We start from the raw sequence: 72089 nt of genomic DNA, 5'->3' as shown, positions 1-72089 counted from the left end.
CATTTATAACACTTGTAATAATAAAGACAGATGAGTAGATCGCGTAGTTTATAAAATGAGAATGTAGCAATATGTGCTGTTAAAGTATCAGTATTAAGTTACGTCTACTATTAATTACACGGGATTGATAGCGGACATTAAGCCAGATATTAAATAATGTGTTTAGATGATGGCTTAGATATTGTAACAACCCACACAAAAGCGGTAGCCTGGTCAATTTAACTATTAAAATAAATAGACGTGCATAATGTTAATTAGATTAAATTAAGAAAATGTAAGGACGTAATTGACTTATATCTGAGCAAATGTCCTTGCTAATGATATCACAACAAATATGTATACGTGCAACGTAATAGTTTTGTTTTCAAACTATTAGGATTAATCTGACCGATAATATTAAACTTCTTGTTTATTAAAGTGAATATATTTATATATAGATTGGTAATTATTTTGACCAATCCACCTGAGAAGTAATTTAAATAATAAAAGTTTTACGATCATTATTTCAGAATATGTTATATTATGTTAGAGCTACTAAAAACACACTGGATATTGAGTTCTGTATGGATATCGTGTTGAATCAGTTTGTTGGACATGTAACATGGGGCATCGATGATGACTCGCAACACTTTATTCTGGTACCTCTGGAGGATATCTATGTTAGATTTACTAGTAGTACCACACAGTTCAATACCATAGGTCCAGATGGGCCTAAGTATTGACTTATACAGCAAAACCTTGTTATATAATTATAATTGAGATATACGCCCTATCAGCCCATACACTTGGTTTAGTTTAGGCCCAAGCTGTTTGCGTTTTGTCCCTGTTTTTTTCCACGTCGATATACGTCGATCAAAATGCATTCCCAGATATTTAACGTTCTATTATCTGCTTGCGGAAGTTCATAATTATTCAATTTTATTAAGGAAATATCTTCTATAAAGGGTGTGTCATATGGGTAGATTTTGTCTCATTTGCTTTGATATGCTACATTTTCTACAATTCGACTTTGTTAAGATGAACCTGGAGGTTTTTCTGGCTGATATTGGATACATTCTGTTAATTCTTTGAATTTCGGTCTTGTCATTTGATTGTTAATGTTTTTCTTTAATATGGTCTTAATATAAACAAAATATATTAATTTGTCAACATATTATTAACTTACAAGTCATAAAATGTCGACATTTACAAGATTTTTCGCAGAACTAATCCTCACGTCCATCGTTCGACGATAGTTCCTTTTTAAAACGTAGGTGAATGAATCATAAACAATGATATATCTCTTTGTGTCTGAAACTGTAACCAGTCGACGTAAAAGCCTTTACGAGCATATAGCCATAAAAACGCGAAAAAAATAACAATTCCGTATGGATATCTAATTGACACAGTGTCGCATTCCGCTATGTGTAAAGGTTCATGTGGTGAACGAAATGGGATGAAGGAAGAAAAAAACGAGCAGACGACAGTGGAATTTATCGTCAATAAAATAAGTCATATGCGGTCGTTAGTGGTTCCTTTTAAAGATGTTGTTCGAGTTTAGCGAAGTAATTAGTTCTTGATGCCAATTATTGCGTAATTTATTCTAGAAGTCGCTTTGTAGATGGTACACGACTGTATAATAAATTTACTTTTCATTACCATTCAGCGTACTTTTTATGATCCCCACATCGGTTTCGTGTGATCTGTGAGACCGTGTAGTGTGTGTCGATTTTAAAGGCAAAACTTGGGTACTGAAAATCCACTAACGTTATAATTTTCATTTGAAATGTAGAAAAGTTCGAGTACATGAAAAGTGTGAACTAATGATGAAGGGGATTTAATGAGCTGCTATTTATATTCCCTAATACATCCATTACAGCCGACGAACTGTATTAGGTGTTTGCATGTATTTTGTTCAGGGCTATTTATTGGTAAAAATGCGAAAAATCAAGGTAAAGAACTATTAAACAACTTAACCTAGTTATTTAATTTGATTGCTTCATCATGTCTCTATAAAAATAATAGTTTTGGGTGCATTCCAACGAGACTTGTCAAAACATCGCAATGTTGCCGCAGCTACTCTGAGTTTTAGTACATTTAGGCTCTGATAACAAAATTTTAATATACATAAAATAATTAAACAAATATTCTGTTAAATATAATTTTTTTAACATGATCCTACCTCAAATGCATTTATTATCGAAGAACTTAAAACTACTTTCCACACTAGTATCAGTAGGGTTTTTCTATGTAGTGGAATCCCCCGAAGGCCTAATCCACTTAATTAACAACTGTATATCTGAGTATTGTATTTTACTTTCCTTAGAGAGCATATTTATGATTTACGCTTAGTTCTTGTTCCTTTCGATGCAATGTATCCTTGTAAAGTCATTGTGATATTATTATATATTCCTTTAGTTTGTCTTATTACTATCTATATACATTTTTCCTGATAAAACTACATTTAGTCACTGCATTCTCCTTAATGCATTTGCCATATCTGCAAAACAGTTAGTGTTATTTCTCTTCTCATACATGTTAACCAAACGTTCATGTATATTCTGAACAAAAACACACGTGCTCATAAAGCTTTCATACTCTATAAAACAATACCCTACAATTAAAGGATATTAATTATATACTGACCTTTAGCCATATACCAACATTCATAAAGTTTTTTTCAATCCCAGTCACTTTCAGAAATACTAGCCAAGTTAATAACCAAGGTATTTATTTCCAATCTATTAAAAACTTGCCCAAGATTCTACTATTTGTCAATTTCTTATTCAATGTGTCTGATCGAGCTCATACAACCGAAGGTGTTATTTTCGACAATGCCTCTTTCCAAAAATCCAGACAGTTCTGGTTTGAATATCCTCCTCGACCTGAATATCTATTATAATAATTCTTTGCAATACCCCATAACAACTCAATTGGATTAAAAATGCAGTGATAGGGAGGAAGACGTAATATTATGTGGCCATAACATTCAGTATTCTAATCTACTATGTATCTTTTCTCAGGCTTAATTGTAAAAAAGTAAATTACATAAAATGCAATTAAATATTTCATTTATATTTATATTTAACATGATTCCTTCGAAACTTATTTTATGTGCTTTAAGCCATTCCTTAATTGGAATTGTATTCTTTTAAAAGCAATCTCTGAAAGTTCCATCAAACCCCTTCGTGGGTTATGTAGGAACGGATGTTCTACATCTCCCAAATAGCTGTATATTTTTTGGATTTTTGTGGATACTTTCCAGACTAACAATTATCTCTGAAAAGATTATATTAAATTATGTTTCGATTGAAAAAACTACTTACTGTTTTATACATTTCGTATATTTGATCTCCGAAACACCAAGATTCATCTTGATTCGTCACCTCTTTCACATAAACATGGTTTCTTTTTGGCAAATTTAAGGTTATATTATTTTAAGGTTATATAATATTATATATAAGGTAAGGTTATATTGTGTCCGTACTAACATACACTGCAGCTGCAAGGTGCAAATAATATTTTCAATAAAAACAGCAGCTATTTCAAATTCATTAAAACAAAGCGTTAAAAGAAAGTTTGCCGGTTTATAACCCGTAATTATAATATTTTGAAGAATTTTCAGACGTTTGGCAAACGGGCAAATTTTGCAGGCTCATTCCGTTACATGTTCGAACTTCTCTAAGAGCATTCTCAACAACTCATTCCTCAACAAGGATAATATGTCTGACTGTCTGAGTGACTTTATCAGCTGCAATGTATAAATTGTACTATTCGCTCGTAAATGTCAAAAAGTTGTTAAAAAAATGCACAGTATCAATATTTCACTTTTACGTTTTTCTTCAGCCAGAAACACTTATCATGAAAGAATAATCGCTGAATATACCTCGCTCTTGAATACAGATACGGCTTATCTACCTACATAATATATAATAAATATATTTATTTAAAAACAATAATGACTACTAATAATATTTATTAATTCCAAGTATCTGCAGACAGAGATATATTTAGAGATTACCTGGTTATCTTATTTTGCAATTTTATAATTATTACTATTATTACTATTTTACTATAATTATTTTCGAATTTGGCTTCTGTTATTTTAAAGTGATGATTTTGATGTCTATGCTTAATAAAAGGGGACTAAATAAGTTTAAAGGTAATGAATTGCAATACCTATTAGGCGATAACCCAGTTCAGATGCTCAAAGAATTTTCAGATAGCTTTAAAGTTGATAAATTAACTGTATCTAGACGTTAACGTAAGAATTATACAACACATTCAGCTTAATTCAAGAATTTAAAACCATTTTTTGATCTGATATACGTCTTTAAAGATGTTTTTCACTGTACCTTGATGTATCTTAATTAAATAACTCCATTGATATAAAAACACAAAAAAGGTGCAAAAAGCTGCACAGAAAAACTGATAATTCTAAATTCTACATGTATTGTTATTCTTCATTATTTTAGTTTGGCGGATTCCACCATACCAATTTTTTGTCCTGCATTATTAACCTCAACACTATAGTGTGTTCTTCAATTATTCTTCATTGAAAGAGCTGTAAATTTGGTACAAAAAGCAGTTAATAACATTACCGAATGAATTAAGAAATAATGAATAAAATTGAATGCTACACATGTGAATTTCACATACAAAAATTAGACTACCTAACTAGGTACTTGGGCATGATACTGGGAACCAAGCTCAAGAGAAAGCAAAGTTTCATTTTGTATGAGATTCAGAAATACGTAGTAGTCGCTTGGACGACAATTCGAATTAACACTAGCGTAGCGACCTTGAGGCATGTCGAATTTTACATCGTATAATAACGGTCTACAAAATTCCCAGGAATATAAACCCAAATGTAGAACATGGGCTGGGTGCCAGCAGCGCCAACTAGAACCCGATAACGAGTAGCAGGCGGCAACCCCGAGACGTTTATCTGGGATGTTATTGAAGGGCATTTCGATTCATTCAGTGCTCAGCCATCGTTTAGTTTAGACGTGCCACCATCGACTGCCCAAGCCTCGTCTCCAGGTAACACCGCTGCCATCCGTTTTATCTAATTGTATTTTTCACATTTTTTATATAGCCAATAAATAACGGCCACATAATGTAAACACCACAGTTTCATTTCGTTTTACCTCCATTCACGGAGCCACATCATTTACCCTAAAGTATTTTCCTAAAGTAAAGCGTACGAAAGCACTGTGTATTCTGAATACCTTGGAAATTTGGGTAGATAAATTAAAACTCAGAAGATATAAAAGCCAATCTGGCAGTCAAAGGTGTATTAGATATTCACAAATAATAACTGAAAATACTTTGGGGTAAATGATGTGGCTCAGTGGATGGAGGTAAAACGAAATGAAACAGTGGTGTTTACATTATGTGACCGTTATTTATTGGCTATATAAAAAAATGTGAAAAATACCAATAGATAAAACGGATGACAGCAGTGTTACCTGGAGACGAGGCTTGGGCAGTCGATGGTAGCACGTCTAAACATCCAATCTATTTAAAATTCAAACGTCTAATCCATTCAATAACATCCCAGATAAACGTCTCGGGGTTGCCAGCTATTTGTTATCGGGTTCTAGTTGGCGCTGCTGGCACCCCGACCGTGTTCAACATCTGAAATTATATTTCTGGGTATTTTGTAGACCATTATTCCACGATGTAAAATTCGACATGCCTCAAGGTCGCTACAATACTCCCCTGCCAGGATTTTACATATAATTATTTTAAGAAAATAAAAATACAAAAATGTATTTAAAAAATGCAAAACACTGATATGGCACTTGAATGTGGTCCATCGACGACGTTGAGCATAAGCTATTTTTCGGACAGGGCTCCCGTAATCGACGCTGTGGGAGGATCGATTGTTCGACCACATGGTAGCTTATTTTCTTCGACGACGAGACGTTAGCAATTCTGGTATCTCGGCGAAGACATGACGAGTCTACGGTGACTGCAATCGGTACCCAACTTCTGGAGCTGCTCTGTGACTAATCCGTAGTCACTTACGTTACGATAATTCAGAAAAAACAAATAACGACGGTATCCGACCGAAGCTGCCCAAAGCCTTTCAATTCAGAATGTCTGCCATTATGACGGAGACGGCAAGCGAAGGAAGACATTATGTTTCAAACATAGCGCCGAGAGAAATGTTTAGCCGAGACGCTGATGATTAAGCAGTGATGTAAAAATATCTATGAGTTCATACCCTCAATTCACGAGTCCAAACGCAATTTTGTGAAAGATCACGTCGGCGTCACCACTTTAGGGTAAATTTTCTATGGCTCGGTTAATGGAGGTAAAACGAAATGAAACAGTGGTGCATACATTATGTGAAAAAATGATAAAACGGATGGCAGCGGTGTTACCTGGAGACGAGGCTTGGACAGTCGATGGTGGCACATCTAAACCAAACGATGGTTGAGCACTGAATGAACGGAAATAACCTTAAATAACATCCCAGATAAGCGTCTCGGGGTTGCTAGCTATTCGTTATCGGGTTCTAGTGTGAAGGCAAACATGTTAATAATTAACGGTATCGCTAAAATAACAGAGTTTTGAAGAACATTAAAAGTGTACGTTTGAATTTCTACACATTTTACAACTTACATACAAAAGTTTTATTTCAAAAAGCACCACCCTTTAAGATTTGTATCAATTGAACGCTGGCAATTAATTAAATTCGATCGATAACAAGCACTGAACTAGATGTTAATTAATCAGATTAGATCATCGTTGAGATATCGTAACTTCCTACACAAAACCGGTAGGTAGTCTGGACCACTTAACCATTAAATAGATAGCCGGCCGTACACCATGTTAATTAGGTTGTATTGAGAAAATTTAAGATGTCGTTCGTTACGGACGTATACTTCGAAACTGAACTAGCGCCAATTGTAAGTAAACATCGTTAATTCCAAACGTAAAAACGCTCCCTTATTCGGATTGAAATTGTTTTTAATTCCATTCATCATTCGAAAAAAGTATCGATTCCGCTAATGTATGACTTTTTTCGGAGTTTGTTTATCTTCGCGATGGTTTGCCAACTATCGAGCATACAATGAGCGTCATCAGGGTATTTTCAAATGAAATACGGTGATATATAAACATTCCTAATGTGGATTTTTACTTAGTTAAAAGTTAGGTTTTTAAAGTTACTTAGTTAAAAGTTAAAAATTTTAAGTATACAGCAGTGAGTACGTTACAATTTCGTTGTTAAAATATATTTACTTATTGTAATGTATCAATCTATTAAACTGTAATTAACATATACATAGAAGTAGCGGTAATGATTAGGGAAAGAATGAGTAATAGGAGATGGAGGATGGAACTCACCTGAAATAAACATAGGAGTTATAGACTGTCCACTAAAATAGAAAACAACACAACTATAATACAGAGATATATTTTTAAAATTATGCCCAACATTTATTATTGTTAAACACCTGGAAATTTAATCAAATTAATTGCAGAAATTAATATTACAAATTGTAACTAAATCATTCAGAGCGCGAACATCTACTGACACCCAGACCTACTGAATTTTTACCTTTCGAAAGGTATCTGTTCCAGTCAAATACAAATCGAGAGCTTGTGCAAACTATCATCTGATCACACTTCAGTATTGTTAACACTGGAGGCCACAATTCTAAAAAAACAAAGAAACCTACATACAACAAATTTACTAACATTTAGATTTTTAGTGCAAGAAGAAAATCAATTTAAACGTAATACTCAGAAGTATTGATGATCTTGGGCAGCAAACCTGAAATATATTTAAACAAATTCAGGCTCCTGCAAGAGAAGCTACCCTGACATCAAGAGAGAAATTAGAATATGAGATAATTTAGAAAAGCTAGAAAAGTAAGGCACAGAACCAGAAATGCTGTAGACAAAACAATAATTAATATAATTACTAACCAGACAAATCAAGAGATTACAGAATATAAACAGAGTTGCTTCGAAAAATATGTAAGAGAATTAAGCAGCCAAAAATTACTGTCTATGGAACACAAAGCGAAAATAAGTAAAGCTTATTAAAAACGATCAATATGAATGGGTTCGACGCAACGATGAAAAGGTGGATTATTTTCACAACATTTAGCTAACGTATTCGAACGGGATGATATAGAATCCACAATAGTATAAATCCTGTTTATCAGCCCGATGTAGCTGTAAATCTGATTTCTCCAATGGAAGTCGTTACAGAAATTGACGACAACCTTAATCCAAAATTGCTATGGCGGAATTACTGTCGACTACTGAAATCATCTAAAGCAAATTTAGAATCTCGTATGAAATTCTAAACACTTAAGCCTATTTCTTCTGGAGTTTCACAGGATAGTATCCTGGGACCACTCCTGTATCTGTTCTATACAGCTGATACCCCACTAAAGAAACAGTACTTGGAATATTTGCCGACAACACAGTTATCATGGCAAAAAATGTAGCTCTGTCTAATTTTGTGGAAGAGGTACGTGGTGGTCAACAAGACAATGCAAATGGACTGGAGATTGGAAAATGCAGCATTAATAGCTCTAAATTAGTATATGTTAATTTTACGTTTAAAATTTGCAAAATAAGCATTTGACGGATGCCCGATTCCTCAAGCAGAATCAGCTAAATACCTCGGCATACTTCTCGCCGGTCGGTTAAATTGGAAACATCACGTCAGACAAAAAGCAGGGCAGATTAGACTCAGAGTCAAGCAACTGTACTGGTTAGTCGGAAGATAGTCTCAACATGACCTAAAATCAAAGAGATTGGTTGATCGGTCCATCATTTGCACTAAAACATCAAACCAACCAGTAATCCAACGCACTCAAAACAGTGTTCTACAATTAATTAGCAATGCTTATCGCTACATAACCAACGAGGAGTTGCACGATAACCTTGAAATCAAATGTATACACGAAGTGATCCAAGATTTCGCTTTAAAATAAAAAATTAGGTTGTTAAATCGCAATGATGTGGAAGCAATACAGCTACTGGAGCTACAGTAATACTACTACTAGTGGAAAACACGCAGGAAATCAGAAGATCGAAGCGAACTAAACCAAACTAAGTAATGTAAGATGCAAGTAAGGCCAAAAATTTCAATATTAAATGGATAAAAGAAAATTTTAGTACCCAGAGTGTAAATCAAAAATGACATTCGCCCCCTCTATACGATCATCCCCCCAAATACCGAATATATATATGAATGAACGGGTCCCATTTTATATATCTTTATATGGAAATGGCAATTTTATTCTTTCGAAATAAAGCTTTTTATACTTTTTTGCCTTAAATTCTATCCAAACCCGTAAAACAACCTCCATCTGAGTAAGTAAAATATTTATTGCCAGACGCGCGTGCGTTTTTGTGTCTGTGTGTGTGTGCTCGCGCCCTTTATCCTCATCCTAAACTTTAAGAGTCTGCTCTTTTCCTTATCTAATAAAGTCGTTATCTCTCTTTAGGTGTAATCAAACAGACTATATACTCCATTATATTAACATTTTATGTAGGAGAGTGTCGTAAATTGCATTGGTCGACTATAAATTTTAAATTGACTACGAGGTGGTGGGGGTAACGTCAATGAAACGTCATAAAATTTCAAAGGAACACATATACATCATAAATAATACACAGATTTCGGTTTATGGTCCGTCGCGTCCCCGACCGGCTTCCAGACTTGTCGAGGCATTAAATTCCCGATGACTTTTTTATATCGGTATCTGTCGGTGTTGATCTACTGGTCCATTCTTCGTTATCGCGAGATTCATTCTATACTTTTCTTCTGAATTTTGTGACAGGTTTAAATTTATTTCTATAATTCTTGCAAAAGTTTGCATTTTGCATCGGAGCTTTATCTATACCTTAGACAGACACTGGCTTTCATCTATAGCGACCGCTACAATTCTTTAAACCACCAGAAATATGCCCTCACAGAATTCCACGGCAACCCTAGGGGCAGCCCATACGGTCTCAGGGTATAAAAGATCAGCAGTCAATAAAAGCAGTATTCTCGAAACTCACTCTAGATATTCAATCAGCTGCAGACAGAGCTAATAAAACAAGCAGCCCTGAACCTTTCCAATTTAACCTCGCTAGATAAATAAAAGAACAAATCAGGTACAAGAACAGATTAGCCAGAAGAATTCTCAGCACTCTGGATACTGAGGTTAAACGCGTGGCATAGTGGGCTATCAGAGAAGTTAGGGGCAAGGTTAGAGCCTGGAACGAGAAAAAATGGGAATCATTTCTTTTAAATCTATTCAACCCCACTGCCCTGAATGACCTCTGGCGCGCCGCCAAAAGCGTAATGGGGAAAAATTCGAACGCAATCCCACATCTGAAGGATTCCTCTACGGATATCACCTTTGCAAATCTGGAAAAAGCCGAGTTCTCCGCTAATTCATCCGGGAATCAAGTGAAACGCAATCCATCTCTTGGCCCACGTCAACAGACATTATCCATTATAAACGGCACTATCCTAAAATCTACTAAAGTGTCCCCACTATCTAAAGAGGAAAGACTCCCTTTCAGTTCATCTTCTGAAGAGCATAGTCTCTCCCAGAGACCTTTAGCTCTCCATAAAACGCCTATCTTCTAAAAAAACGTCAGGCCCAGATGGTATAACAGCAAAACATCTGAAAATCCTCACTAGCAAGCAATTATCACAACTTGCTAGCATTATTAACTCCATCCTGAGGTAAAAGCATTTCACAAGTAACTGGAAAGATGTGCTTGTTGCTGTCACTCCTACCAAGAATGCTGAATGAAGTCCCATCCATCTGAGTACAGGCCCAGCAGCCTGATTAGTTCACTCTCCAAACTTGCCGAAAAAAGCGATATTACACGCTTTAAACAACTTCACAGACGCATATCACATAATCCCGAACAAACAATTCGGTTTCCGTGCCAAACATTCATGCCTCCATCAAGCTGCCAGCGTCGCAGCAACAATCCACCAGGTATTAATAAAAGGTCGAAAAACTGGACCAGTCTATTTAGATGCGTCCAAAGCTTTCGATCAAGTATGGCATCACGGACTAATATTCAAAGCGAAACAGCTTGGTCTACCGAATACCTAATCTCCCTGATAGATTCGTACCTGGACGGTAGGTCGTTTCAAGTGAGGATCGGTGAAGCAATCTCTTCTCATAAACAGATTTCCGCAGGAATCCCGCAAGGTGCTCCACTAGCTCCAGCCTTATCCAACCTTCATAAGGCTGATTTCTCACTCCACAAACTTTCCTACACAGCATTTTATGCAGATGATACCACTTTTTTCACAACCGGTTATTGGCCCGACGCTATTCGTAACAGATTCCAAGTCCGGCTGATGCAAGCGATTACATGGTACAAATTATGGGGGCTACAGGTAAACCCGAGCAACACTCAGGCTATTCTGTTCCACCGCAAGATGGAGTTTCGCACCTATTGCCATACAACTGATAAAGTCCCGATCCCCTAGTTTCAGAAAATTTCATACCTCAGTCTCCAGTTTGACCGCAGATTCCAATAGTCAGCTCAAATATAGCATGCTATTTGCAAAGGAAATGGCGTGTACAGCCTACTATTTCCACTCCTCTGCAGAAAAAGTAAACTCCTAACACCCAGAAAGCGACTCTGTATAAAATAGTAGTCCGACCAATCGCCTCAACGATGCACGGGTGTGGTACAGGTACATATCTGAAAGACAACTTGAATTACTCCAAGTGTTACCAGCCAAAAATGTCCACGCGTTATTCAATGCCCCATGGTTTGTGAGTAACGTCAACATTCACCTCGAATCAGGCATCCCGTTTGTGAAGAATTTCACGAACATGCTCAGTATAAGCTTTTCCATAGTCGCCTCAGAACACGACAACACCTTGATTAAATCCCTACCCAGCCAAAAACCTCGGTAGTAAACCATTTACGATAATCCCAGTCGTAACCCAGGGTCTCTGTCGCCCGCAAAACATTCATACCCCGAACCCGAAGTGAAATCAGCGGAAGACCATTTGTTGCTAGCTGGTAATCATGGAAAATGAAAAAAAAGTCTCTCTTTCTCTTTGTTCTTTTCTATTTCATTCATAGCCTGTATCATTGCCGCTTAACCTTAATCTAACCTAATATGTCCATTTTCCATTCGACCACATGCAAACTTTAATAGCATAAATAAAGAAGTTAATATCAATCACTATTTTCTGTTGTCGTGCAAATTCCTTCCACGAAATAGTAGTGAGTGTTCGAACAAAGTCAGTACACACAATAAACGAACATTCCTACACGTGTATTTTGATAGCTATATCTACTGATGAAAATGCGAAGTATCAACATAAATAACTGTTAAACAATTTAACTTAACTGTTACATTCGATGATTTTATATTTTTTACATAATATAACAGTTTTTACTGTTAATCAATATATATAGAGGCGTTAATAATATATCTCAAAATTGTATTTTTGACATTCATTGCTTTAGTGTTTTTTTAATACATTTAGAAAGGTGTGATGACGTTTGCTCCGTCATAATTCAATTGTCGCATTTGATTTCAACGATTTAATAGTATTATGATATTATTGATAACAACCAAGAACAGCTTAGAGAGCAAAAAACGTTCGAAGATAATGAATTTCAAGGCTTACTGGTGTAGATTTAATTTTAAACACACGACGTAAAATTCAAATTATATTTAATAAAACAACATAAAACAATCTAACATCATAAATAAATAAAAAGCGGGATTAATGGCAAATGAAATAAAACATATTCTAAGCGTGCGAAATCTTGGTGTCGAGGTGGTCGGCCGACACTTCTGATGACTTAATGAAAAGGTACCTGAGCAACCGATTTTCAGTGACGAAGGTGACATTCATGCATAGTTACAATATAGTACAATCAATCTCTATATATTTACATTTCATATTCTAAGAAACCAGATCCTGGTTTGAATAATCACAGCTAGATTCCTTCAAAGATTTCCATTTATATTAGAAATACATTGGATTCAAACAAAATAGTTTCATGTAATGATTTGCTTTGATATACGTTTTCAACCACAACTCGACTTTGTTAAGATGAAGTTGGAGGTTTATTTTAGTTGATATTGGATCCTCGTGTGATGATAAAACCGCAGTATCATCAGCATATATTGCAACAGTAGTATTTCTTGAGGACTGTAGGTCGCCTGTATACAATAGATATAAGAATGGGTCATTGTATTCGTCACCCTGTTTGACAGTAAAAGTAGAGTGTTAATAAAGTCAACTATGTTATTTTCTTTTGTTGCGGATATTTCAGACGGGTTCGGATGAAATACTGTTTTTAAATGTTTAGAGAAAACTTCCGGAAAAATGGAAGTCTAATATTTGGCAAAGTACATAGAAATTAAATACGTAGTGTAATTTTTTGTTACTGTCTCAAATAAAAATGAATGGTTATCAAAAATAAGTACATAGATTAAGTTATTATAGGGACATATTTTGGAATAGAGACTGGTTATTAGAGATGTACTATATTCGATGTTTGAGGCATCTTTATGATTGTTCTTGTTATCATCCAGTCTCAAGAATGTTTTATCATCTGCAAATGTAGTGCAAAGATTTCCCGATGTTTAAAACTTATATTCTATGAGATTTAGTCTAGAGAGATAATATAATATCAAAAATTTCGTCTTAAATACTAACCAACTGTAAATAATATCATGCAAAATAATAAATATATTCATAAAAGTTTCTAAGATATTATTTAATTTGTTAAAAAATTCCCTAAAATTATGCTGATATTTGATGATATACTGAAATTAATCATATTATAAATATCGATGAGCTATCGCAGGTGTTTTTGAGTATGAAGCAATATGGAAAGGCACATACTATATGGATAAAACATTCTAGAACTAGAACTTTACCACTTGATAGCGAAACAGGGGAAACTTATAAGCATATTCAGTCAATTGTAAAGGAAAACCTCGAGGAAAAACTTTATAATGCGAAAATATTTTCTTAGTTCCGTTAAACTTCTTTCCATTCCGGCGAAGATTGATGATACAGTGGGAATATATTTCCAAGAGTTTTCTGGACATTATTCACTGTACACGTGTAGAGACACAAACTGAATTAAATTCAACCGAACTGTCTTATTCTGAAAAAAATACTTTTTTTCAAGAATCTTTAAAGTTACGCATATATGCGTTTATAGATTAAATCAGGTCAAATATAGAATAAGAACATTAACAAAATTGATAAAATATATTGTAACCTTGAATGCCATTTATCGAAAATATGCATAAACATTTTAAGATCTCGTTGTGTGTAACTTAGGTATTATTATTTTTTAATATTATTATTTATACTTTAGGTGATATAATTTATAGTTCTAAAATACTAAATATTATAGAAGGAGAAGACTAGAGGAATAGCGTGTCCGCCGATTTAGGATTGGATCTGTATCGAAACGTGAGTACACACCCATGAGCTACGATCATGACCCGTAACAGGGTAACAAGTCCGCCAAATAACAGGGTTCATAAGGAAGCAGAAAATTGACAATGACATGTAAACTCCAAAGAGAAGTAGAACCAAATAAAAGAATTATTTTGAATTAAAAATATAATAACCTCTAGTCAATATATACATTTTATAGATATTTCAATAAGCTAGTCATTAATATAGAGAATAAAGATAATATAGACAATACTAACATTCTCAAAATCCACGCTCAAAATTAGTTGCTAATAATAGCATAAGATAAGGGAACTGTCCCAACTAATGGACAACATCGAGAGTTATACTCAAAAGAGTATAAATTACATCATACTTGTGAGTTAGAAAATATCTCGTTAAGTTTATCGCACAAAACGTGATATATACATGCTTACGTAACATAGAATAGAGCAGTCGTGAGCAAAATAGTTAAAACAGTTTTAGGCCAATGACAATTAAAATGATATTTGTGGATTCTAAAAGGATTTTTGAAAATATTGATAACGAGAAAATTGTAACGGAGAAATGGTAAGGTTTCAGCTTCGAGTTTAATGGTTGGGAAAAACACCTTTCTCTGGTGGATAGAATGACATCCTCACGATATTTGATATATAAACTGTGATAATTAATATGGTAAAAACAGAGTTACATACATTGTAGAAGGTGTAAAATTGGACTGTGATAGCTACATTAGAAGTAAACGTGAATAGGAGATATGTTGGAGACACTAAACCTAAAGGAAACGTTAGAATACAATATAAGATAGTTAGCTACAATAAACGTCAGATTAGTGCAAGATGTCTGAATCACAAAACATTGAAATATAGAACGGAAATTTAAATGGGCATAGCTGTAACCATGATCTCAATGTACACTACTATACCGTCATAGGGGCGCCGATGAAATGATTATAGATTTCTTTATTTGGATTTCAATTATAAATCTCATAAAATATAGCTTGTAGCGTTTGTGAAGTGAATATTCTATTCACAAAATATACAGGCTCAATTTCAATGTTTTAATATTTTAATGTTTTATGGTTCTAACAGATAGGCATCGTTTCCCAAGAGTTTTGCTTTAAGCCATAAATGGCTTGATAAGGTAAACAACGACAAACTTAAGGGACTCTCTCAACAGTATTTATATATGCATGTAAGCGTTAGCTCTTTGCATTTTAGACCAGAATATTAGACCCAAATGTGGTAGACCACTGCTTAACAAAGATGCAGTTCTCAGCTGCAACCTAAATAGTGTAAAATGTAAGTACTTTTTTTTCGAAATAGAGATACCTCTAATTAAAATTATATTTTATATTTATAGATTATATAGAAAGAGAGGAATTATATTTTATATTTATAGATTATATAGAAAGAGAGGAACAGGTGCCTTCAACTTCACGGAGTCAGGAGCCAGACCATACGACACCAAAATGTATGTGTAAGTGTGTGTAATATCTTTTTATTATTTTGTTAATTTTTATAATTTTTATTTTATAGAATCTAGAGTTTGAATACTATCCGTAATTAATGTTACTCGACAATTTATGTTAACTTCAAAAAGCCCGGCATTTATACAAACGTGCAGTTTCTGCTCCAAAAGATGTTAATAGAATAAATAGTATGCATAACTGTTATATAATATATAAGGTATAATACTATGTGTCGTGCTGGCATAACTGTTAATATCTGTCGGTCCTACAGATACTGTTGCTTCTTCGTTGCTCTGGCACTTGAATGTGGTCTATGGACGATGTTGAAAAGAAACTAATTTTCGGATAGGACTCCTGTAATCGACCCTAAAGGATGCGATGTTTCGAGGAACGGTAGTTCATTTTCTACGACGACAATTCTGGTGCCGCGGAGAAGACATGACGAGTTTACGGGGACTGCAATCGGTACTTAGCTCCTGGGGTTGTTCTGTGACTATTCCGTAGCCACATAAGTTACGGTATTCCAGGAAAACAAATCACAACGGTATCCGACTGAAGCTGCCCAAAGCCTTTCAAATATCTACCGATAAGACCGCGAGAAAAGGAAGACATTCTGATTAAAACATAGCGCCGAAAGAAATACCTAGTCGAAATGCTGATGATTAGGTAAACAAAAATTAGATCTTAAGAGGTCTAAGATTTCAAAAGTTTATCGGAGTGATAACATTTGGAAAAGAAATTAAAGAATGAAATGAAATTTATGAAACTAATAATGAACTACTTCTTGTAAGAAGAATAACATTAAAAGAAAAAGTAATTGGAAAAAATGTTCGAAAATTTTATATAGAGAAAAGATAACGGTCACTTATAATACGCCATGTTGTACGAAACCTCCTTTCACGAATCCAAATCCCATTTTACGAAAAATTATGTACGGATGTTGGATTGGATGTTTACAACTCAGTGAAAAGGTAAAAATATAAAGAGCACACGGGAGAGCAGCGCAGTGTTACCTGAAGGCGCTTGGCAGTCATTGGTAGCACGTTTAAAAGTTAACTACGGTCTGAATGATCAAAAGCACTCTTCACTAATATTCCAGATCAACGTTGGGGGTTGACAGATTTTCGTTGTCATTTTCTGATCAGAGCTGTTGGCCGTATTCTGAGATGTAACTTTCGAAACGCCTCAAGGGCGCTACATAATGAACAAGCTTCCCTCATTATGAGAATAATAGAAAACTATAGAAAATGTTAAAGATTTCAATGTTTATGAAACTAGGCCAATTAAAAATACTAAAAATAAACGAAAAAAAAAATAGAACATCGATATTCCACAGGCGCTGTTAAAAGAAAGGCAGAAAAACCGGCGATCTAGAATGGAGGTAATAAATTTTTGTCGTGCAATATTACGAGACCGAAACACCAACGTCAAAGATTACGAGACACACATATATAAGTCTTCCATATGTTTATAAAACACTTGCCACTGTTTATTAAGGATCCACAAAGCTGAATCAACAATTTTAATAAAGACATCTTTATAGGCGAGCAGTGGCAGATGGTCGGTACGGCCACGTGCCTCCTGTATGTCACTCAACTTGACGATTATGTCGATGGAATTGGATCGATATTAAAAAATATTCGACGGCCAGGACGCGTTTGTCTTTTGGAGTAACAGCGACGACACAATTACGAGTCGATTCGGATTGCGTAACGCATCGATCCAACTTTTTTTTATGCGACAGAAATGCTTGATGAGTGAAATGTGTCCAACAGATGACGGTTTTATTGCGGTAATAACATAATATTGATATTATTAGTGGCTATTAGAAAATATCTGATATATAAGTTATGAAACGTGCAGTTTTTAAAACAAGAAAATGTAAAGTTTGTTTTTGTGTGTAAAGTTAAAAGTTGAAAATGTAAAGTCAAAGAGTTTTATTTGTTTATATTTTTTCGATAATTATGTTCTCTTGAAACACAGACAAGACATGTACCATTCAAGGATATCATAAACCGTTCCGAATATCTGTGGTTCTTAGTATTCCTTTTGGTAATTCGATATTTTAGACCTTTTAATTTTTTTTTGTTTTAAAAAAAAATTGAACGATAATATAAAGTGAACTAGGCAGGATTGCCGCTTCTTTTTAATCGTGGAATTTATCGCCTTTGCGAATACTTAGCAACAAAAATAATTACCATGAATGGCAATAACGTTGATGTGTTTTTTCGTGGGCTGTATTTGGCAGATGTGATATCTTAACATGGCCAAGGGACGTTAGGAATTTATAAGAGTTAGTATGTGAAAATGTGATGCTTAAAGTCACTACCTTTTATTACTTAATTGATTTCACTGTGTTTTGTGTCGCCCAAACTGAGTTTCATCAAATAGTGAGTTTGTTCATAGAGTATTCAAGTTTTTTCTTTTTAATTCCCATTTATTATTTGTTAAATCTCCATTATTCTCTATACATTATCGTTTATTTATTTATTTATTTATCCATTTATCTTTATCTATTGTATTCTAATCTATATTATTATTTTTTCGTATTCTTATTTTTCGTGTTTTTCCCATAATTCTTAGGTTACAAATTATAAATAATTTATTAACCAGAAACTGACGCCAAAGTGGCCCAATTTACTGATGTATAATTATGATCTATACTTATAATTTGAAGCATACGTAAACGCCACCGAAAAAGGTTTCTGCTGACTCTTAGTGGTGGTGTGTCTAGCGTTTGGCCTTTAACATTTTTCTTTGTGTGCAATGGACGTTCATGATACCTGGAGAAATCAGTTCACAATAACAAGATTATTTCCATAGTAAAACACATTTTTTGGCACAAATTAGCTTTGTTTATTCAATATAATTCCCTTCAAGGGTGATACACTGACTATAGCGACCCTCCAACTTTTCGATACCACTTTTGTAGTACGATTTGCTTTTGTTATTGTTATGAACTGCCATAGACTATGATTGTTGTTAACCATTATTGTCTATCACTGATGTTACCAACACTATCTATTATCAGTACTTGTTGGTACATTTATTTATCGGTACTATTATTGTTTTTGTTTTCAGAACTGTCGTCTGATCATCTTGACTTCACATCTCGCACGTCCAGAAATTGTTTTATTTATTTTGCCATTTATTGTGTAAGTAGCTGTCATATTATTTATTTAGATCTCTGTTTTTATTTATTTATGATGTTAAATAATTGTATATTATTTTATTTAATAGCATTTTTAATTTATGTCCTGGCTTCAGAATTAGTCCTACAAAAATATGCAAAATATACTTGAAAACTATTTGACTGCTACTTGAAAACTACTATGAAAAAAATGGCATCTTTTCGAATCGACGTATAGATTACCAGTGATCTAAACCTATTTTGATATAAACTAAACGTCTATTTCCAAATTCCGCACTCATCACAACTCACAGTTAGACAAGACGCACCGTTTTCTTTTTCGAACAACCAACCTTATGTTTGCTGTGTATATTAATTATAATATGTGAAATTATTTAGAAAATAGAAATTATTAATTTGCTTGAAAAAACTGTTGTATTTTACGGAAAAAGAAGCGATTTTTTGAACGGCGATAGAAAGCGACACTGAGGTTCCGTAAACCGTCTCGTAGGTTCACCATTCAGGTAATTTTAAAACAGATGGTCGGATTGTCCTGGCCGTTTTACACAGCATCGCGTCTTTTCGTTAAAATGAAATAGTATTTAATCATAATAAAAGTGTTTCATTTCAGACCCTACACATTTTGTAATTGGCGCAGAATTTTCTTCAGTTTATTTAATAGTAATTGGTAATTTCAAGTAATTAATGGTATTTAGTAAGTCGAGTCCAGGCAAAACTACCGCAGCTGAAGCTGTACCGTCACAAAATGTAGATTAAAGGTACTCAACGATCCCTAACCATAAAACGTTCCAAGTAAGAAACATTCAAGCTTTAAAAAAGCTCTTAGTCTGTAAATTACTAGCACATGCATCAGAGTTCAAGGTGTAAGGTCACTAAAGGGGGACTGAAGTTGCTGTGAAATAACATAGAATATTGGAGTTTGAAGAGAAACTTGACGTTCAGGGAGAACGGCCACCGAAGACGGATTTCAGCAGCTCAGTTTCTTAGCTGTAGACTATTGGAATCTGGATTTGTAAAATCATTCTGCAGAGGGGTACCATGGACATTTGGGTAGAAAAAGTGCCATTCCGAAAACGTTCAAAGGCAAACTGACGGACGAAAACACAACTGATACTCAAAAACAATTTTTATAACTACTATAAGTTGTCCCTGTGGCCATTTCTTTAGGAGGAAGAATGGTGAATAAGTGAGACGGGTAGATTTAGTAGACCCTCTTTGTTTGTCATTGTATCGCCGTTTAACAAGTCACCATTTTTTTCCGAAGAATAAAAACAGTTTTTAAAATAAATTAATTGTTTTTTGTGATTAAAGCCCTTTGCCTTTTTATAACAATGCTTAATTTGACTATAACATTATATAACTTTGCTCGCTATGTATTAATAAAGTTAATAAAACTGTCTGTGTTGACTGGGAATTCAAAACAGTGAGTAAGATGTTATAAACTAATGGTTAGGTAATACTGTAAAAATAAGAAATAATAATGTATATATTAATAAAAAACTCTTGACTTGACTTTTAATCGACAATTTCAATTCGAAATATTGAGAAAAGGAAAGTAGACGTAATTTTTTTCCGTCAAGTTTATTTTATAATACCGTTAAAGTTCAAAAATTACAAGCAAAGTTATTTCTCTCGAACGAATGGTGGTTTTTCGAGAAAAAGAATAATGGAAATGCGAGCTGAAAAATATTCGTGACAATATCCGAAAGAAGAAAAACAACATAAAATATGTAAACTAGTTATTCCGTTGGTAATTTTAACTTTTCGAGGCTTCGCTTTCGAGACTTGCCCGTCAAATATAACCGAAAACTTTTCGAAATTACTCCGAAAATTAAACAGATCTTAATTTGTTCCTTTAAAAACGAATATCTTTTTAGTTTTCGCATTGGCGAAACTTTTTTAATTTAATAGAAACTCCGTGATGAATCCGCCGTGCAAAAACTTATCTCGCAAAAAGGACAAAATCTCGACAGAAATAAGGCGACAACTTCTTGACGGAGATCACTATTAAAATCAAAGTTTTTCAGGTAGTTTTCGGTGAAAATATCGAGACATTTACAGTATTTTGAACATTTCTGTAATGTACTTCAATCACTTAAAAGATTTTCACGGTTTCTTTGTTGGTCTTGTTCCAAAATCTCCAGGGTATAGAGTTAAAAGGACTTGGGGAATCACACTAGATTATATTATTTTATTGCTTGAACAATTTTTAAGATATAAACATGTTATATAGACTACTGATATTGTATGGCTTTGAGATGTAATGGGGTAAGTGTTTAGATTTAAACATTTTCTTGATATTAAAATCTGATTGGACCGGCAACATTATCTGTACTATCTATTCAACCACCTGCTACATATTTCTATTAGAATGAAATGGTTTTCAGGGATACTTAATGATTTTGTTATACAATGTACACGCTTCATAACTGGCGCAGTATGTAGAATCCAGGACATAAGACCATAAGGCTTGTTCTCTTTTGAATCCAGTTAATTAACCTGAATCATCTAAGATATCAAGAGTACACACTTGATCTAGAAAGTAAGACAGCTTGACTTTGGATTGGATATCATTTCGAAGTTAATATAGCTAACCATTCTTTAACCTAATTCAAATTCAGAGTTCTGGAAAAGGCTATCACATTTCAAGCTGTATCAACACTAAAGATATATTTGAAGTGGAATATTAGAAAGTATTAGGAAACATCTTTGGTTTTAAGATTTCCCCCTTCCTTAAATTCTTGGGACAAGCTCCATATATTAGTGAGTAAAGTTGTCAAAGACTGATTTGTAAGTTCAGCTGCAGTTGCAAAAATTTGCAGTTCATTATATCCTGTAACCAAAGGGCGTTTACATATAGTTACATGCAATAAAATAAGCCGTTATAAAATTTAAAAGATCTGTAGTATATTAATTGATATAATTCTCTTGAGGAGTCGGTTCTGGTCGCTTTTGATTAAATTAAATTCTTTTTATTTCACTTCAATGTCTTCAGAACGCTTCATTTCTGTTTGAGCCGATTTCCGCTGGCGATACGATGGAAAAGTTTAAAAAAAAGTTATAGTAGTTAATAACTATTTAAATATTAAGAATGATCTTATCTGTTATTATACATTATCATATTCAGTTCGATAGTGACTGACTACGCCACGTAGAACAACTCATTTAGGGGGACCGATCAGTAAAAGAAGTGTAAAGTCTATCATCCACGAACATCTTCAATATCGGAAAATAACGGCGGGATAGTTTCCTAAACTGTTGAACTTCGAGCAAAAATTTACGCGGTTGTAAATTTTTTCGCCGCTTGCTGATGCGATACGAGGCGGAGGGGGCGGTTTTTTAACGCGAATCTTTACTACAGATGAGACATGTGTAGACTATTACACCAGCATTCCATCATGAAGTGCGATTCTTCTCCAGGATAACGTGCGCCCTTATACCATGTGTCTCACGCCCGATACAATATTGGAATTAGGGTGGGAGGCACTGGAACACCCCCTATACACCATTTATCACCCTGTGACTACCATATATTTGGCCCACTGAAAGGAATCCCTTGGAGGTCAAAGATTCAACACCGATGATGAGGTAGAGGAGTTCGTGCGCACATGGCTATCTGAGTTCCTCAAGAAATTCTTCGATAGCGGCATCAAAAAACTTCCGGAAAGATGGACAAAATGCGTAACTAGTGAGGGGAAATACTGTAAATTTTGTACATTTTTGAAATAGTAAATAAACGTGTCAGAGTTTTTGTCCCGATCATATTTGAACCACCCTCGTATATCTTAAAGTCCGCTATATATTGCAATATGATACCTCAAAATCTATTCCCAAAATATTGCCCTGTAAACGTAATTACGGTAGATGCCTAAGTTCCCGTAATAGAAAGAAACTTTCAACTTTTCCAGGAAAGCTTTTTATCTAATAAAAAAACTTTAAGCACTTCTTTGTCCACTCTAATGGGACGCAGTAAAATAAACTTTTAAAAGGAAAATAGAGGTTAATTCTAATAGAACTTAATTCGGTACTAATTAATATTATTTTATTCTCAATTTAATGATGTTTGTTTAAAAATTTTAATGTTTTTTATTCGAAATTTTCTTTATATAACTAAGTATTAATATAAATTAACACATTTTAATATAGCTTTCCTAAACTATAACCATCAATATTAATTCCTTTATTTAGTTATGTATATATTTTAGAGCCGTATTTTACCAACCAGGGTTTATCTGGACTGGACGTACTCTAGTAGATAAAATTTCAGGGAGTTCATAAGTTTCATAAGTTCTCCTAGGAATTTATTCAATTAACAGAAATAGCAACAAATAATAGATAAGCAACTTAACAAAAGGAAAAACTTTAAACCGTAGGCTTATGATGGATTGGTAATCCATACATCCAAATTTTTGTTGCAAAATAGTTAGGCTTTCTTTTGTACTAATTTCTAGTAATTCTTATTCTAATATTCTTATTTTCTACTAATTTTATCTGTAGTCTCCAAATATGGCTCCAAGTAATTCTTTTTTTTTAATTGCTTCTTTCTTTACTGTAAGTCAGCATGTGAATTCTGGTTTCGATATATTAAAAGTGGTGATTTAGATACCGAAGACAAGGAAGTTTGTAGACGAGTATTTGAAGGAATTACTAGATGATGACTCATGTAAAACACAAGAAGGATATACAGAATAGTTTGGAGTCATATGAAAAGAAATTTTGAAGAACATGGGAATGATTTAAAAGCTTGATATTTTGTATCGTACAAATAGAAGCCAAGATGCTTTGAATAACGTTTGCAAATGTGTGAAATACCGTTACAATGTCAAAATAGGAAAGGTTTCTTGCATTGTGTTGTTATTGGTGATAAAAAGTGGATGTATTATGATAATCCAAAACTAAAAACTCATGGAGACCACCTGGTCATGCATGACCGTTACCGACAATGCCGAACATTCATGGCTCAAAGATAATGCTCTGTGTTTAGTAGGATCAGCTTGGTGTAGCATATTAAAAATTAAACCGTCAATAAGGAGCAACTAAAATTAGTGCGTTTAAGCTGATCATTGCGCGAAGAACGTTTGCGGAACAAACCGAAAGAATAAGTTATATGTTTCTTGAAGGACTATTTCGCTGCTGCCTGCGATATCAAAATTATTAGAGGAACTGCTGTTAAAACTTTTATTAATTTATTGAAGTACCAGATTTCCAGTTTGGATTTCGAAATCAACACTCAAAAATTAACTAAGTACACAGAGTGACAGCGGTTGCTGTAATATTCCTGGATATCTCACAAGCTTTAGATCACGTATGGCATTTGGGATTAATCACAAAAATGAGCAAATTGCTACCGCGAAATTACTGTAGGTTGCTGGAATCATTTTTTTAAGGAAAATTTAGAGTTTCACATGAAGAGGCATTCTCAACACTTATACCTATTTCGGCTGAAGTTCCACAGGCTAGTGTGTTAGGAGCAATCCTGTATCTGCTCGATATTGCTGATATCCCAACAACAAAAGAAACAGTACTTGGAACATTTTCCGACGACACAGTTATCATACCGAAAAATATATGTCTGCCTAAAGCTGCAAAAAAGTACTACTTTATCTAATTATCACTTAACGGCTGCCTTATTCATCAAGCGGAATCAGCTAAATACCTTGAAATACATCTCGATGGTAGGCTAAATTGAGAAGACCATGTTAAACAAAGAGCAGAGCAGAGTTAGTTAGAAGATATTCTCAACTTGTCCTAATATCAAAGAGATTGGTTTATCAGTCAATCATAAAGCCAATTGGAACCTATGGTATGCAAATATGGAGTTGCACTAAAACATCAAACCAACTAGTAATACAACACACCCAAAAGGATTACCAATACTTTTCGCCACGTAATCAATGAAGAGCTACACGTTGACCTTGAAAGCAAATGGATATACGAAGTGATCCAAAATTTCGCCATAAAACATGAAATAAGGTTGATAAATCATAGCGACGTGGAAGCAATACAGCTACTAGACAACACGCAGGAAATCAGAAGATGGAAGCGAACCAAACAACACGAACTTGTTTAGTGTATAAGTGTATTCTTAACTTTAGATTAAGCTGTTTAATTTTGTTTTAATTAATTTGATGTATTAATCCCGTACTCGCCTTGCTTGTGTATTAATACAAGTACAATAGACCAGTAATAATAAATTAATTTGTAAATTAAGATTGTAGTAGGCATATTTAATGTAATATGTAATTTATTGAAGACATGCTGATAAGACAATAAAGAATTAGATTGAAATTAATAAAACAATATAAATATATGATGTGGTCAATCTGAATAAATTGCAACAATTAATTTCCCATTTATTACTTGAAATGGTAGGAAAACAATCTAGACTAGCGCTCGGGCGAAAGGAACTAATAGACAGGCCCTATTATTCATTTTTGTTACTCAAGACCGACGATTAATTTCGGACAGCAGTTTGATCCAGCTATCCGGCCTCGAAACGCCGTCGACCCTCGAGCGACTTCCGCAAGAGGAGAGCCATTTTGCCGAAAATCCGGAACTCGATATCGGAGCAGCGAAGAATATCTGGTAAGTGCCCTTTATAGATACACAAAAGCAAAATATGGAACATTAAATCTACGGAACATCCGCCGTGGAACTGGTCGAAGTGTGCGGTGGTGGGACGCCGTAGTGCAGCGGATGGTCACATTCAATTGCTCACGTTCAGTCGAACGTTTCCCGTCGTTAATGTTTACTGCCCCAACAATTACTCCCGCATACAGGGTGAGTATACTTCCGATATCACATATTACAATAATACAGTGTAAATATATCAATATCGTGACAATACAAGCCGAAATATTTTTACATAGATGATTTATGAAAGTACTAGTTATCTACAGAATACTAATATATCTATATAATACTGTTCAAAAGTTTGAAAACGACAACGCTATGATTTATTACAACCAAATATTAATCATATCATGCACTAAGAGTTAGGATGAAATTTCGAACGAAGAAAACTGAATATTTATTTGGTTAAATTTTGGCCAAGTCAAAAGGATCACTCTTAATTTTAATTATTTGTTCACAATTTTTACACATTCTTTTTACTAACGTATTTAACTATTCGTAATTCAGTATTCTTCATTCACTTCAATACCATATCAATTTAATACTAGTAAACGTACTTTAGACTAGTATACTTTATACTAGTAAACGTACAATATGTTAACCGAAATCTCAAGGTTGTCAATTCATTAATGGGCTTTGTGGATCAAGAATAGTAGCAAAAATTGCAGAGGGGATCATAATTGATTATATTTGAACATATTTAGGACAGTTTCACTGCTTTCATATATAGTGGTGGCTTTTTCCTTTGGTTTGAACTATATTGGCTGGATTTGATCTAAACTTTTTCGGTCTTGTTTATGGTAACGTGTATGTAAATGGTTCTTGGAGTTCATGTTAATTGTACAAATATGTAAATTTATTTAAATATTCAGTTTTTATACAAATAGAAAGGCTGAAAATAAAATATATTAATTATATTTTTATTATTTCATTTTATTCAATAACATTTTCAAATAAAATGTGTTATTTAAAAAAAAAATCAATATTTATTTCCCTTCTTATATAAAGTTCCAACATAACATCAAATATTTATCAAACAGGATCCAACCACCGATCTATCTTTGCATTTCTTCAGCATTTTAAAACAATGTGCGGACCAAACCATGCTACATCGATCTGATGAAGTGGTAGTCAGATTTTTGCCATCGTTTTCACTGACTTGTGACACGGTGCATTGTCTTGGTGAAGGAGTACATTCTTTTTGATGTGATTTCCCTCAAACGGTCCAATAAGACTATGTAATAGTCGCTGTTGATGTACCTTCCTTTTTCAAGGTAGTCAATGAAAATTATTCCATGCGCATCCTAAAATATAGACGCCATTGCCTTGCCAGTCGACTGTTGCGTTTTCCCACGCTTTGGAGCGGGTTCATCGTGTCCAGTCCACTCGGATGACTGACGACTAGAATTCAGACTGAAATGATGCAGCCATGTTTCATCCATTGTCACATATCGACGCAAAATCCCGGGTATATTACGCTTGATCATCTTCAAACTCTGCGCGAATCATCAACTCGTCGTTGTTTTGGTCAAAAGTGAACTCGCGCGGCTCGCACTTTGCCCAAAGCTTTCTCATACCCAAATATTCGTGAGTAATATGATGTACACGTTTACTTGATATCTTTAGAGTGTCTGCTATTTCATTCAATTTCAATTTACGGTAATTCAAAATCATTTTGTAGATTTTTTAAATGTTTTCGTCTGTAACAACCTCTTTTGGGCGTCCACTGCGTTCACCGTCTTCGGTGCTCATTTCACCACATCTGAACTTAGCATACCAATCCTTGATGGTTAATTTTCCTGGGACAGTGTTCGGAAAGTCGGCACCAAGCCAAGTTTTTGCTTCAACTGAATTTTTTCTTTTCAAAAAGCAATATATTATCAACACAGGAAATTCCTTTTTGTCCATTTTTTCACAATAACAATAGTTGCTTCACTCAAAATGCTATAATTTACAAACTAATGATTCAACAGCTGTCAAGTTTATAGACACATCTTTTGATTAGGTTCGTCCATCGATCGATGGACGAACCTATTTGTTAGGGCTAACTAAAAATATATGGATTTAATTTTAGTAGCACCATATATGTGTCAGGCCGGGGACTTTTCAATTGACCTGTTATGTAGAGCAGTGTCAAAACTATTGCATTTCGTTAGGTAACGTAACAATTGTTTCTATTTTTGCACCATTGACATATTTATTTATATTGGTTAAAGATTTTATCAGATAGAACTAGAAATTTCTCTGCCAATGTATTATATCGATTAAGACACGTCATCCCAATACCACTCAGGGCTACTCGAAAGGCAATTCAAATAAAAGGGCCATCTCAGTTTGGAATTGTTCACCCTATAGTAGCGACATATTGCTACTGACGGCTGTTTATAGTCGTGTGCGGAGCTCTCTTCTCGTAGAACATTAAGTGCACAGACCGACGAAATTAAAATTATTGTTTCGGAGGGCCATTCGAATCAGCTACTTTCCGAATTTGCCGCTACATTTAAGATCCGTGGGGCTTACGTACGTTGCCCCGAAGAAATAGTGGTGGATTTTAAAGGCGGGTCCCGTCCTTTTTTATTATCAATTTGGTGAAAATAATTCGTTCGTTTTTCTTTCGTTTTTTCTCTTTAAACTTTTTATGCGATCATCAGTTGACCTCATTTCCGTTCATTTTATGATTTTCTCAAATAAATGTTATATTATATTAAGAGTTATATTTTAGTTTAAAAAATGACTTCTTCCCCAACCTCATGGTAAGTTGTAAAGCCGCATATCTCTAGTAATATTTGTATCGGCCTTGAGGAACGTCGAATGTTATATCTTAGGATATCGATCCGCATCCGACTTGATGACGATCTATGTAAAACGCAAGAAAATATGCAAAAATAATGAAAGGTGTTTGGTTATGTGTGAAATGCTGTTTTGACGGCAAAATCGGGAACTTCAACTGTCTTCTTCTTCAACAACTTCAACTTCAAGCATCAACATCAACAGCAAAACGGAATATCCATGGCTCCAAGCTGATACTCCGTATTTAGTGGGATATGTTTGGTGTGGTATACTACAAGTTGCTAAAAGCGAGTAAAACCATCAATGAGGATAGCTATCGATATAAAGGATGCCTCTGTGTCGAGGACTGCGCGATGGATGACCGGAATATGAACAAAGACACAACAATACTATTCTTCAGCATCACAATGTTTGGCAATATGTTGCAAATACACTTGGAGACATTAAAATGAAAACTGCTATGCCACCCATGCTATCTCCAGACCATGATCATTCTGATTACTACTATTCTGACATATGAGTCGTGACTTCAGGTCTGAGCTACTTAGCTTCTTACGACGATAGCAAAATATAGGCCTATTCGCAGATAGCTTCAAAATATAAATCGTTCTGTGGAGATGTAATCCGTAAATTGACTAAAAGATGGGAAAATAGTGGTAATAACTTTGAGTAGAATACATTGCACATATTTCTCACAATAACTTTTCAAATTAACAAAAAACCCTTAAAATTAATATGTAGGCCTAATATATTTCATCTCACAAGATAGCCACGAAACACAAATGGACGATTAGAACACCATCTAGTTATTGGACCTAACGAAACTTCTCTCCAGAAACTCTTATTGAGTTTTCTCTTATTGCTCTATAAACACGGGTATTGAAATTTCGCAAAATTATTCTGGAAACTAAATAAAATTAATAAATATTTTTCATCATATCTATAGTATAAAATGTAATTAATAAAAAAAAGTATTTTCTTGTACATTACAGATTGTCATATGTAAACCTTAAAAATAAAATCCATGTGAGACAATTATTTTTACTCTAATTTAAATATATCTTATATTACATAAAATATATATTTTTTATTATGGAACTAAAACATCGCTGGTTGATTCGATACGAAACAACGCGGATACAAACATATTGCGCTAGAATGGGAGCCTCAACAGCTGCATCAGCGAATATTGCATCTTCAGCGAACATCACATCATGGAATTTGTAGTGTCATATTAAACTCCATTTTGTTTTTTGAAACTTTTCGCATAATTGTATCCACTACTATATTGAAAATCAGTCACGGAATCAGAGACGACATTTGGTTGGGGAACGGAAGCTGCCCAGTGTATCAGAGCCAAAATAAATAAAAACGAAAATCGCGCGCTTTCTTTGGAGAGATTTGGAAGGAACTGTTGTAATTTTTTGTGATCATCGTATGTTTATTTGTATTTGCCCTGTATCCTATACACTGTATGGAATAATTTTGATGACTTCTAATTTCAATAGTATCTACAGCTGAGCAAATTAGGTACTACAATCCGACTTTGGTGACCTTTATTTTATTTGGAAATTATTTTATTCTAATACTGCCGCTTCAACCTCAGTATAACGTAATGAGACATCTATAGTCTCCTTGGTACCAACTAGGGTTTATCTGGACTGGATCCATTGTTTAAAGTATGTTCAGAATAACTATCCTTACCATTAAGGATACCAACCGGCCAGTAATCAATTTGGAGACTATTCTAGGTGACATCCAGCTCTTACCGGTGTAACTGGGATAGTAGTTGTTGTAGATGGATAACCTATCATAACCATAATGTACATTAGTGTCCTTGTTGAATTCGACGTCAGCTTAACCACTCCTGTTACCAAAGTGTCATCATCGGATTTTGATAAAAATTTAATTATTACACATAATGTATTTGCATAATTTTCTTGAGAAATTCTTGTGTATGACAATATAATCTAGAAGTTAGTTGAGATGATCAGACACCCTTTCTTTATAAATTTTCATATAAATCACCATTATATAGAAAGTTTAATATAAATATATCTTATATTACATAAAATATATATTTTTTATTATGGAACTAAAACATCGCTGGTTGATTGTATACGAAACAACGCGGATACAAACAGGGAGAAAATACATCCGACCCCCGACGAACAAGCGAGCCCTACAAAAATATCGCTAAATATTATTATTAAATTCCTGTCGATGCCGGGAGATTTTATAAGCGACGAGCGAAAACATCATTTCGTGTGTATGAATAACGAAAGCTTGTCCCCATTTAATTAAACGATTTAAACAATACACATGGATGTGCATAATTTATTTAAAGCACACGTACAGGATCGGAACAAATCGTGGACGTCCAATTAAAACGAATTGTTATCTCGCTTAGATTTTATGACAGTTGAACGTCGTTCCGTTTGCGTGAACCCGGAAAAAAAACCGAAAGAAACAGCCAACGTTGTTAATGCTAAAGGTTAAATTAACGGAAATATACAGGAATAAGGTTTCGGAGCGAATTTTACTTGTTATATATCTAATTATTTTAATTACGTAAGTTACCAAACATTGTACCAAAACAAAAACATACTTTTACTTTAAAAATATTTTATTTTAACCCCATAAAGATAATCATAATGTAATGGGCTTTCATTACCATATATTTATACCAAGATTAAATAACCTTTGGTTTCTAATTTATGTACATATGTTTAAATTTATCTATCTGTAGCGACCGCAACAACCGTTTAGGTGCATTACAGGGAGGTACGTTCCACGGCAGCTCCACTAGGAGGGGAGTGATGTAGCGACCTCAACAACCCTTTAGGCCACCACATATACACCTACACCAAGTTCAAAGGTTGGCAACGCTGGTGGATTGGTATCGTGCGGTTCCCGGCTATAAAAGACCACCACGACTACGTCTCGCTCACTTTTATCTTCTCTACCGATGTTATCCCACGAGACTAACGCGATGGACGAAGACCACAGAAGCCCATCATGCATGACATCAACGCATGGACACCCTTAGACCACGAAGCGGGAAATGTAAAACACCACACTTATAGGTGCCCTCAAACAAATCGGAACGCCCCAAGATGAACAACGTCCTGCCTCACCTTCTATGACAGGTGAACCCGTAAAACTCCCCACTCAGATTGAGATCCCCATCTCATAAGCAGTCCTTGGGCGATTGATTGCGTGATTGAGGGTGCATTACAGGGAGGTACGTTGCACGGCAGCTCCACTAGGAGTCTAGGAATGGAGTGATGTAGCGACCTCAACAACCCTTTACGCCACCACGTATACACCTACACCAAGTTCAAAGGTTGGCAACGATGGTGGAATGGTACCATACAGTTCTTGGCTATAAAAGACCACCACGACTACGTCTCGTTTATATATTATTAAAGATATATATTATTAAATATTCTTAAAGTTATACTTATATTACCACTCTTAAAAACTTATGGTGATGATGCTCCATCATATTGCAACGAAAACTTCTTAAAAGAAGGAACATTCATGCAATTAAGTAGTTATTAAACCAATCCGGTCAGATCCATCGTCATTTCCAGACGTTCATATGCTATATGAAATATTTGAAAACCACTTCAGCTTCTACTACCCGAGTTGGCTGAAAATGAATTGGTACCTAACTTCATAACTCGCTTATTCTAAAATATTTATTAGATGATCATCAATCCCTAGTATGTTAAAATATAGTATTAACATGTCAATGAGCAGACTGATGTTAATTACAATTGATTATATAATATTATATTTTATTATGGTATATGCAGGTATTATAAGTTCTGAAAGGAAGAAAGCTTATTCATATTATTCTTAGACATAGACCTAACATTTGACAAGGTTCCAGATAAGAGACCCATCCACGATATTTAGAAACTATATAGATGCAATCTACACAAATGTTATATATCACCATAACTACATTTGTAAACACGAAGATGCAAACTACTATATAAATAATCGGACTCAAAAATGAAGAATAAATGTATTAAATAATGTGCACATATTGAATTCCCATGTATTGATCCTCTTTACCAAGTAATAACAATGCTAAGTATCTTGGAGGAATCTTGATACAAAATTTTATTCAAAGGGAATATCCTAGAGAAATTAAAATATAAAAATTTCATTTGAATGTAATATACATTTCAATTAGTTTTTATACAGGCAACATACAGAATTCATGAGATTTATTAGGATATTCCACGTAAAGTTACACAAATTAAATACAAGTTTTTCAGAACAAAATCCTAAAAGGTACTCTGTGTACCCAGAGGCTAGAGATATTATTATTTACACCTAGACCTTCAGATAGGGAATACCATTTCAGAAACGCTTCACTTTCATGTTAATATCAAGATATTACAACACTTGGTTAACACTAGAGCAAATCCAGAGAATCAAACCATTTAATATTGTGGTGTAGTTAAGTGTATTTAACAGCAAAGAACAGCAGTTTCAGTCAATTCACCAACATTATTAATGTCTAAGTTATAGTAAAAACAAATTGGAAAGTCGGCAACTACTAGAAATAGTATACTAACCATCAGTGTATATATTTTATAATCCCTATTCATCATATTTATAATAGACTGTGGGGACACTTTACTAACATTTAACAATAGTTAGGTCGTAAAAACATATCCTAATTAATATACTTACTACATGAATATATAGATCAAAGCAAATTACAACAAATAAAATCTAATGGATCTAAGCTTTCCATATAATAGTAATTTATATGAAAACTTATAAAGAAAGGGTGTCTCGCCATCTCAAATAATTTCTAGATCATATTGTCATACCCAAGAATATCTCAAGAAAATTAGGCAAATACATTATGTGTAATAATTGAATGCGATTTTTATCAAAATCCGATGATGGCAGTTTGGTAACAGGAGTGGTTAAGGTGACGTCGAATTCAACAAGGGCACGAATGTACTTTATGGTTGTGATAGTGGTTATCCATAGGCAACATCTACAGGAATATCTATCCTAGTTACAAAGTGATTACTGGCCGGTTGGTATCCTTAATGGTAAGGGTAGTTATTCTGAATCTACTTTAAACAATAGATCCAGTACAGATAAAACCTAGTTGGTAAGGAGACTATAAACGTCTCGTTTACATCAGATTGCGATTGAAAAGGCAGTATTGTCTATGATTTCGGGTCAATAAACCGCTACTTATTTCTGTTAGAATAAAATAATTTTCAAATAAAATAAAGGTCACCAAAATCGGATGGTAGTACCTCATTTGGTCAGCTGAAGAGACTATTGGAATTAGGAGTCATAAAAACTTTCCTTACAGTTTATACGATACAGGTCAAATACAAATAAACATGCGATGGTTACAAAAATTTAAGTACAACAGGTCCTTCCAAATCCTTCTACAGAAAGCGCTGGATTTTGGTTTTTATTTATTCTTGCTCTGATACACTGGGCAGCTTTCGTTTCCCAACGAAATGTTGTCTCTGATTTCGTGACTGATTTTCAATATAGTAATGAATAAAATTATGCGAGAAGTGTCTAAAAACAAAATGCAGTTTAATATGACACTATAAACTCCATGATCCGATGTTCGCTGATGATGCAATATTCGCTGATACAGTTGCTAGAAGCCTCTGGCATTATTCATTATATAGTTCCCACTGCTTCTACAGGTATATTTATATATATATATATATATATATATATATATATATATATATATATATATATATATATATATATATCTAATAATATAATAAAAATCCTACAAAAAACATGCAAATACCTAATGCATTAAAATAGAATTGAATTTGTACTCTTATACTTGGCGAATAGACACATCCGTAAACTTATTTCACAATCGGTCAAAATATTCCTTTTTATCTAATTGTTTTCAAAATCAATGAACCAAGAAAAGTTATTGCCAACCTTTTATGTTTTATAATTTAATATAGTTCAATATTTATCTGATATTTTCCACATTACTTGTCAGCATCATAAAAAACACTGTCGCTTTTCAATCATAATTAAATAATTCCATTGTTCCCGACCTTGAGATGTCCCCTAATAAACTGATAAATATGCAAATCGAGTCCAATCGACGAACCTATGAATTAAATATCAACAAGCCGATTATCTCCCATTAGCGAAAATTTAATTCTATTATAATTATATGGCCGTTGCAGTGTCTAATGACGTGAGCGGTCGAACAGTTTTCACAGGTCCATATTAATTAAAACGTCGTTAGGAGTGTTCGAGATCTTATCTGACACCTCGACCGTAGTCAGTCAGTCAAGAACAAAACCATATTTTGCTTAATTATTATGTAGATTCGAGAGTAAGCCCGTCGTTTTGTCGGGTTTTGTATTTTCAACCTGTGTTCGAACGATTCGAACTGATGGACGTGGTATTCCTTTATATTTTAATATAAATATTTTGAATCAATTTATTTTTTATCAGTATATATGACGAATATAATTGTTGTTTTTTAGTATTTATTTACAACGACATGAAAACATTATTTGTCTATTATTTACGCAAAAGGTCAATCGAGAAGTCACCAGCCTGACACATAGATGGCGCTATTATAATTAAATTCAAATGTTTTTTAGTTAGCCCTAACCCTCAAAAGATGCCTTTGTGTCATTTTGAGTGAATCAACTTTTGTTATTGTGAAAAAACTCGATAAAAAGATTTTCGCGTGTTGATGAAATATTGCTTTTTGAAAGGTCAAAATACAGTTGAAGCAAAAAATTAGCTTGATGCCGAGTTTCCGCATACTGCCCCAGGAATGCGAAAACGTCGGTGAATGCAGTAAACGCCCAAAAGAGGTCGCTACCGACGAAAACATTTAAAAAATCCCCCAAAATGATTTTGAATTACCGTAAATTGAAACTGAATGAAATAGCAGACACTTTAAAGATATCAACTGGACATGTACATTATATTATTCATGACTATTTGGGTATGAGAAAGGTCTGTGTAAATTGGATGTAGCATGAGCTCACGTTTGACCATAAACAACGACGTGTTGATGATTCGGAGCAGTGTTCGAAGATGATCAAGCGTAATAAACCCGAGTTTTTGCGTCGATACGTGACAACAGATGAAACATGACTCCATCATTTCACTCTGAAGTCCAATCGACAGTCATCCGAGTGGACTGTACACGATGAACCCGCTCCAAAGCGTGGGAAAACGCAACAGTCGACTGGCAAGGTTATGGCGTCTGTATTTTGGGATGTGCATGGAATAATTTTTATAGACTACCTTGAAAAAGGAAAGTACATCAACAGCGACTATTACATAGCTTTATTGGGCTGTTTGAAGGACGAAATCGCCGAAAAAACGGCCGCATTTGAAGAAAAAGAAAGTGCTGCTTCACCAAGACAATGCACGGTGTCACAAGTCAGTGAAAACGATGGTAAAAATCGATGAATTGGGCGTCGAATTGCTTCCTCATCCACCGTATTCTCCATATAGCCCCCAGCGACTATTTCCTGTTCTCAGATCTCAAAAGAATGCTCGCTGGGAATAAATGTTCGTCGAATGAAGAGGTGATCGTCGAAACTGAGGCCTATTTTGAAGCAAAGAACAAATCGTACTACGAAAATAGGATTGAAAAAATGGTATCAAAAAGTTGGAGAGTCGCTATATACACTGATTATATCACCCTTGAACAAAATTATGTTGAATAAAAGAACTAATTGTGCCAAAAAATGTTTTACTATGGTACGCCGCGGACTTTTTAATTGACCTATTACTATTGGAGTTGCAATGACTTTATGAGGGGCAAATATTGGTAAAAAATCATATGGGATCCTGGAAAAATATCCTATTTACTTGATGGTATGGTATAAAATATTATATACAGGATTAGCTTAAATAGATGAAGTCGGAGAATTGTTTTGCGTGGTTCCACCAATGCATTTGATAGGCTCATTTCTATAACGCAATTGTTTGTTTCGGTCTGTTTATGTTGCTATTTTTGTATGTCTAATGTAGAGTGCGATCAGCGTTTTCTGAATTTTGTGACTTAATTATAATGGATCTTAATAACAATGTATCTTCAGTATCAAAAGTGTTGCGTATCCAGTGTTTGTGCGGAAATAGATAAGGTCGTTTTCCTTGGAAAGCATTTGCAGTCTAAGTTAGATGCTAGATGCTAGATTAAGACTGGTGTCTAGATTATATGTAGTACTAGTTTTAATTATATGTATTAAGTTAACACTCTATATACTACTCTATAATAGCAGTCCAGAGAATTTTTAAAACAAAAATTTTGTTCCTATAGTTTTTGACTGGTCATCACGTAACGTTTATTGACCAATAAACTAAATATAATAAAGAAATTTCAGAAAGAAATTTATTAAGTGAATGCATACATTTTGAGCGCCGATATTTTTTTGAAAACGCAGTTTGGGCATTTATCTCCATAAAATCATAGTTTTCCAATTAGTATTATCGAATTATTGAATATGTTATAGACGTTAATCCTGGAATACTCAGAATAGCATTTTCAACATTCCTCACTTTTGTTTTTAGATTTCAAAATTTATGATGATTAGTCATATCCCAATTGTTCATCGATTTCAACAATTTGAAGTTGGGGGATTTTGATATCAATGACAGAGAACCTCATGGTGGGGTAATATAGTTCGGAGACAGTGAAAGACAGACATTTCAAGACTTATTCGACGAGTACCCAGCTCAAACTCCCAAAAAACTTTCTTAGAAATTAGTAATTGATAGATCAGATGTTCCTATACGTTTATATGCGATGGAAAAGACCCATAGAAAGGGAAAATGTCTATTAAGCGAATTTACTGGCAATTCCAAACGCAACAAGTGATGGGTAGGTCCAAGAAAGCCATTCTGGTAGACACCAAAGCGTAATACCTATGCCCATAAATCCTTGCCGTGCTAAAGTATTATGATCTGCTAAAACACAATATAGCTATTAGTGTAGAAGTCTACCGACGTGAATTTAACATATTGAACAATTTATTGTTGCAATAAAAGATCAGCAATAGCGAATTACACACGCCATACAAGTCCATTATCTTCCATGGCACCGGTCGGCTACATGTTACAAAAATACCTTTAATATTTTTGAGAATACTCAGCCTACTCACCAGACATAGCGCTTTTTGATTACCAGTTGTTCGGGTCGGTGCAGCTGGTACACGGTTTAGAAATGCGCACATATTATTAAAATAAATTAACTGTACAAACATATCAAAAGCACACAATTAACAAACGAATTTAAAAGATAATATAATGATTAATAATATGTAATGAAAATCAAATTTTGAAAACATACATAAAGAAATATTTATGTAAATATAGATAGAATACTATTAAAATAGACAAAAAGTTATAAATATTAGACATAATATAAAAGTAAAATACTAATTTAATGTTTTATATGCCAGATCTATATTATATTTAGACATACATAATCTTCCTGAGCTTGTTAAAGTATGATAGCTAGATATAAAGAGAACATATCATGCTATAATAGCAAGACATACATTAGAATATGCAAACATATAACAAAAATAATAATGTATATAGGATAACGAGATTCCAAAAATAGAAAGTTGCTGTTAGTTTAAATTCTATTCCAGACTTTGCCTTTGACCAAACATTGAATTATTCTTAACAAGATTTAAATCGATATTTCATCTAATGATGAGCTGTAGTTCTGTTATCACAGGTTACACAATTTTCATTCGTTCGCTATTATAGAAGTTCTCGAGATTTGGCCTACTTCAGTCTTCCAGCGATGTGTTATCCAACTAGCAGATGAAAAGCCTTATGGAGGTGTAGTTTGGCTTCGTGTTCGATCTTTTTCATTTATTTTTTGATATTGGAGATGTATAGTTATCGATGTAAGTAATATATGAGCAATGTTTGCAAAAATGTTTCGAGATAATTGTTAATAGAGAGTAGATCTGTAAGATTAAGCAGCATCTAGAAATGTATGAGACCGGCACTGTACTGAAGGAGAACCCGAAAAGTTTCAGTATCAGTAGTTTGGTTAGTAAAAATTTAGAATTTGGTTGAATGAGGAGCATTCAGTTTGTAGCAACCGCTACGACCCTTTAGGCCACCACGCATTCACCTGCAGCAAGTTCAAAGGTTGGCAACGTTGGTGGATTGGTACCATGCGGTTCCCGGCTATAAAAGAGCACCACGACGACGTCTCGCTCTATTCCCATTTCTCTACCCTCTTGTAGCTGTACACTTCCACAACGCTACCGTACTTCCTTTTCTTTTATAATTCTATCTTTCTATTTCTAGCCTACTTTTCAACCATATGCTGCTGTTAGTGCTGCAGGATTTCGAATATTCTTCACTAAATCTCGCCACAGTTGGCGATCTTATTTAGTTAGTCTTCTATTTTCAGTTCATTTTCTATTATCTTAGTTCATTCCGTGCTTGGAATTGTCATCGTCGTCCCTTTAAAACATTTCTCATAATTTCATCCACTACTATTTTGAACAGCAGTGGAATCTCCTTGACGAAAAACAATTGAGATCTCAAATTAATTTGATAAATAACTTCGCACTCACGCACAGCTAATGAAACCATCATAAAAGTTAATCAAATTTCTCTCTCTTTTCTTAATTTCATGTCTCAGTTATTTGTTTTTAATTGCGGTTAGTTTAGATCTGTAGTCGTCAAAGACGACAGTTAGTTGTATTACAAACAACTGCAGGAAAAGAGATTTGGTTTGAAACAAAACTGTTTCAATTATTTGAGAAAGTCGAAAATATAGATGTTTCCGAAGACATTCATGTATTTTTCATAGCGTTGCCTTAAAATTATTATAATTGAAATATTTTATTACCTCTTTATGTCATTACAGACAGTCACTGAATTTAAATCATAGTCTAATAAAAAACATTTTAAAATTATTTAAATTTAAAATAAATATTTATAATTTTTGTATATCAATAATTAATATTCTCCAGCAGTTTCTGATTGTCCATTTCACGCTACATTACTCTAGCGTTCTATTATCTCACATCAATGATTAACAGATGATGTCTCAAGTTCGGACAAGCTTAGAAATCGAAATTAAATGGTCGGTCGTCTGTGTTCTGCGATCATTGTCATTTCGGTCATCACAAGTATAGACCCGAAGACGAACCTGACGGTGTATCGGTCTGGTCTGCGGTCAGCCTTAAAATATTACGTCGTACGCGAGGACTTTTACAATTTATTTCCCATGATAAAGAACACGAACGGCAGTTTGTTGTTGCAATTAGTTTATACGGCGGGGCAGACGGTATCTGACTGCATTTTAATTGACCTTCTTGTTAGCGGAGTCAACGTTTTTAATTTAAGGTATTCGATTATTCTTCCTTAGTTGGTCGACGACAACCACATAAACAGCAACAAAAAGGAAAACGGTCAAGAATAAGCCGCCTTAAATACCAAGAGTCAGTGACTGTATGACGGAGATGTTCGCAGAACTTATTCCTAATTCTAAATCACTCTAAGATATTTGGTACCAAATTTATTTTAATTAATTACATGTTACATTACATATGCTTAGTACAATCTTAATTTACAAATTTAAAGTACTTCAGCTATAATTATGAGTAACATTTATAAAGTATACAAGTTCCTGACATTTGGCTTGCGTTGCTGTGCTTCGGTAACCTAACCTAATTTTATGCTTTAAGGCGATATCTTTGACAACTTCGTAAATTCATTTGATTTCGAGTGAAAACCTTGCCGCTCAAACATTGGTAATTAACTCTTGAACTTTGTTTCGGCGGGGCTGGGTTATTAGTTGGTTTAATGTTCTAGTGCAACCACATAGGCCCTAATAGGCATTACGATTAACCAAACAAATCCTTTTGATTCTAGGGCAAGATGGTAGACTTCCAATCTACTCGTCAAATGATACTTGATCAAAGATGTTTCCCATTTACTGTTACTTCCCGTCAAGATGGATGCCCATGCAGTTAGCTGATTTTTAGGATAATTAGGTTTTTGGGATTTCACCGCAAGGCAAAAACTAACATGGACAAATTTGGAACTATTAAACTGTATTTTCCAGTCCCCAGTCCATTTGTAGATATTGTTGAGTGACACTAGTACTTTTTCTACGGCCCCTGGCAGAGATAGTTGTATTGCTGTTACGTCGATGTAATTTAGCAATCTTAGTTCATGTTTAAGGTGAAACCTTGGATCACTTCGTATATCCATTTGATTTCGAGGTCATCGTAGTTCAGTTCCAACCTTCGTAGGGTGAAGACGTATTTTCAATACGGTCCAAGCTATAAAAAGATACCTTTCTTTAAAAAAACCCAGTATTTTATTACGGTTATTTAATTGAGTGTTAAAAACGCATAACAGACGCGGCTATCCGTCTCTCAGTGGACCTAAAGTGTAGTGAATACGTGTTTACGTGACCAGACAAAAGGACTGCATCTCATTTTTATTAGTGTTTAAAATTATTTCATCTTATTTTACAACAGTCCTTTTGAAATTCATTTATAGTATTTATAGTAAAAAACTAGTGCTAAAATAACGTAAGTGAAAAATGAAGTGCGTGAAATAAACAATGTATTTATTTTATTTTTTTTATCCTCTGGAAGTAAATTAAATAAAATATTAAAAATTAAAAAATGGCAAACCATAGCGATTCAACCAAATCACCTGCACACTTTGATATAAGATTGGAACAAACAGCAATAACGCAAACTCCACCATCAGAATGGACTACAGTCATTAACAAAAAACGATTGAGAAGTCCAGAAGAAGAAATCGCGAGGAAACAAACAAGAATCAGTGACTATTGGTTACAGAAACCGATAGAGACAAAAAACAGTTTTAGCAACCTGTCGGAAGAAATTGAAGAGAACATACAACCAAGCCCTGAAAAAGTTGTTCCCAAACCACCACCAATAACAGTCTATAAGGTAGGAATAATAAAAAACATCCATGACTTATTGAAAACCATTACTAAGAACTACACAATTAAAACAGTGAGCTATGAAACAATTAAAATCCAATTGTTCGAAGCGGATCACTTTAAAGTTCTTATAAAAGAATTAGATGAAAGAAACACCCAATACCATACATTCAGGCCAAAATCCGAGAGAACATTTAAATTCGTATTAAAAGGATTACATCACGGGACGGACTTTAACACCATCAAGGTAGCACTAGCTGAAAAAGGCCACGAGGTCGTAAATATTCACAATATACGACATCACACGACAAAAAAACCTCTGCCTATGTTTTATATAGACATAAAACTTAATGGAAATAATAAGGCGGTGTATGAAATCACCAAACTGGAAAATAATATTATTAAATGCGAACCACCACATATAAAGAGAATTATACCACAATGCACAAGGTGTCAAGCGCACGGGCACACAAAGACTTACTGTCGCAAATCATATAGATGCGTAAAATGTGCAGGAGAACATAAGACAGGAGATTGTACTCGTAAAGTTCGCGATGAAAAAGTGAAATGTGTTAACTGTAATGGAAATCATCCAGCGAACTACAAGGGTTGCGCAGTTCACAAGCAACTACAGCAGAAACTCTATCCTGCCTTAAGGGAAAAAAGGCATCAACAAAAACAATCCACTACTACCAATCTACCACTACCCACCAGAACAAGTCAACCAGACATAACTTATGCCCAAATAGTTGAAAATGGTTCAGCACAAAAACGAGAGACAATATCTCAACCTACTGAAACTAGTAACATCTCAAGATTAGAAAATATGATGGCCAAACTAATGGATCAAATGAGTACGATGCTTGGTCTACTCACAACCGTCGTAAGCAAACTTGCCTAATGCCTGAAACCAATAGCTACAAAATCGCCGTCTGGAATGCCAATGGGCTCCAACAACACGCCAGGGAACTAAAAATGTTCGTAAATGAACAAAATATTGACGTTATGATGGTTTCCGAAACACACTTTACGGACAAGAATTATCTGAAAGTTCCTAAATATAAGCTTTATCATACAAATCACCCTGATGATAAAGCACATGGAGGTACAGCCATAATAATTCGAGATGATATAAAGCATTTCGAAAAAGAAAAATTCCGCAAAGACTACCTGCAAGCCACCAGTATAACCATAGAGGAAGCCTATGGACCATTAACAATTTCTGCGATTTATTGCCCACCCAAACATAACAACAAGGCAGAACAATTTCAAGAATTCTTCAGTACGCTAGGTAATAGATTTATAGCAGGAGGAGATTATAATGCAAAACATTTAATGTGGGGTTCAAGAATAATAACCTCAAAAGGTAAAGAACTGCTCAAAGCCATAAGGAAAGATAACTTACAACATATCTCTACTGGTGAACCAACATATTGGCCTTCAGACAGAAATAAAAAACCAGATACAATAGATTTCTGTATTACAAAAAATATTGATCCAAAAAAGTGTCAGGCAGAATCATGCTTCGACCTGTCTTCTGATCATTCACCAATAATAGTAACAATTTCTTCAAAAATTACCATCAAAGATAAACCCCCTTCTCTGTGCAATAATAGAACTAACTGGCCCTCATTTAGAGAAAACTTAGACCAAAATATCTCTCTAAATTTACCGTTACAAACTGAAATGGATATAGAAATAGCAGCAATAAATCTTACAAAAAATATACAGGAGGCAGCATATTCCGCGACTCCCAACAGTGAAACATTTCCAAGAAAAAATACACATATATCATGTACAATACAGAAAAAGATAGCAGAAAAAAGAAAGTTACGACGAAATTGGCAACAGCAAAGGACTGAAGAGAATAAAAGAAAATTTAATAGGGCCATAAAAGAGCTGAGAGATCTAATCCAAATCGAACAGAACCAAGGCATTCAAGAATACCTAGAAAACTTAACATCAACTGAGGCTACAGACTATTCGTTGTGGAAAGCAACAAAAAAGCTTAGGAGATCCCAGCAGCATAATCCACCTATTAAAACAAGCGAAAATAATTGGGCGAGAAGCAATAAAGAGAAGGCCGACATTTTCTCAAAACACCTAAAAAATGTTTTTAAACCTTTCCAGTCTCAGCTACATAAAGATGACGAAAATAAAATTACTAGCTTTCTAGATTCGCCATTTCAAATGGATTTACCGCATGAGAAATTAACGGTCAAAAAAGTTAAACATACAATAATGAGAGAGATTAATATTAAAAAAGCTCCTGGTTATGACTTAATTACTGGCAAAATTTTAAAAGAACTATCAGAAAAGGCTATAAAACTATTAACATATATATTCAATGCTATGCTACGAATTAATTACTTCCCTAGTATCTGGAAAGTAGCTAAAATATTAATGATACTTAAACCAGGAAAAATACCAGAAGATGTGACCTCCTACCGACCTATAAGTTTATTACCAATAATCTCGAAAGTTTTCGAGAAATTATACATAAAAAAACTAAACTATATAATAGAAAAAAGAAAAATTATTCCAGAACATCAGTTTGGCTTTCGCAATAAGCATGGGACTATAGAACAAGTGCATAGACTTGTAAACCAAATAAACGCTGACCTAAATGCCAAAAGATATTGTTCGGCTGCTTTCCTAGACATATCTCAGGCTTTTGACAAAGTATGGCATACGGGCTTGCAGGTTAAACTAAAGAAACTTCTCCCTCATCCGGACTATCAGCTACTAAAATCGTATCTCACTGACAGACATTTTATTGTAAATCAAGGCGATGAACATACCGAATTAAATCCCATATATTCAGGAGTTCCGCAAGGTAGTGTACTGGGTCCAGTACTGTATCTTCTGTATACGGCTGATCTGCCCACCACAAAAATAACTACTGTGGCAACATATGCAGACGATACAGCAATCTTAGCATCCCACGAAGATCCAGTCACAGCATCAATAAACCTACAAACCCACCTGGAGCAAATACAATTATGGTTGAAGACATGGCGCATTAAAGCCAATGAATCAAAATCCACGCATATAACGTTTACCCTGCGTAGAAGAACATGTCCACCAGTAAATATCAATCATCGTCAACTCCCCCAAGCAGAGCATGTTAAATATCTTGGTATGCATTTAGATCGACGCCTAACCTGGAAGAAGCACATACTCTCTAAACGGAAACAACTAGGACTAAAATTATATCAAATGTATTGGCTCATTGGGCGCAAATCCAAGTTATCATTAGATAACAAGGTATTGCTGTATGAGTCTATACTCAAGCCCATTTGGACATATGGAATTCAACTATGGGGTACCGCTAGCAAATCTAATATATCCATCATTCAACGGTTCCAAAATAAGGTGTTGCGTGCCATTGTTGATGCTCCGTACTATATTTCAAATAAAGTGATACAACGCGATATTCCTCTAGAACCTATAACGAGTGTAATCCAACGTGTTTGTGTGAAGTACTTCGAAAGAGTGTCAGTGCATCCCAATGTACTCGCTAATCAGCTAAATATGCGACGTGATAGTGAAGTGCGTAGACTAAAACGTTTAACACCACCTGATCTGATTACTGGACATATGTAGAGTTTAGAATAAGCATTAGAATAAGACTAATTAATTAAGATAATATTTTATACAGAAGATTGCTTAATGAAGTGATTTTCTACGTGCCATGAATATATAATATAGACATAAGGAATACTTATTGCCAATAGGGCAGATTGTGGACTCACGAAGAGTAATAAAAAAAAAAAAAAAAAAAAGAAGAGGTCATCGTGCAGTTGGTTACGTAGCGATAAGCATTGTATATTTGCATATTGGCAAAGATATATCTTTTATCATAATAACTGTGTTGTCGGCTAATGTTCCAAGTACTGTTTTTGTTGTTGTTGGGATACTAGCAGTATAGAGTAGATAGAGGAGTGATCCGAACACTATTCTGGGGAAAGCTACTTCATCCCAGATTCTATTTTTTACGAAAATCTATGACTTCAGCAATTGACAATGGTTCCGCGATAGCAATTTGCTTATTTTCTAGATTAGTTCTAAATACAGTAGCCGTTCAAAAGTTTGTGAGACCTATAGGAATATTGCAAGGCAGTTTTAATTTTCATGGAATGCCTTTTAAACAACCGCTGTTACTCTGTGCACTCAAATCCTTTATTATCAATTTTCGTGGTAACTTCTATTCGAGAAATCAGATTTACAGTTACGCCAGACTTAGAATTGTGTCCTTTGTGGATTCTATGTTATTCGGTTAGAACACGTTAGGTAAATGTGCGAATAATTCAGCTTTTTCTTCGTTGCGTCGAATCCATTAATTTCGATCATTTTTAAGCGACGGTACTCCAATAACTTGTCTTTTAAATCTTCCAGTTGCTTTCCATAGGGGGTAATCTTTGTCTGCTACTGGGCTTGATTCACTTATATATTATTTGAAGCATTTCTGTTGATATTCTTTAATCTTAATTTGCCTGAATACTAATTCTATTAAACATTACTTTGTCTACACTACTGGTTCTGTCCCACACACTCAAACTCTTTTGTTCCTACATTATTAGTCCAAACTTTTCCCAGTTAGTAAATTTGTTAGTAATTTTTTTGTTTTTTTTTTCAAGGTCATCACGGCCAGGAATTACAATACTGAAGTGTGATCAGATGTTGTTTCGCACAAGTTTTCGATTGTTATTTCATTTGATTTTTTACTTCTCATCTGCTAGTTACTTTTTCTAATCTAGAAGTTCGAAATGCACTAAACCTTGCTGATCCCACCATATGCTCAGCAATACTTTATGGCCTTGAATATTTTACTTCGGCCTCGATGTGGATAGCTCTCCTAAACTAACGTTGACATGACGTTTCGTACTTGTCATTGTCGTAGTAGATCTACTTTTCATCGGCAATCACAAGATGTCATTGTAACAATAATAATAATGAATAAATAAAATACGTTGAAACGGTTCAAAAAGTGACATTTTCCTAATTTTTGGATACCTCCCATTTAACGTGAACATCTGAAGACTGTTATGATTGACTGCTCAGCATTAATTAAAATCTTTGAGAGTTTCGCTGCATTTTCGTCTTGCATTTCATTGTCTACGAACCGTTTTGAAACTGAAAATCACAATTTTAGACCATTGAAAACCGACAAATTGGGATATGAGGGAGCAGCATGACCATTAAGTTTCTAAGGTGTTTGATGAGTTTTGTCAGCAAATGTCTTCAACTCAAACTACAAAAATAATGAATGTGATGATGTTAAAACATTCATGTTCACAAAAAGGAATATCATATAAGTTTCTAGGTAGTACAAAGGATACCGAAGATAATGAACAATAAGAACCTCTTCTAACACCTCTCCATACTTAACTGTAGGAAGCCGTTAATCCAGTTTGTAGAGATCTTTTATGCTTCTCCGTACATATACTTTAGCCGTTTAAAAGAAACAAAGTAAACGATGATTCATCAGACCATATCATATTTTTCTAATCATCATTCTTCTTCATATATAATCAACATGCCAAGATACATTGAGCACTACATACAGATTGTGTTATTTACACAGTATCAGAGTTACCAACATGCAACAAGATATTCTATATATTGCATGCTGTTCATATTATTTGGTCTATCCCCTGTATATATATATATATATATATATATATATATATATATATAAATATATATATATATATAAATATATATATATATATATATATATATATTTATACATGTATATATATTAATAATGAATTAAAATTAAGTAACTTTTATAGTAAGTGAAGATTCAATATATTATTTTGTAGAGACATATTTTTTCATTGAATTGGCAAAGATCAAGTCAATTTATCTTTAGCAAATGAATTGCATTAGCAATTGTTAACATTAAAATTGACATGAACGTGGAAGTGACAATGAAAAAAGTCATTAACAAGGAAATACAAGACGGTTTGGTTGGTATATGCGACCTTCGTTCTGCTTTGAATAGGTAATGAAGTGTTTTGGTATTACAACATTTATTACGTTGTAATCCTTTTCTACCGATTTATACAATTTATTTTAGTGTATTATTGGTATATTAAAATAAATTGATGAATAATTAAAGATACCGGCGTCTATATTTTTGTTCAATTGAATGTATGTACAAGTATTCTCATATAGAACCCATTCAGTTATAATAAATTTTTAAGTTAATTTATTTTACTTTTATATCATTGTTTACATAGCGGTTATATACAATCAAGGGTACTTTCATTGTTCACAACATAAAAACTTTCTGCTGTATTTAACATATGAAATACTGATCATCTAAAATATATTTGCTGTGTATTGTACCCCATTATTATTTTGAGAAGAAATTTGTTAAATATTAATTATTATAAGGACATACTTTAAGCTACAAGCTGGTGATCTTCTTTATTGCATTTTTTGCTTTACACTTGTACAATGAAAACGATTCGTTAAAACCAATTCTGCTTCTCATTGTTTACTGATTGGAAAGCAAAAAATGTAGAACTTACAAACAAAACTAGATAAGATGGCTTATTGATAAAATCAAAGCTGAAGTACTGGCGTGAAGACTGAAAATTAAAATATATTGTATTATTTTGAAAATATTAAGAAACTCCAACTAGTATATTAAGGTCATCCATTATATTTCGTAATTTTAGGCCAAAAACAAAAATCGTTCTCTGTGTTAAAAGTTATTATTGTATTTAAAAACATTTGGATTTATTTTGTGGCTTGCCTATATTTTGATCAGCGATATCTATTGTTGAAATTGCAAGGTACTGCTGTAAACAACTCTCCCAGTTGTTTACTGATTGCAAGATTAGCAAGCAGAATACACAGGACTTATAAAACTAAATAAGATAGCTTACTAATAAAATAAAAGCTGAAACATTGGCGTGAAGACTGTAATATATTGTATTATTTTCAAAATATTAAGAAAATCCAACTAGTACATTAAGGTTGTCTTTTATATTTCGAAATTTCAGGCCAAAATCAAAAGTTATTCTCTGTGTATCTAAAAGTTATTATAGTCTTTAAAAATATTTGTATTTACTCTGGTGGTTGCCTGTATTTTCATCCGCGATATCTATTGTTGAAATTGCAAGGTATCACTGTAAACAAATGTTCTTGTTGTTTACTGATTGCAAGATTGGCAAGCAGAAAACGTAGGAGTTATAAAACTAGATAAGATAGGATGGTTTATTAATAAAATCAAAACTGAAGCACTAGCATGAAGACTGATAATGTTGGTGATGTTACGGTTTCTATATATAATAGCATGTTGGAAATTGAAGTATATTCTACTATTTTCAAAATATTAAGGAAGTCCAACAACAGTTGCGGAAAGCTTTCTATATCCTGAAGTGTAATCTGTACACAGAGATCAATTTCCTGCATCAGAATTTGTCGTTTTACCATTTATAAGCCTAGTGGTGCGTCCACTAAGATGACGCTCTTAGCTCCAAAGTTCAAAAGTCGTTTATTTAAATCCATCTCGTTACGATAACCGACCTTATTAGGAGCCACGCATCTCGAAAACTGTCTTAATAGTCACGAAACAGAAGCACCGCTATTCGACGGACTCGGTGGCTTTCCTAGCTTGGGACCCGTCGTGATCGGCATATTTATGTTTTTTTTCTCTCGAGCCCGTAATTCCATTCGTTTGTTTTTTCACTGGTGCTCTTCGCTGCGTATCCATCCTCGGAAACCGTAACAGCGCGCAGTTTTTCGTCGGACACATTTGTCGGTACGAGCAAATAAAGAAGTTTTGATGCCCGCACAGATTGTATCGACCGGAGCGATGTAGTTTGGGTCTCTCGGTCTTATTCCCCTTCTTCCTCTTTCTTTTAACTCGCGCGTTAGATACATGAACACGGCGACATCCTTTACGGCCCAAGAATAGTCTAATAAGTTCCCAGAAGATCAGCGTAGAAATACCGAGGGAGAACACTGCGAGATGTACATTTATTTAAATAAATGGTCCTCGTAACAGCGGTGTCGCTCCTATCTTTTTTTCAACGTTTAATAAATTGAAATAAAACGTCAGTATTTCAAGGTGTGTAAAAGCCTTTAAACAGATATAGCAGGAAGAGGAAATTATTTTTTTTAGTTTATTATGTTGTCTGTAATACGAGGGTTCCCTTTTATATTTCGGAATTTCAGACCTAAAATAATTTATTCCATTCTGTTAAAACTTATTTTTGTTTTGCAAATTATTTTGCATTTGTTCTAGTGTTTGCGCATATTTTAACCATCCATATATATTGTTGAGAATGCGATGTATCAATGTAAACAACTGTTAAACGGCCTAATCCAACTGTTAAATTTGTTGGTTTTAACTTTTCTTTACGTATTTTCTTTATCTGTTCTACGCCATGGCAATCTGTTTGACAATAATAAGCCACCATATTTTCCATATTCAAAACGGTTTGTTGTAGTCTGTTGTGCCGCATAGTTCAATGCCGTATGCCAGATTGACTTGGTAATAGATTTGTATATCATCATTTTGTTCACACTCCTTACGCCGGAACGGCGACCTGTTAACCAATTTACGTTAAGCAATTTTTGCCTGCTGTCAAGTTGCTTATGCTTGGTCCAGATGTTGTTCTGCCATATTAACCCACGATCCAAGAAAAGGCCCAAGCATTTTGCATGCTCCTTTTGTGGGATGTTTTCATTATATGGGAGTGAACTTGGTTTGGTTTGCCTTTATTCTTTATTGGTTATACCTTTTCTCGTTGTTGTTTATATGCCATTGGAGTTGGACCGAAGCAGTTTTTAGGTTAGAATGCACTGAGAAGTCGGCAGTGTCGTCAGTGTTCATGCGCAGTCGCAGTCATTGTGTCCTTACTAGTTGGAAGGTCAATAATATATTATTAGTCTCTTAAATATGAAGCTCTTTTAATTCAGGTAGGATGAAAATATGTGGTGATATGTATGTGTAAGCATCTGTGTGAGTTTGTACGTCAGTCCATCATACCAAACTTTGGCAATAACTTTGGCAACGGACGCAGAACTCTCCACACTCCAAGCATCTACTAAGGACCTCTACAGTGCGATGTACTTATTCGATTATTCTATGACCATATCGGAATCTAAATTGGTTACTGAGGATTTTGTTTAATATATAATCAGTCTTTATGTAAAATAATGATATTAAATTATAAATTTAGTAAAATATTATTGAGATATTCCGCTTATATAGATGGTACCCATTCAACGCTCACAATTGCATTTTCGACATACATTACTAATGTTATTTGATTTAAAAAATCTGTTGGCGAGGCCTATCCAACACTTTTAGAAGCTTATGATGATGCTGCTGGACCATGTCCCAATTATAGGTTTTCACCTCAACCATAAAAGTAGCAATTTTGGTGTCAATGACAAAAAAATCCAGCTCCAACAACAACAAAGGAGGGTAAATGTTCGTGGATTTATTGTTTTCCAGGCAAGAAAGAAGTTTTCTGCGGATTATGTGACTAACAATGAAAAGTATTACAGCAATTTTAAGTGCAAGAAATGATGGAGAGTGCAGTGTATTATGACCTGTTAGGACCACATGAATACAACAAATTTAACAACATGTTGTTGGAAAAAAGACCCACAATAACGAGCAATTAATAAAGTCATCTGTTTCATGGCAACAACTTGTTTATATTGATAAAGTTTATCTTGGTTGATACACACCACTTGGAAGTCATGAAGAAATGCTTTAAATGATCTACTACTCGCCATATTGTCGTCAAAAATGGGAAAAAGTTGAAAAAAAAATGTTATAAAATATATTGATTTATAGATTGATTAATATTTGATATATATATTTTATCTGAATACATGCAAGTTCTTACTACTCCAAGATACTTTCCCCTGCATTTCTTCTTCTTTTCTCCTTCTTTATTTTTGATTGGACGAATATCAGACAAAGTTAAAACTAACAATTATCCTGAAAAACCTTAGATCGGTTTGTATTAGTATTGATGACAAGTTCTTCTTCAGTTTTACATTTCAATAGGTTATTAAACTATCATTGGTATAGTATATTTGTTATTTTCTCTTTCTTGCACTTACTAATTGTTAAAGCAATCTATTGTTTTATTTCACCCTGCCTTTAAAATAGTACTGAGAAAAAACATGTATAATTATGTCTATCCAATTTCTATGATAATCCGATATTTTATGGGTTTTAAAACATTGACAACTCACAATTTATTTTTCGCTTAAAACATATATCACTAAAATATAATAAGACCTCATATTCATATTCCATACATTGTTGACTAGTTTTTAAATAATACATTCAAGAAGACCAGGACCAGAACTATCGCGGACTATTTTATTAATGTTTCAATGTCCTTCATTGGTATCCTTTGCTATTGGTATATATATATATATATATATATATATATATATATATATATATATATATATATGTATATATATATATATATATATATATATATATATATATATATATGTATATATATATATATATATATATATATATATATATATATATATACATGTACCTATGCATATTATAACAAAATTGTTAATTAAGAACTAATACGCCCAGATAGGCATCTTTATAATCACTTTGTATCATGCATACGCATTTATTACCAGTTATCAAAGGATTTAAAGAGATGTAGTTTGTGGAGCTTCAATTAAACAAGCGAATAAATCAAAACGGTGTCGTATGGATAAAAAAAAACTGGCCTTAAAAGCTCTTCGGTACAAACTAGGACGTTATTTTAGCGTGGCTCGGTGAATCAGACGGCAGTGGACTAAATCAAAGAGTTTCTATTAATATCAAATACACATCTCTCATTTACTTAAGTCCCTGTTTTATGAGCATGATGTATTATTTATTAGTTTATGTATATAATGAAAACTGAATCTGCATAAATTCTGTATATTATGCTGGCTAGCATCGTTTAATTTTATTGATTTTTTTATGCAATGTGAAATGCATATGATGACACATAATACAATGGATATGATATACAGATGAAGATTTTTGTGGAACTTGCTTGCTTTATTATGGAAAGAAGGATTGTGATTTAATTGACACGAGTGTCAATATATCTCTGTCTAAAGTTGTAAATTAGTTTAACAGTCAGACAATATTATCCTTCCCATTTTATTATATTTCAAAAGGGATAGAATGCTGTTAGACACGTTCGAACATGTAACGGAATGAGCCTGCAAAATGAGTCTGACATAAATATTTCAGAATGGTACATTGGGTTGCTCATGGCAAGATGATAATAAATATTTTAAAGACAACGAAAGCTGATGGAAAAAGGTAAATGTTGGAATAGCTATCGATTAGGTTTTATTAGTCATAACATTTATTCATTGCAGACATGTAGTTCTTCGTGCTGTTACTTGGAAAATCTAAGTGAAATATTTAATTGCATTTTATGTAATTTACTTCTTGAGAAATAAGCCTGAGAAAAGTACATAGTAGATAAGATTACTGAATGTTATGGCCACACAGTACTACAGCTTCCTACCTATCACTGCATTTTTAATCCAATTAAATTAATACCGGGTATTGCAAAGAATTATTACAATAGATATTCAGGTCGAGGAGTATATTCAAACCGGATCTGTCTGGATTTATGGAAAGAGGCATTGTTGAAAATAACATTTTTGGTTTGTGTGAGGTCGATCAGACACATTGAAGAAGGAATTGACAAATGGTAGAATCTTGAGCAAATTTTTGATATGTTGGAAATAAACAGCTTAGTTATTCACTTGATTAGTGTTTCTGAAAGTGGGATTGATTGAATAAAACCTTATGAATGTTGGTTTATGATTCAATGCTGACGATTACCAAGACAGGGTGATGAAAGAGGAAACCACTAAAGGTCAGTATACGATTAATATACTTGTGTATGTTGTATGTATAGTTGTAGGGAATTGTATTATAGAGTGTAAAGGTTTTATGAGCATGTGAGTTGTTCAGAATATACATGAACGATTGGTTAACATGTATGAGGAGAGAAAAAACACTAACTCTTTTGCAGGTATATATGGCAAATGCATTAAGGAGATATGAATATTGACTATGAAGATTGATGTACCATGATGTTAATATAAATTATATTTAATCAAATATTTGTTCAATTATTTTAGTTATATTAAAATGTTGATATATGTCTGAGCCAAAATGTATTAAAACTTATAGTTGCTGCGGAAACATTATGATGTTTCCCATGTCACTGCTAATATATATAGATATATATATATATATATATATATATATATATATATATAACTTAACACAATTATTTGAGATGAAACTGTTCTGCGAGGCATTTTCAGAGAACTCAGGAATATGCAGCATTTTGAGATAAAACTATTTCAAATAGACACTGGGTGTTACTTTCTTTATTTTAGAAACTGAACTGAAGATATAATGAACTATTATAATGGGTATGCTGGTCAAGAGGGATATACAATGAATAACAGTTTGGTATTGTGGAAAAAGGTAGACCTTCGGTTTGGATGAACTTCAGCAGACACACAGAAGGATAAATTGACAAGTCGTGAATAAGAGTTGGATAGATTGGAAATTTACAATTTAGTAATTACATTCAACAGTGATTATGTTATATATATATATATATATATATATATATATATATATATATATATATATATATATATATATATATATAAGGAAGGAAGCTATGAAGAGAGAACTCTTTTATAGATGATATGGAAAATTCGTTAGATATACAGGTAATAATAGAAAATGTAGGAGGAATAAACTCATGTTAAAAAAACATGACAAGGAAACATAAGATGGAGACACAAAATGAAGGAAAGACGAATGAAAAAATTTGGATACAAAATTATTAATTATGCTGATTAGGCCCTAAGGGTTACCATTACATAAAAAGCAACTAGCACTCTAGTTCATAGGTCGTGCAGAAAAGAGATAAATGTATAGATAATAAAACAATCCAATACATTTTGACTTGAGGAATCAAAAATTGCCTCTATAGTAAGTTGGGGGCTGAATCCAAATCGGCAGTCCATTTTTTAAAATTGGTTCTAATTTTCAAAATATCCAATACACTTATTATTTTACTATTTTTGACCATTAACGACTATTTATTGAATTAAAAAGTATAAATTGCAAATGTACAGAAGTTGAACTGCGTTTCTTATAGTGTTCTGAATCTGTTTCATGCATTAGGGTCCAGTAGTAATTGTTCATCATGCCTTCATTCCATATTCCTTAGTATTGCCTTTCGATTTTTTCGCTGTATCTTCGTGTAGATGCTCTCCTGGCGATATCAGGAGATATCTTCATCAGACGTTAAACATTTTGTAAACTTTGCATCAGCCATTAATTTTCGAATATCGGGCTAGACAAATATTTTTTAATAAGTTAGATGCGATAATGAAATCGCTTGCATTGCTCTACGATGAAGAAAACGAAGTTCTTAAGGCATTTTTTGCATTTGTACATGAACAAATTAGCAATAAATAACTGTAAGTACCTGGAACTGCCTGTGAGACTGATGATATATCAGGATTAGGCCCTAAGTGTAAATATACAGTGATATTTTTTGCATTTATATCCTAGACATTCATGGAGCAAAAGTAGCAATCATCCACATGATTCTTCTGTTATCCCCACGACATTGTCAGAGGAAATGAAAAGTATATATTTTCAACAAGTGCCCGCTTATACAGCTTTATTCTGCACGCGTTACAAAACAATATCAGTACCCATTGCTTGTCAGTAGAACACGGATTGAACGAGAACTAATCTTGACACACAAATTGGGGATCTGAGCACACGGCTGAGCCATCTGCTCGGGTCCAAGTATGTAGAAGTAATGGTTGTTTCCAAGTTGAGCGGTTGGTAAAGTTGATGCGGCAACATTGTGACGTTATACGTTTTGATCACGTGCGTTCACTGTCATTTTATTATATAAGTATATATGCTACGGTTTATAATGGCTTCTTTAAATTAAACATCTCGATAATGAAAATAGTGAACAGCTGTAATTGTATTGCGGATCTATAATCAACTGATGTTTGAGGATTTGATCTGATTTATCGAGCATAGTTTAGTAGTAGATCCTCAAAATAGTCCAGTTTTTCTGATGGTGAGTTGTTTGAGGACATTTTTCAACAAATTTTGATGATTTCAGTGTAATCTAGCGGTGGAAACGTGGGTGTTTATGTACAATGAATGTGTTCGCAAGATTACTTCAGCATAAATCATGTCTTTCATATATTAAATATTCTTAGTCTAGGAAAGGTTTAATATCTATCCTATCCTATCCTATTAGTTAACTTCGCAATAATAAAATTGCAATTAAAATAAACGCCATTAAATTTTATAAACCTTGACGACCTGTTTTGCGGGTTTACTGTTGAGTAACGCACAAACTCCTTCATTACGATCGGCAATCAATTTCGAAACCCCAGCCGTTTGAAAAATAATTATTAACGATATCTTATCCGGACCGTAATACAGTAGTTAGATCCTAAGATATCGATGCGAATATATTAGAATCAATCGAAGAATAGAGTCATTAAGCGGTCTCTGAATGTGTATATATGTATAATTTTTTTGGCATGGCTCGTCTCGCACCAACTGAATAGACGCGTTAAATTGCAAGCCAAGATATACGATTTATCTCATTAACTCATTCCGTTTTTTTTTCTTTTCGATTGCCTATTGAACACATGAGCGCACATGGCTGAAATAGCCTCTAGGAAGTGAGACTTAGATCAAATGATTTTTTATGTTGGAAGCTCTTTCATCGTGGCTGATAATTGTGTGACTTATCACCAACTTATCATCATTGTCAGTACAAATGATCCGAATTATTTCTCTATTTATAACGTCGTATTAATGGGTAATGATAATAAACTTATATTCTATCTTGTCGAATACTTTATTTATATGAGCTAGCATCATGTATTCCTAAATGTAGAAACATTTATATAAAGGTCATTTGTATGAAAACCTGATGGATTTTCCACTGACCTGTCAATTTATTCTTTCGTTAAAACCATTTAAAGTTAACTTCTGAAGACATTTTTATAACGGAAAAAATCAAATTGATTAAACTTCACTAAAACACATAAAGTATCGTCCTTGATAACTTTATCGATAGCTTCTATCTTAAGTTTCCTACAATTTTTCAATAGAAGTTTTTCAAATAACCTGGACATTGCCGGCAATAGTTATATTAGTCGGTATGACGCTGTTCCATAAGGTGGTTCTCGTGGTTTAGGAATCATAATTACTTCAGTTACCTTCCACAGTTTTGGTACATATTGTAGTCTGAATGAAGCATTTATTAGGTTGATGGAATTTCCTTTAATATTTTTGCAGTAATATGATGAAAACTAGGAGCATTTTTTCCGATAATATTACCTTTTATTTGTTTTTTAAATTTGTTTAGGGTGATAAATGGAATTTTCATCATTCTCTGTCTAGTGGCGCAGGGTAAACATTTAATGTCATCCACTGCATGGGGTTGATATATTATCTAGAGGTGATTTGCAAATCTTATAGTCTTCTCCTGATTATCTCTGGTCCAGCTGACATCCTCATTTTTATTGGAGGCTTTTGCATGATAAGTCCTTTTAAATTTTTGGGCTCTCCACAGTGAATACTCAGCATTAGTATTATTAGCAAGTCTAGCTGAGCCTTAGAATAATGCCATTTTTCCGTTTTTAGGTTATTCTAAAACCAATCCAATCGATTTTTCTATTAACCAGACAACAATTATATTTGGTATGATGTATTCATTTAAAATCAGCACAATCAGTGAATGGCCTGAGTTTAGCCCAAGATTTACTTTAATTTGCATATAATTGCTTTAAACGTTTCTAATGATGTAGAAACCCAGCAGATCTGGAATCTTATCTGGATCAAAATGAAGTAGTAATTAACACGTGTTATACTCACAATATAAAAAAGAAAGCAAGTTATTGTTTCAATTGCCAACCGCATTTTAATTAATTCTTGTTGTGATTAATTAACGTCTCCGCATCCTCGTTGACCGAAATTTGAATGAACTTTCGCCGTCGTAAATATGACCCGCGCAACTCGGGTTTCGTCTTGTCAATAATCCAGCAAACCAAACATAATATCTTATGCATTAAACATGGAGCCCGAATGCCCGGCTAAGGTTGCATTTGCATACGTTGTGAAGAAGATCCGACGCCTTGCTACACAAACAAAAGATAGACGCCGAATAATTACCGCAAATTTACGCGAGGTCTGTATTGAAAGGTTAGCCGGATGCAACGGCAAAAATAAAAAGACCACGAACCGATGCTAAATTTCGCCGAAGCGATCTTAATTTCAAATGGGTTATGTTTCGGTGGGAACCATTTTGACTTCTCGATATGATTAGGGTGTAGAATGGGATGTTATAATTCATGAAATGATGTATGTGGCTTTTGTTTTTAAGCTTCGATTATATGTCTTGAGCCTGAGGAAAAGTATAAAATATACAAGGACTGTTGAAAAAACATTTATGTTCGATTCTGTACTGCCAATAAATAAGGGCCACATCATATAATCATATCAATATTTCATTACATGCTACCTCCATCCGCCGAGCCATAACCTCCAAGACATTCCTTCCTATTCTATTTTGTTTCTTCTTTCTATAAAAATATGTTTACTCCAACTATTAGGATAGGCGCAAAATGGGACGCAGCTTGGTGAGGTGACGCGGCGTGAGTAACGGCGAAATTATCTGAGTTAAAAAAAAACGATAGCTGCCGTGCAATATTGCTTCGCAGCGTGATTCTGCGAAACGCAGTGTTCCCTTCATATTCTTGTCTCAGTGTGTGTTTAAAAATAGAAGAAGAATTAAATTTTGTACTATACAAGTCATGTAGACTGCATCAGGATTAATTTTTTTATTAAAACTCTTCACTAAATCCTTTAATTAAGTAAATTCTTCGTGAGTCCCTCTTCTTTTTAAAAGCAACTTCTCAGTTAACTTTTACTAGCCATCTGGGAGATAAACATTATCATTTCAGATTCGAATAGATCTTCAGAATCAGATTCAGAACTAAATTTCAGTTCAGTCGATATTAGTGTAGTATCATTTGACATTGTACCAAACCTATCACTGTGTATATCTTTAGTGCGAAACGAGAACTGCAATCGTATTTGTGGGGTTACGGCGTGAGGCAGTTTTCTCCCGCGTACTGTTACCGTGATCCTCACCTCACTAAACTGCGTCCCGCTTGCGTCTGGCCATATTAATGTCTATAGGTTTTTCAACAAGACCAGTGGTAGCGTATTATCTGATTAATGACGCCAAATTACATGAGATTCACTACATGGTGCTTAATCTACAAAAACTTACTTTAGCTTATGTTATATGGTTCGGTGAATGGAGGTAAAACGAAATAAATCAGTGGGGTTTACATTATGTGGCCTTTATTTATTGAAGTAATATAAAAATGTAGAAGATATAAGTGATTAAATGAAAAGGCTAGCTTTGGTGTTACCTGAGGATGAGGCTTGGGCAGTCGATGGTGACACGTCTAAACCAAACGATGGTCAGTTACAGAATGATCGAAAATACCCTTCAATAACATCCCAGATAAATGTCTCGGGGTTGTCAGATAATCGTTATCATTCCATAGTTGGCTGTTCAACATCTGGGATTATATTTCTGGGTATTTTCTAGACAGTTATTCCACGATATAAAATTCGACATACCTCAAGGTCGCTACAGTACTAAGTACACATATTGTTGCATTGTTACACATATTATAGCATTGTTGATTTTCACTGGCAGCAATACTACTTCAATTATATATGAGGAAATTAAAAAAAGGTTTTTGAACAAAAATTTTTAATCAAATACTAGTATATATATAAAATTAAGACCTAAATAACCGAAATGCAAGTTTTCTTCACTTTTTTTTTAAATAGTCGAAAAATAGTAGTAGAAAATAGTCTTCAGTTTCTTGCAATAAATCATTTACAACGGAGACTTTCGTGATTTAAAATCTTTTTCTTTATTAAAACTTATTGGACCGTCGCTAAATGCGTAACATTGCGATTACTTTCATTGTTTGAAAACCTCTTGTCCATGAAGGCGATAACATTATCGCATGAAAATGTTTTCTTAACTCCACCACCCAAATCACGAAAACCAATAAATTTATCGTCCTTTGCATTATATGCAAAATCTGAAAAAAGAGAGTTCTAGGTAGTTCGATTGTATTTTTTAACTATTTTTTCACATGAATAAAACACGTTCCTAAATAAAAATATATTTTATCAAGAATAAGAATTGCTGTTCTGTCTACTGCTGGTAATAATATGGTAGTTAAGGTTTATCCTGAAAATTGTTCTTGTTCTTTAAAACATTTAAAAACAAATGAATGTTTAGTTAGGTGATGACTCCTAACTATATAACTATATTGGAAGTGGTCGTTTGTTTATATTTAGTAAGGCCAATGATTGGCGTCTCCTTTTATCTCCCTCTTGGTTATTCACAATTGAACTCCATTTAGACATGGATGCAATCAAGACTCTCACAGTATTTAACATATTTTTTGAGTAAATACTTACAACTAACTATAATATATACAACGAAGTGAACCAGGCGATACTTAGCTACAACAAAAGGTGAATGTTTCATGTGAAACTATCTGCTTATGCTGCATCCTAACGTAGGGGGTATTCGACCTCTACCACGAGAGAATATTATATTTTGCCCTAACCTTGCAACATCACCGCATGTCCAAATAGTCCCAATAAATACTCAAACCGGAACAAAATAAGGTTCGTCAGCGACAAAGTGAAAAATATTCCAAAAAAAATCTGGAACAAATTATCTTCTAATATTAAGGAAGCCCTTATAAAATAAACACATCCCTCATCACATCGCGTCTCTAGACATTATCCCAATTACTTAGGGTTTACGTACATCAAGTCTCGTTTCTAAATACGATAGTTATAGTCGGTATATACATAGAATATGCTGTCGCATGGTTATTATTAAAAAGTATAAGCAAAGAAACAAAAGGTAGTTTCAAACGAAAAACTTTGCGAAAGAAAATGGACGGGTACCGTTAAAAGTTTCCCATTATTTTTTCCTAGGTAACTATTAGATGATTAGCGGGACGGGAAAATTAAAAATATTTTAAAAGTTGGAAAAACTGCAGTAAACCTTAAAAGTTTTATAATCCTAATTTAAAGTTGTCGACTTTATAGGTATATTCGAGCATTAAAAGTTTAAACATAAAGGGGTGAGTCTATCTCTCCGGACGCTTATCAACCGCAAACGGGTATATAATAAATTATACGTTTCGTGGAAAAATTATAAAGAAGCCATATCGTTATTAGTTTGCCGCCCATGAATATAACATGAAGAAGGAACATTTTACTGGTCGTGGGGGGAAGTTAAAGGAATTATTCGATGAAGTAATGTCTACTATCTTATGCAGCACATCCTAGGAAATTAGACGCATATATATGTTATAAAATTTGTTTAAAACAAAAGTTTCAATATACGAAACTAAAGTGACTCTTGAGTTGGTTATATGGACCGGCGGACCAATACTATTTTATATAAAGCATATTGTATGTTATAAATAGTTTACTGAGCAGTTTTCACAATATAGGTGTACCGGAAAGTCAGTTATTAGTTTTTCAGGAAAAAATGCACATAATTTTCAAGAAAAAGAAAAAATTATTTCTTCAAAGTATTGGACCTTTGATTCTATACATCTTGCGAATATTTCAGGGAATTGGAAAAACCGTTTGTCCTTTGAGCAAAACTATTCGTCGAGCAATTTTCTAACTCCTTTGAAACTGGCGAAGTACTACTCTGCAAGCGCATGTCCCATTGATGCGAAAAGCTGATAGTCTGAGGGGGCAAGGTCTAGAGTGTACGATGGTGCTATAATATGTCTCGCACAAGTCGACAAAGCAACGCTTTCTTGACCCTCTACTCTGCTTTATTAGAGCGTACGTTATTGTGTTGTAAAATGACTTTGACGTGTCTTTTACAGAATGGGTCCGAGTCTGCCAATTTTTCGACCACTACAAGGTTCCAATTGATCATTGGTTATTGGTAGCGATCAATGATGACTGTTTCACTAGGTTTGAACCGTTAGTATTACACCACGCCACTCTCATCCCGCCAAACAACAAAACTATTTGGCCCTGTAGTCGATCAGTCGACTTCGCCAGGTTATCGGTACTTTTCATCACCCGTCACTAATCGATGCAGAAATGACTTCTTATTATACTTTAGGGTAAATGATGTGGCTCGGTGAATGGAGGTAAAACGAAATGAAACTGTGGTGTTTACATTATGTGACCGTTATTTATTGGCTATATAAAAAATGTGAAAAACACAAATGATAAAATGGGTGGCAGCGGTGTTACCTGGAGACGAGGCTTGGGCAGTCGATGGTGGCACGTCTAAACCAAACGATGGTTGAGCACCGAATGAATCGAAATACCAATAACATACCAATAAAATACTTCAATAACATCCCAGATAAACGCCTTGGGGTTGCCGCCAGCTATTCGTTATCGGGTTCTAGTTGGCGCTGCTGGCACCCCGCCCGTGTTCAACATCTGGGATTATATTTCTGGGTATTTTGTAGACCGTTATTCCACGATGTAAAATTCGACATGCCTCAAGGTCTCTACAATACCTTTGAAGAAGAATTTCATAGACGATTCGTTGATTTTCAATTTGCCTGTAATCGGTCGCTAATCGTTTCTTGGCCACATGTAACGCTTCTGCCAATTATTTTTGAGTTTGGGTTGGGTCTCCATCCTATGACTCTTGCAGTTTCGCATCTTCAAATTTATTCGTTCTTCCAGAACGCACATCGAAGTCGGCACTGTTAACTTTTCCAAACCTCGCCTCACATGTTTTTAAGGTTAGACCGTAAGTTTCCACGAGCAAACAATGACTTTCCGTGGCTTTTTTCTTTCGATTAAGTAAGCAAAGTACGAGTTTGAATTTTCAAAAGGTATAAATCTATGACGGTGTTACTCTCGTAAAATATAACATGTATAATCTTTGAAGCTTGATGTCAGTAGAATAAAATGACATTTGATTTGTAACGAATCATAACATTCTATACTTAAGCCTAAGGACACCTGTTAGAAAAAACGGTAATAACAGTCCAGTACACCTGGTAATGTTTGCAACAACCTTTTTTTTAACCAAGGTCGTACCAATCGCGCTGTATATAATTTCCCTCTGCAATAAACTAGAAAAAGAATGTACTTGTTTTTAGTCCCATCTGGATAAGTTAGAGTTGTAGTAAAATTATTTGAGAGTATGAATTCTATATTCGTTTGTCCATTTGACTTTGATAATCTTCTGAATTACAGTGCTTTTGTCCAAATTGTTATAGCATAATATGGTTGTATGGAATGCATTCCCAAATTTTAGTATCCCCAAGTAACATTAGTCCAGGGCTGAGAGACTATGCTATTGCAATAGGCCTTTGCTTGTGATAGGAATACAGAAGCGGGATCTTTCAATTCATCTTCGGTCACGTTACTTCTTAAACCGCGACGTTTTCACCCCGATTTTACTAAGCTATGTCAACCCAACATCAACCTGAGTTCTATTCGTGATAAGTTTATGGATTTCTTTTAATTCAACGGATTCAAAAGGGAATACCTCTATAATATCACCAAAATTTTACCGACCGCGCAATTACATGAAAACCACTTCAATATATGAAACAACCATCAATACAATATAACCAAATTTGAGTTTGAAATTATATTAATTTCACTGCCCAATAACAAAAATATCTGACACTCTCCTTTTGACTTATTCTCGTAAATTGTTACCTATTGAAGTAAACAATCACAGTAGAAGTGGCTAGCTGGCTCTAATTATAAGCTGGCTAGATTCAAATTCTTTATAATTTCTATTCTTCTTTATATTTACTTCTTCTATATTTTTACTTCTTTATATTACCTCGGATCAGTATGACAAGAGGAGGAAGAGTTCGCCATAATAATAAGACGAATGAGCCAAGCAGTAGGAGCTTTTATATTTTTTAAGATGTTGTGTATGTAGAGAGAAAATATTACAATTAAGACTCTTTCGAGCGCCTCTTTTACAAATTCTTCTTTATGAGTTGATGATGATGATAAAAAGATTTTATAGTCGCACTAGTTTTAACACTGAGTGTCCTAACTATATCTATGGCCTAACAAATACTTATGGATTTAACATATTTGTGTTTGTGTACTGATAAGGAATTGTTAATATTGTCCAGAATACTACTTTGTATACTTGATTTTTTACAATAAATTGCACTATATGCTAAAGATATTCTTTATGTCAACTGAAATCAGAGTTCTATCTCATTGCTGCTAGTAATATCTACTGTATTTGAAAAACTCCTGTTCAAAAGCATAAAACCGATTATAGAGAGAAAAAATCTAATACCTACACACCAGTACGGGTTTATTAACAAACCTTCAACAATTGATCAGATTTATAGAATAACAGATGTAATTAAAGAGCCTATTAGGGTAAAAAGTATGTTCAACTATACTGCTAAATGTTGAACACACCTTCGATAGGGTATAGTATGATGGTCTTGTTCATAAGCTACAGAAAATGTTCCCAAAACAACACACTGCTTAAATTTATTCATGTGCAGTTCACGTATAATCAGACCAAGCTCCAATAACAAAAACGCTAACTATCTCGCAATGAACCTTGATGCAAAACTTTGACGAAAGGAACGTGTAAGAAAGAAAGGAAAAGAACTGGGGATAAAATATAGGAAATTGGAAGAAAACTACTTACTAATCAGTACATAATAAAATTGCTATTATACAGGCAAGTATTGAAACCTATATAGACATACGAAATTCAATTATGGGGATTATATACGAAAAGTAATATAAATACAATATAAGTTTGACAGAACAAAAGCCTGAGAAGTATTGTAGGTGCACCCGGATACTACAGGACTGTACTTACACATGACTGTCACTCAGAAAACCAAGAGAATTGCAAGGAGATTTGAAGACAATCATGTATCTCATGTCAATATCAAAGTAATTGGTGATTGTAAAACTTAAATAACACCGGAATATAACACAGACTCAAAAGAATCAAACCATTTAATATTGTGCAGTGTAGTGCACTGAATTGTATTTGATAGAAAAAAACAGCAATGTTAATATATAAACATTATTACACCTGAGACTAAGATATGGCCGATGGATCCTCTTAGATATATACCTGGATTTAAGTTATTGTAAAGATGAATTGTAGGTTAACGACTTCGGCAACGACTAGTAACAATGTAATCAATAAATAAAAAAATATATATCAACTTAAATCAGAGTCAATATCAAGATAAATCATCCAAATAAAAGCAGTAAATATATGTACAAAACACAAAGTACAACTCGTCCATAAAAACAACATTCTCTATCACAAAAGTTATTAAATCAACATCACGAATCTATTTGAATCGTTCGGATTAACGGAAGACCTTGATGACTCAAATTTCGATTTGCACACCTGAATATATTTTCATATAAAACGGTAATATTACTCGACCGACCGATCAAATAGTCGCTGCAGTCGACCGATTGCAAAAAGTTTATAAATAATTAATTAAGAAATTTAACGTTTTCGATTGGAGAAAAAACCGTTCACTTATATGACATGCATCAAGTCAGCGATGACCAAACAAGCAAACACGACTAATAGAAAAAGATTGAAATCGCGAAAAAAAATTAACGGTAATTGCTGAGAGAAATTGCGAATTTTTTGTAATGGAGTCCCACGAGAGAAATCATATTCCGTTTATCCAAAGATGACGTTGAAAAGAAAAAGGGGGGAAAACGGTCGGTCTGAATTCGGCTGTATTTAAAATTAATGAAATAACAACATTAACATTGAATTTTAGCCTTTCCAATCATAGGCAAAGCAGTTCAGATACCTGTATTAGAATCCAATTAGAGTTGGCCAACTTTTATCTGTTGAACTATTTTTATTGGAGTGGTACTGCTTCCAGGACGTCAAATTTTGTTGCATTTGTTCAAATTTTAGTTACAATGTGTAATTAATTACGCAGTTATTTACAATTTGATTTCTTCATATTAATATGAAGTTATCCTGTAAGTTGACTAGGATATTAACATATATAAAACTTTATACTGATATTATTATATGTCAATACATTAATGATAGCTCAATTCAATTAATGTAGAATCTTCTGAACCTTGAAAATAAATTTGGGAACATTAAAATACTTATTGAAGTTTAACTTTTAACACTCCGACCCAAATGTAATAGTTCAGTGCCTTACTTCGGTAACATTTCTTTTCGGATGCTTGTTGATAACTGATAAGATAGACGAAATGCTACATAGATAAGGCAGATAAGCCCATGGTTGTTCGGAAAAAAGTATGTGTTTAATCTGACTGTGGAAAACGTATTCTTGCTTAAAGTAAAATGCTGGAGTGTGAAGTGCATAGTTAGTTTTATAGATTTCGTTTATAATGGGATTGGAATGGTAGTATTGCCTGTACAGCCATTTTAACAAGTCGCCACATTTTTGCATCAAAATAATATAGCTAAGATATCATAAAGCTGTTTCCTTTTGAATTTATTTAATTAATCGGATTCAACGTACTTATTAAGTAATGAAAACATTTTAACACCAGATTGACAATCGTCTCGCAGTTACTCGAAGCACTTCTTAAAAATGGTTTAGTGGAGTTGGAGCAAAAGTAACTTAAGCCAAGTCAGTCAATCCAAAGTGTTGATGTCTGAAGGTAGGCTGTGAGGGTAGATTACAGTAGTATAATAGCTTCGTCAAAGACTATTTCAATAGTCACCAAGACTTGGGAATCTAATATATGAAACGGTACAGCCCCTGGAGATTTCGATAAAAACAGTGCAACCCAGAATATGACCAAAAACAAACTAATAGACAAAGATGACGAAATGCTCACAAATAACTTTGCTACAACCTTAAACTGTCCATACGGAGCAATGACCACATTCCTTTGATCATTATTTTCATTTTTATTACAGTAATCTAGAAATATGAATGTTATGTATTTTTCAAGAGTAATAAAATCATGGAGAGAAAAAATCTAATACCAACACACCAGTTTGGGTTTATTAACAAGTATTCAATAATTGACCAGGTCCACAGAATCTAAATAAATCAGAAAACCGTACCTTACAGCCAGAATGTACATGAATGAGTTAAATAAGGAGAAGCTTACTCTACAATCAAGAAGCCAAAGCAGGTTTGCCACAAGGAAGTATATTGGGGCCAATGCTTTATCTACTTTACACATGTGATATACCACAAATGGAGAATATTATGATGATACTGCGATTATAGCTGTCGGAGACAATAGTGAAGAAGCCACACGTAAATTTCAACAGGCAAGTGACAATCTAAGTAATTGGACACAAGCTTGGAAAATAAAAATTAACGAAAGTAAATCCGTGCATGTGCAGTTTACCTACAATCAGACCGTACAAGCACCAATAACATTAAATAATATTTTTATTCCATATAGTAACAACGCTAAATATCTTGGAATGAATCTTGATGTAAAATTTCGCTAGAAGGAACATATAAAGAAAAAAGGAAAATAACTGAAAATGAAATATAGGACAATGAATTGGCTATTTGGAAGAAAATCACAATTATCAGTACATAATAAATTGCTATTATATAAGCAAATACTAAAACCTATATGGACATACAGAGTTCAATTATGGAGATGTTCTGCAAAGAGTAACATAAGCAAAATACACATTTTTCAGAACAAAGTCATGACAAGTATTGTGGGCGCACTCGAATGCTACAGGATTGACTACCTACATCGAAACCTTCAGATACCCACAGTCAGTGAAGAAATCAAGAGAATTACAAGGGACCATGAGGAAAGACTCCACTCTCATAAGAATATTGAAGTATTGTAACTTTTGAATACCTTCAGAGCACGACACAGATTCAAAAGAATCAAAACCTTCATCTTGTGTAGTGTTATGTAGTGAGGTGCATATTATTAATTTTGGTGTAAAGGATACATCACAGAAAAAGAAAGTGAAAAAGTTAATAATCCAAAACATTACAGGTTGATAAAGTCTCAAAAAATATCGCGCTCTCTTTGAAAAGGTTGCAACCATTCTAGCAATGTGAGCCAAAGAAACAAGAAAATGTTTGATCCAGAAAAGTGGTGTTATCATATGAAATAAAAAAAATCTTAATTGAATGAATTGAATTACTCTGTGGAATTTCCAATTTTTTTCAAATGGTAAAAATCCAAATTTTAGTTATGGTTGCAGTTCTTTGTAACATAGAAGAATAAACAATTAAATGTAATTCCGCGTAGTAGAACTTTAGATAGCATGTCAACCATCCCGTCAAAACGAGTTTTGAGAAAGTTTCCGGTAAAATTACACCGGTTTAGGTGACGCTTCACTAAAGCAGCTATGTTTCCCAAAACAAATTAAATTTCGAACAATCCTCTTAAGGACCTACTGTTAAATAGTTAACCTTTGAAAATATGAAAAATAAACGATATTTTAAAATTTGTTGACTAGAATATCCTCTTAAAAACTGTTATAGAGATAAATTGGTACAATTTAATAAAAAATCCCATTATTCTGGAAGTAGGTAAAAATTAAACTCTATTGAATGAACGGTGTTGATTTGGCAGCGATCCAAAGATGGATCCATTTTCACACTAATTGAGCAACCGTGTGCCAGCCATGTCATAGTGCATTGATTTGAACTAGTGGTAATCAGAAAAACGCTGTCTGGTAGTACGCTGGGTGCTGCAGAACTTTCCATTTGTAGTGCAACGATGTATCCTTCTCAAACTTTTGCAACATGTAGCCATGCTATCGGACGATATTGCGTCTGCCACTCAGCTTCTGTTGGCCTTTTTTTTGTAACAATACGGTATTCAATATGTTCAATTATCATTGGTAGGGACCTGAAACAATAGTTTAACTTGACTTGACTTTCGATGTCGATGTGGATGGCTCTCCTGAAATAATCCATGACTTATTGAACTATAGATCATCTTTACCGTTAGTTAAAATATACCACTGAAAACTAAAAAGCACATTTACCTAGAGATGAACCAATGAAACTACATTGTTGAAACGATTCAAAGTAATATATTCAGTCAGTTCGTATGATAGCTGTTTTCCATGTATTTAGATCTTTCCGATGGCATATCAACATTTGAATATAATTAACGGCTAGACTCTCTGGAACTTCTCTGATTTTTTGAGCTAGTTTTTCTTCCAATAAGTTTTGCAATCCATTGTCTTTGAACTCTTCTTCTAAGCTGCTGCTGTCCTCCAGATCGTTCATCGCTATTAGAGTCTACATACATTTGAAAACACTAAATAAAAAACTGTTAGTTTGTTTTTTTACGTGTCTATGTTTGTTTGTATCTATGACTATATGCATCTGGTCAATTGTTGAATACTTATTTGTAAAATAAACCTTTATGCAGATATTTTTTTTTTTAATATTTATTTAGCTATAGTTATTTTCTAGGGGTTGTTTAAATATCTTAAATATTACTGGTAGTAGTGACAACGGTGGATGCATTTTTAGTTCATGTAGTGCTGGTAAATATTGCCTCAAGTAAACTATGAATATATTAGGTATTGCTATGATTTTTTTTTGATTTTCACGCCCTACTAAACCTATTAAAGAAGACGTATTTCTCTAAATCTAAAGGTAATGTTGAAATAGAAAATTAAATATCGGTCCGTTTTAAATTGGCTGTAATTCAAATGAAGGAAATCGAGACGACAGACGGCGAAAATAAAAATACGTTTTAATTGAAGTTCAAAGATAGTTCTTCAGGAAAAACAAATAAAAAACGAACGGAACCAACAGAATGGCAAACAATTAAAAGCGACACGTGAGAGTCAACAAACCGGCTCTAAAAATCAATAACGCCCGTAGACACTCTCCCAACTTCGTTAATTAGCTTTAAAACTTCGAGTAATTTTCTTCGGCTTGCCATAACAATTCGTGTTTAGTCTGTGGACATATTGTAGAAATATAGGAAATATCGTTTGTTTTGGATTTTCCTTCGCAAACTTCGATATAGAGTTTAGCTGGAGTGTAAATAAATAAACAAGGCTTGTTTTAATGCTAGTTTTCGTCGTGTCTTGCAATTCGCTACTGATATTTTCTTTTATCTAATAATTTCTCCACTCAATTGTATTTTAAAATTATCCTTTATTGCGATATGTTCCTAGTGGTTACTTTACTCTAGTAGTATTGAGTGCTTACTAAGTAAAATCATTCTTTACATTTCTTGCATCACTCTGGACATTCCTGCATTTTCTGAAAGTAAAATCATACCCATAAGTGCACACTGGTTTCAAGTTAATGTTCAACTGTCAACTGGACCCCATATTATTAAATATTGGAAGTACAAATTAGTTCTGCCTGCTAGAGATCTTTTCTTCAAAGTTTTCCTTAAAGTTTTATCAATTTTTCTCCACTGGAGTGGCATCCAGTGCAGCGCAGCGATTAATAACCAAAAATATAATGTTCTAATGTATTCAGTATTTCACAGAAATATAATAGGCTGGAGAAAAATTAATTTCGGGGTTATTATGTCACATAATATTTACGTAACACTAATCGATAAATATTTTACTGCTTTTCTGCTACAATTATAATTCTGTTACATACAAAATTAAAAACTTATAGAAAAAAACTTGTAGATTATATAGCCTCATGTGATGCCAGCCTTGTACCATCAAGAGATTTTTGTAGAGACCGAAGCAAATAATAGTTAAGAGGACAAGGGACGGGCTATACGGCGGACGTACTAAAACATTCCAGCCAATATCGCTTAAATTTTGCTCAGCTACTAAATATATGTGCACTTTAGCGTTGTAGTGATTCAAAACAAAGCCTTTAATACTGAGCAATTCTATATACTAAAAGAAACTGTGATAAACACTTCAGATTCTTAAACATCCATTTAAAAACTCATCACCATAAATGTGACACAATTTTTGAATCAATCTGCGCTGAATTTATGCTTTATCAGAAGTGAATAAGCATCTACATATAACTAAAATGAAATTTTTGATGTGCCCTAGATTTTGGACTTAATAAACGAATCATGCCACTTCTATGTGTTGAATGTTCTATAGATTATTATTAAAAAAAAAAACGAAATTCAATAATATATTTATTTTATGCCTTAAAAATCTTCTTGTATGGATTTCTATCGCCAACTCTCTTCTGTACACTACTTTTTTAACGTAATCGTCATATCTCAAGTTCTTTTTAAGGTACTTATTTCAAGTTTAATGGATACCTTCTATGTACATAGCTCTATATCTAAAAGGAAAGATTTTCTATATTTTTACTATTTTAAAAATAGTTGGAACTATCAAAAACACGGTAATTTAGGTGAGATTAAATAAATTCTATAGTCGACTGGACCATCTTTAGCTACACTAATCATCTTTAGCTACATCTTTACTAATCAGGTATTTTTGCTTTTTTATCGCTTAACACTACAAGAGTTGGAAACATGTACAATAATATGCACCTCTTTTACCTTCAATTTAGCTAGCCAGCCGGCTTGGCGGCGCAGTGGTAAAGGCGACAGGACGGTCCTCCTACTAGTGCGACAGTCGCGGTTTCGGATCCTGCTGGGGCATAGTCGTAAATTTATTTTTGTGATGGTTTAATATTTGTGATTGTCCTAGGCAAGAGTGTAAAATCCGAAAAGGAAAATGATCCCAGTCACGCCAGTAACCAAGCTGGGTAAGACCGGATATCTTCTGGGATGATTTCTAAAGTTGGTCACTCGTTAGTCGGTAGGCTTAACGCCGTGGACCGTGGACCACGTTAAACTGTAGGTCCGGTCCAGATAAACCCCTAGTTGGTAAAAGGAAACTTTCAAAAAAAAAAACGTAGGCTTTAACTCTTTGAATTTTGATATATCTGTGGGTGCTCTTTCTATTTTGTGACGAAATGTATCCGAATTTATTTGTTTTATATTAACCTAAAGGAACGTTTTACAAATATGCAGGACAACGACAATTTACATTTACTATTAATATTCTTTTTATAACGTACGATATATTTTATTATATTTTATTAATTAAATATTTTCATATATTGGTTAATGCAAACTATATAAACAACAGATTGGTTGGTTTTGATATTTCTTTCATCATGGAATACTCAAAATTGAATTGTCGATATTCATTACTTAAACTTTTTGATTACAAGAAATATGCTGCCCAAGCCCATTAAGAACTTTTAGAAGCTTATTGCGATGCTACTCCACCATGTCTTAATTGTCGGTTTTTTAGTTCAACGATTCAAAAGTGGTGATTTTTATGCCAATTACAAAGAATGACATGGAGGACCAAATGCACTTATAGAACGAAAACGCAGCTAGAACTTTCATACAACTTAGCAGTTAACGAATCAACTGTTTCCTGTTTTTGTTTTATGTTGAATGAAATGAAAAAGATTCAAAAGGAGGGAAAACGCATACCACATAAATTGACTGAAAATGTCTTTTAGAAGCTTTTCAACAGT

Source organism: Rhynchophorus ferrugineus, unplaced genomic scaffold (assembly GCF_030347505.1).
Source record: "Rhynchophorus ferrugineus isolate W39M unplaced genomic scaffold, kcgeb_rfMv2 rfM8, whole genome shotgun sequence".
In the NCBI taxonomy this organism is placed as follows: Eukaryota; Metazoa; Arthropoda; class Insecta; order Coleoptera; family Curculionidae; genus Rhynchophorus; species Rhynchophorus ferrugineus.
This window is presented reverse-complemented; position numbering follows the sequence as displayed.